This window comes from Cryptomeria japonica, chromosome 2 (assembly GCF_030272615.1).
Source record: "Cryptomeria japonica chromosome 2, Sugi_1.0, whole genome shotgun sequence".
NCBI classification, from domain to species: Eukaryota; Viridiplantae; Streptophyta; class Pinopsida; order Cupressales; family Cupressaceae; genus Cryptomeria; species Cryptomeria japonica.
The window spans coordinates 280,346,388-280,418,476 of NC_081406.1; the positions used below are offsets into that span (position 1 = coordinate 280,346,388).

At 35.8% G+C, this 72,089-nt stretch overlaps 1 protein-coding gene across 1 annotated transcript; it reads left to right on the plus strand.

Annotated features, from left to right (window-relative positions):
* The first annotated feature begins 17,815 nt into the window (after positions 1-17,815).
* Positions 17,816-51,215, plus strand: LOC131030495 (GTP-binding protein BRASSINAZOLE INSENSITIVE PALE GREEN 2, chloroplastic). Its single transcript, XM_057961338.2, has 4 exons — positions 17,816-19,284; positions 19,529-19,937; positions 48,819-48,986; positions 49,596-51,215. Exons 1-4 carry the CDS (start codon positions 18,041-18,043, stop codon positions 49,983-49,985), a joined length of 2,211 nt encoding a protein of 736 aa, XP_057817321.2. The 5' UTR covers positions 17,816-18,040; the 3' UTR covers positions 49,986-51,215.
* The last annotated feature ends 20,874 nt before the right edge of the window (positions 51,216-72,089 follow it).

A 72,089-nucleotide genomic window follows, 5' to 3' on the forward strand; every position in this document is an offset into this window, starting at 1 on the left:
AAAATAATTATGACCCTTCTGAAAGACAGTTTACCGGTGTAATACAAAACTCCTTGTGCATGGGGTCGGTCAGACAACAAACTTAAACCCTTCAAGACATAGCTTAAAAATTGTAACTTGCCCTAGTTGATCAATAGCAAAATAGGATGCAGGACAACATTTCTTTTGCAAGAACTTAAGGGATTAAAACCCTATTCAAAATTTAGAAAAAAACTTAACCTTAGGAGGGACATAAGAGATAAAAAAACACAAGCAAAAGCAACAAAATTTTACACTCCTAACAGACTATTTGGAATGATGTGTCTTCTTCATTTGGTTGTGCTTTGATAGATATCTATACCCTATCATCTTTCTTCAATTAGCATTCTTTACATAAGTAACCATAATCACAAAAAAAATATTCATGAAAATGATTTAGGCAAATTTTAGATTCTTTTGTAGTAGAGAAATGATCATTATGAACATAAAGAAGTTATCATCAATGAGACAAAAATAGAGAAATACAACTCATCATTCATCACATTGTCTGGATAGGATCTCAACATTGGAATATGTAATCTATGATAACATTATGATGTTCAAATATATCACTGCCTAATATTTAATATTGTTACATATCCATTAAACACATTTGTTGGTTCAAACATTACAAGTCCATGGTGAAATAAAGATGAGCCTTAATAATATCTACACCAAAACTTAAAGGAAAACTTGGCCAAAATAATGTATAAGCAACTATTATACCATGCTTATGAGAAAAGTTTTCATGCTATTGATTTATGATGACTGTCATAAGGGTCTAACAAAGGTGTAGGTTTTCCAAATAAGACAAATGTACACACTAGTTTTAAATGTATGGGTGAAACACTCGTGAACTTTTGGGAAACCTCAACCCTTTTCAATGTGGATGGACATACATCCCTTCCATTTGTAACATGCCACTTCTGCTTAAAATGTGCAATGTGGTTTGTAAATGGGGCAACCAACTACTGAAAGCAAGCCATGCTCTTCTATTTGGATCTATAGTGTTCCTTATCCTTTTGTTTGATCTCTGCAACGTGCCATGATTCTTTAAAACATACTACGAATGCTCAGATCATGGAGATTTCTTCAACCATAGAGGAACAAAAGCCCTAAATTTCTCACGAGATATGAATGTGAAAACTGTAAGAAAAAAACACCTTTTCCTTCTCTTGGCATGGAGTTTGGAACTATTGTGGGTTATTCTTTTGATTTTCTTTTTAGTGCTTATGATTAAAAAAAAACTTGACTTTGCCATAAAATTTATATTTTCGAGGTTTAAAACACTTGTATCCCTTTTATTGAATTACAAAAAAAAAAATGTAAGCTTGGACGTTTGAAAAGAGTTCAATGACACGTGGGCCAAAATTTCCCCAAAACTATTAATGGTGCCAATATACAATGACGTTGACAAGAAAGAGAGAGAAAACACTAGCAAATAGAGAAAGAAGATATAAAGACTAGCTAACCCCACCATACATGTCACCTATTGACTAGAGATGAAAGAATGATACTGAATGTTGATGAAGATTCATTTTTGTTAAATTAAGTTTCTCCCTTTCAAAAGAGATAGACTAATATGTGCATCTAGAAGGTCCTCCCAATCCTTGAGTAATATGATGGAATAGAACATGATTATGAACTCTAGTATAAGTTTAATGGTCTCCTAAGTGTTGAACAATGTTAATCTTTGATTAGGATTCTCACATACAATCATGGTTAATGACATCTCGAAGAGATGTGGGGGATAAGGTAGAATTGGTTCCAAATAAGAAGCTGATGCAACTATTTGAGAATTTTTACTAAAGAGGAAACTAGGTCCTCAAGTGTGTTCTCCAAATTCAATAGGTGGGATCCAACAAAAAAAATATTTGTTGAATATTGTGTTGTCATTGGTGTCAAAGGTGAATGTCATGGGAGTTGTCAAAATATCATTATGTTCTCCTCAATGTCAAGGTATCAAGAAGGTTGATGTAAATTTAATTAATTTTTTCATGTCATATCAAAACATGTATGTAATGGAAGGATAGAGTCAACTATGTTGGATATACCTCTTACAAAATGCATTAGTATCATCATGTAGTAGTTTTAGTTGGTTGTGGAGGTTCAGAAGTGTTTGCATATGTTTTTAAGGTTTGTTGCTTAGGAATGGTATTCTCACTAGTACAATGTTTTGTTTTCATTCTACCACAATGATTTCTTGTGACTTGCAGTTTGGAATATAATTAATACTACACAAATAAAAATCTATTAAAGTTTCAGAGATGGAGCTCAATAAGAATTAAAGTTATGGTTGACACTATGTTTGTAGTGCTAGTCCACTATCTTTGTTGATGTTACTAATGGATGCACCAAAGTATTGCACTGTACACCAGATGGAGGAAGTTTGTGAAGGTTTTTTGGGACTAGGTGAGTTAGTGTTGGGTAACACACTGTGTGTTTCCACTCCTGGTGTAACATGTTGGCTTTTAGACCAAAGCCTATTACACATTTGGTTTACTGTTTATTTCTTTGGGTGACTTATAAATGTTGTAAATAAGTTTGAAGTTGACTTGAGGACGTAATTAATGCAAGAATGCATATATGTTAATGATTGGATTTATTCCAATAAGGTGTGTGTGTGTATTTGTGAATAGAAGATAACCATGACAAAACTTATGCAAGTTATCTACTCAATTTGTATTAGTGTGCAAGCTAATATGCATATCTCATGCAGATTTTGAGAGAGTTCTAAATTAGCCTTGAAGGTTTGCATGAAATATATTTCATCTACCTAGTTGTAATTGAGGTTGGTATCTCATTTCCTAAGTTGGTACTTAGATCTTGGATTACGGGATTGGTGTCTCTCATAGGTTGGTGCTTGCAAATATTATTGGGGATTGGTGTCTCCATCATAGATTGTAATTCTTATGGTTCAATGCTCACTAAATATTGTAAGTTCTTTATTTTCTTTGTGAGTTTGTTTTTGGGTAGTAGATCCAAACAACTTTTCTCATTGTGTTTTTTCCCTTTTCAGTTTCCACATAAATCTAGTGTGTTATTGTGTTGATGTGTGCCTATCTTCTACTTCATAATCTCTGTGATAGTTTGAGAAGTTATTAATGGTAATTAATGTTGAATAAAGGTAAAATTGGCATATACTAGTTCAACACCCCTTAGAATATATGTGTTTTTGACATATTTGTCAAGTAAGCTCATCCCAATAAACTAAATTTGAAAAACGTGTATGGTCCTACTAAGGTGAGTTATTGGATTTATTTGAAGAGAAAACTCTAAAATCTATAGAAATGGTTGGAGATGATGGAATATTAGTGCATCTCTCTATATCTTAGTAGTTCACATGACTAAATTTTTCATCTCACGATTTAATCATATTGATAGTGTGAGTATGAAAATTTATATATGGTGAACCATGAGGAGGAGCACTTATTTTTTCATTTTCATTCACATGTACAAGGTTATTTGGGGGATGGTCATATCAATGAAAGGTTACTTAATGTGCTCTATATGATATAAAAGTCCTTAGAAACATTGATACGTTAGTTTGTAGACCATGACATTGTAATTTAGGCAAGCATCTTTATGTTTAGGTGTAATGGTGGTAAAAGTTAGGGTTTCACCAATTAAGATAACAAAACAACTAATATTACCTAAGGGTCCATTACATTAAAAGAGGGGGTTAAATCAAATAGATCTATACATAATTCAACTGTGAAAGGGGGTTGAGAATACTAATCAGATTTACCAATTTGTTGTCTCCCCCTTTTGAGATGAAATTTGGATTTTGAATTGTAAGGTTTAAGATGAAGCAATGGATAATTGGGATGGAATAGAAATAACAGACTGCTATAGGTATCAAACAGAGCCATAGATAGGGATCTAAGCAAAATATGAGAATCAAAACCTATTCTTGAAAGTTTGGGTTGATTGTTTGGGACTAGGAAGGTGGGTCGTTGATGGGGAGGTATCCTCAAAGAGAGTCAATCCTTTATGATAAGGCAGTCAAGTGTTGTCTTAGTGGGCTCACTTATTTATTCTCTGGTTTAATAATCAGAATAAACATCCAAACTCTCTAGGAGTGCTCCCAATCAGTATGTGCTCATTGGTTACTAAGGCATGGTTGAGATTCACAAGGGTAAATCCAACCTTACACTATCAAACTCCTAACAAATGCTTACAGGGGTTGTAGTAAATGTCTATGAGGTTTTCCAAGGCCAGTCAACTAGTTCTGAGTTTGGGTTTTATCCATTTCTCCATCGCTCCTTCCTTTCCCTATTTTCTAGGCCTAGTAGCCCTAGAGCCCCAATTAGCCCTACCTAACCAGTTTTTGTGGATTTGTTCACACTTTTCCTAAAGTCCCAAAGAAAATCATTGGTGATCTGAGTACCCTTTTGGAAATACTTCAATATTCATTAAGTGAGAAAACTCAATCTGACTGTACAGGTACGAAACTCGAGAATGGCTTGTTTTGAGGGGTTTTAGGCTTTTTTTGGTCTTCTTTCAAGGGTTTGGTGTCTTCCCTGATCTTCCACAACTCCAAACTCTCAAATATGCTCTTCCACACCCCACTCGCTCATGCTAAACACTTGGAGACTCCAACCCTGCTCATCCCTGCAAGCATTTGTATAATTTCATTCATTTCCTAACCAGGCTATGACTGAGCTCACCTAGGAAATGATGCTCAATGGCCTTTCAATGACCTCCAAATGAAAACAAGGATTATTTACACTGTAAAAAGGTTCCATGGCTCTAGTTCCAAGGGTTATAGAGAAGAAATCAAAGGACTTCAAGCTGGAACCATGTTTGGGCCTCTCAAACCATTGCTTAGACCGAGAGCTTACAAATTCAATAACTCAATTCAAACTTGCAACAAAACTAACCAAAATGATTCTTGAGAACTAAAAGAACATGTACAAAACAAAGATCAAAGAACAACAATGCAATCAATCCATTAAGTACGGAATGTTGCTCTAACTCTTAGAAAACACAAGGTAAAAACTTGAAAATGGTCTTCAAATTGTATTAAGATCTCCTTCAGGCATTCACCAACCTCATTACATTCATGCTCAGGGCATTTATATTCCATTTTTGGCCTAACTAACTCTCCATTATTTTCCTAACTAACCCTTTGCTCAAAGTTGCAAAAAGTTTCTCAACGTTGCAAAATGTTGTCAAGCAACTTTGACAACTTTTGCCAAAAAGTGCATTTTTGCATTACATGCTTTGTTTCCTTCTTCAAACCATCTAGGATGACTAAAAACCACTACCATAACATGTCCCAATTCAAAACAAGGCTTTTCAATATATTTTACATCAAAATGCAGGATTATGCCATTTTAGGCTTACAAGCCAAAATTGAGCAAATGCATGATCCTATGGACATCCAACCTACCAAAGCATATCACAAACATATGAGGACCCATGAGAAGACTCTTATTCACCATACAACACAAAACTAAGGACTAACACACCAAAATGAAGAATTTGCACTCAAAACTAGGTGCTCTTGCACCAGTCACCCTAATCCTTAAACTTTGAGGTAGACAAGTAGGATCTGTTTTAGATCAAGGTGACACACTAGATTCATTGTTGGAAGCTCAGGAAAAATTCTTAGGACCAAGAAGGTGGGTCTCCTTAGTCCTCCACTTTTCACTTCATTGAAATCTAAACCTATTAGTTATTGTAAACTCTATCAGAATCTCTGATTAAAGCTCCTAAGTCAATTCCATACACACACAAAAGAGAGGGAAAAGGTTGTATATAGGGGTTTGCCATTGGTCAAACCCTAATTTAGAAGTTAACCTTGAAATTGAAATGACAATTGTAATGGAAATTGAAACAAGATTCTTTCTTTTTTAGGGAAAGGCTAGATCTAAAATTAAATGCTTGTAATTAAAATGTATACCTTGATGAAGCTTGCTTGAATCCTCGCACAAGGGTTTTAGGATGTCATGTAGAATGTCTTCATAGAAGATTGATCATGGAGGCCATCTTGAATGCCTAAAATTGGCTTCACTTCATCTCCAATGCTTGATGAATTTTTGATTACTTGATCACTTGAATTGAATTTTCTAGAGTGCAATTAGGATCATTAGATGGCTTGTGTGTCAAATGAGAGGGGTAGACCTCCTTTTATACCTAACTACCTTCAAAAAGTATTTGAATTTTTGGAGTAGGATGACATGGGATCTAATTTCTCTCTCACTTAATGTAACTGTAGTGAGGAACAAATTTGGAACTTGATTTAGAGGACTAGGGTGCTATGGTGCCATGGTCTTGAGTTAGGACTAGGACACCCTAGTGCCCTGGTCTTGAGAATTGAGACTCAACTTTGGGGCAAAGACAAGAGAGAATGTGAAAATGTAAGTTTGTGGGGTGGTGTGAGAAAAATCAAAATAATCATTGGGCATCGAAAGACAAAGCACCAAGGTGAGGTCTAGGTGAGGATGAAATTGTATGTGGGTACAATTTGCAATGCTACATTAGGGTCACTTGGCTTTGGAACAAGTCTAAAGAGACATGGTTATACATCATGCTAAAGGCAATAGTATTTTATCTAGTACTTATAGGATTAACAGTTCTCTTGATCTAGCATGTTTATAGAATAGAAAAATATGATTATAATTGTAGTGTCATAAATCATTTTACCTAGCAATTTCATGCTCTATGGAGCACTTGCTTGAGTGTGCATTGCCTTGTTCATTATAAGCCCGTTTATGCTCCATGATATCCTAAACTTAGGGTAGGTCTTATGTTAAGGCCCTGATACTTGGATTTCCTTTTTGGAGGCCCCTTATTGGATGGACCTAGGTGCCCAACACCATATTCCAACCAAAAGGGGTTCAAGTTTGGGGGGTTGCGAGTGTCAAACTTTGTCTCTTGTGATCCAATCTCAATCTTGCATTTGATAAAAAAATTTCATCCTTTTTTTAAATAACAATGTGAACCCTATATAAAGAAAATCTTATATCTTTTATAAGGTTTAGCAAGCAATACAATCTAATCAAAATATAGAGCAATCATACAAGGAATTAGATATCAAACTATGGAACAACAAGCGACAAGCACTCTACATTCAAGTTATTTATATTTTTGTCAACATTAGGTTAAATGAATGTCCAAGACGACATCTGCCTAAGCAAGGTTTATTTATGTTTTATATGGCCTAAATGTTTGGTGAGAAATAGGCACAAGAAAAGGTGGAGGAACAAGGCTTCAATTTTTTCTATGTTTCACTACGAAAGAGATAAAGATAAATAAATTTTTGACAATGCTTAATGCCAAAAAGAAAATAAAGACTAAAAAAAACTTTTTGGGGTCTTTTTCCTCCATTTATGCAACATGGACTTACAATTTGCTATTATTAAGCATTAAAGGAGGTTCAATGGTGGCATTGAAAGAGTCCAAAGAGCTTAGCACACCTTGCAAGGAACAATAGTTGCTTTGGAACACATTGCAACCATCAAATAGATATGTATGACAACTTGAATACGGTTTTTAAAGGGTCCTCCATGGCCTAGGAATGAAAGCATCACTTGTTATTGTTGGCATTGTTGGCAATAGGTTGTCATTGATGTCAACTGGTTTGGCATGGTCACCAGTGAGTAAGTAGTGGTGACCGGTATGGGTGAAGTAAGACATGATGATTTCAATCCATATGTGTATAAGAAGACAAAAAGGTATGTTACCGGTACACATGAAATGCATCATCTACCGGTAAAGCAGGCCCACCGATAAGGCAAAGCAAGAAAGCAAGTGAAGAACTGAAGGATGTGAACCGGTATACTCAGAGAAGTTTAATGTTGTCAGTAAATGGACTGAGTAGTAGGACCATCATGTTTGATGGAAGGCCAAGTTGATCCACCGATAGAGAAGAGGTCAGCAAGTATGAAGGACAACCGGTGAATTTATGATATACCGGTAAGGTGAGTTGAACCGGTAGTCAATCTTGGTCAGCGAAGGATGCCAAACCGACATAGAAAACCAAGCATAGGTGGATGCTGACAAGGATGACAGGTGGAAACCAGGTGGCGATAATGCTGAGGTCGGTGAAGTATTCATCGACGTAACAATCAGTAAGCAGGTCGGCTTTAATGAAGAACCCGCAAAGAATGGGAGGATGGTAGAATGTTGCGGCTCAAAGAAGACAAGGTGGCAAGATGATTGAACTGGCCCTGCAAGAGGATCTGATCTTTGTACCTGCTTGTCGAAGGAAACAACCAAGCCATTAATGGCGTTTGACAGAGAAATGCAAAAAAACATGTCATAGGCATCCTAAAATAAAAAACACACATTGAAAAGCGAGGAGATGGTAGTGTTGTTTGGTGTGATGCATATCACCATTCTAGAAAAGCAGATTAGACCAAATCTAATACGGATCGAGTTGGTGAAGGTAAAACCTAACACGACACCGTTTGAATGCTGCTTTGGCGGGAACTCTAAAAGATAAATATGTCAGCTCGAGACTAAAATCAGTTGATGCTAGATGAGAGGTTAGAGAGAGAAGTGAGCCTGAGTGAGAAGAAAGACTATCTTCCTTAGAGGTATTTCTTAGAGAGTTACAGTGTGTGTTAGCAGGCTGGACCAGTGAGTGGGTCTAACTGGTAGAGATAGAGTAACCGACAAACTATTGCAGTTCTAACAGTTAAGTGAATCAGTAAGGAGTGATTGGTTAGGAAGGCATCCAAGTGTGACATAGTGAAGTGTGAGGTTGAGAGAGAGAGAGAAGAGAGGTTGGGAGTAACCGATGAGTGATCAGAGTGAGTAATCTGATAACTAATAGTGTGAGAACTAGTGAAGAAGAGGAGATTGTTAACAAACATAAATCCATTGATCAGGTGTTGCAAAACTCATTTACAACTAGATGTTATCACTGTATCAAAATTGTATTTTATTATATTACACTGAGTTGGTGCTTGGTGCAGGGGTTGGTTCTCCTTGGGTTATTTTCCTAAATCAGTAGGGGTTGGTGCCCTAAATCATTGTAATCTGTTGTTTCATTGTGAGGATGGATTGGAGCAGTAGACTCCAACAACATTTCTCACCGAGGTTTTTCCCATATTAGGTTTTCCTCATACATCTGGTGTTGTGGTTTATGCATTTGTGTGTTTGCCTTTTTTGATATACACTTTTATCTTACCGGTTTGATCGTTTAGTGTTTAGGTTGATAACCGGTATACCAAGCCTGGTTAAAGAGAAAAGATTTCAAGAACCACTGATTCACCCCCCTCTTAGTGGTACATTGTGTTCAAAAATTGGTATCAGAGCCTAGGTTCCTGATTGATTAAATCTTTCTCTAGCTTGGGTAGATTTTGGTCAAAGAACACAATGACAAGAAATGAGTTTGTCTCCTCAAAATCCCCCATGTTTGATGGATCTAACTATTCCTTCTGGAGCAGAAGAATGGAGACCTATATTTCCTCACTTGGCTTTGATGTGTGGATGTCTGTCAAGAATGGGTATACTGTCCCTAGTGTTCCTCCCACTAATACGGATGCTAAGGAGGAGTATGAGAATAATGCAAAGGCGAAACATGCTATCTTAAGCGGGTTGTCAGATAATGAGTTTGTCAAGGCCATGCACTGCGCATCTACCAAGGAGACTTGGGATAAATTGTAGAGATTATTTGAAGGAGATTCCAAAGTCAAAGAGGCCAAGTTGCAATCACTAAGAGGTCAGCTTGAAGGCATCAAGATGAAAGATGAAGAAAAGATTGCAGACTACCTTCACAGAATAGATGAAACTGTGAACACCATCAGAGGAGTTGGAGAAGAAATTGCTGATGAGATTATTGTCAAGAAGGTACTTAGATCTCTCACATCTAAGTATGATACTAAGGTTTCTACCATAGAGGAACCCAAGGATTTGAAGACCTTCATAATGGATGAGTTATTTGGCTCTCTAACAACCTATGAAATGAGAACAACCGGTGAAGAATCCTCAAGGAAAGAGGTAACATTCAACTCCACCAAAAAGGGCAAGGAAGAGGCTGCTCATAAAGGACCCAATGAAGACTCGGATGCAGAGGTAGAAAACTTTGTCAGAAAACTCAAGAGAGGATTCGACAAGTATAAAGGAAAGTTACCACTCAAATGCTTCAACTATGGTAAAGTTGGACACTTTGCTGCAAAATGTCCTTATAATGAAACCGGTGGAGATGAGCAAAGAAGTTTTGGCAGATCTGTCGATAAAGACAAAGAAAGGATTATCTACCGGTAAGGAAGAAGAGGCTACCAAAAGTAGAACAACCTATATACTATTAAGGATGATGCTACAGATGAAGAAAGTGCATCAGAAGATGACTACCATGAGAATGAAAGAGAAGTTAATCTCTTTATGGCACTAGATGAACCGATTAGAGAAGATGAGGAAGACGAAGACACTAAAGCTGAAGTGGATCTAGAAGGTGAGCTCATAAGTGCTCTTGAGGATTTAAGAAAGACAAGAAGAGAACTCAAGAAGGTCAAGCTTTCTGCAGCAGAAGAACAAGGTCTATTGAAGCAATCCCTAGATGAGTCCAATCAAGTTCTATCTGACTTGAAACTCCAGCTGGAAGAAGCCAAGAGAATATGCGAAGTTACATCCTCTGATTTGATGAAGAAGGAAAAGGAGCATCAAGATCTAGAAGTAGAAATAGTGAAGCTCATAAAGGAGGTTGAAAAGAGTAAGGATGAACTGAAAGTGAGAAGCAAATATGAAGGTAGCACAAAATCCTTGGACAAGATGTTGAGCAAACAAAAGCAATCTAAAGATACCAATGGCTTATGATTTGAAGAAGGACAAAGTTCAAACAACAAAGACACATATGATAAGGAGATACAATTCACTTTTTCAAGTGATGGTGAAGAGAAGAAGACATTCACAGTAAGCAAGGATACCGACAATAAGACTTATGCAGAAGCTGTTAGAAACTGTCACACAAACCGGTATACATAATCAATGAACCGGAGGCCACATTCAATGTACAAAAATGCAAATCCTAGAAGAAATGCAAGAGTTGATCATGAAGGATTTACTAGAGTCAACAACATGAAAGGAAGACCTCCGGTGAGGCAGACGTTTGCAGGACCAAGGCAACCTAACCGGTATGTTCCAAACTTTCATGGTTATTGTTACCGGTGTAACAAATTTGGACATAAGTTAGTTGATTGTAGATTAACCAATAAGCACACTATGAGTTATGAAAGTAGAAATCCATTTAATGCACTACGGGATATGAATGTTGTCTTTTATCAGTGCAATGGATTTGTTCATAGGAATTTTGAATGTAGGAAGAGTAAATCGGTGTCCTACAATAGTTTCAAAGATTCATCTTTTGATTTTCTTAACTACTTAATCCACTTTGATAAGTCATGATAACTGACAACAATATGCAATGAATATTTACTTATGTCAGTAAAAGTATTTGGATGTTTATGAGTTTCAAGTTGTTTACTGTTAATCTGCTGTAACAGACAACCAGTTTAACTTGATAGTTTAATCTTGACAGTGATATTGCATTGATAGTTCTAAGTTTACTTTGAGAGGTTGATTTTGAGATTGGTGAAGTTAATATCAGTTTTTCTATCTACTGATTCACCCCCCCTCTTAGTAGTTGACCAAATCCCTGTTCTTTCATCATACCATCGGGTTCGACTAAGAACAAACAACAAAATGACACCTCATGAGTTGCGGTGACCAAAAACCATCAGTCAAGTACTTCAAGGTATTTGGAAGCAAGTGTTTTATCAAGAGAGATATGGATGGTCTAGGTAGTTTTGATTCCAGGAGTGATGAAGGAATATTCTTCAGTTACTCAACTAACAGTAAGGCCTATAAATGCTACAACAAAAAGACTAAGAAGAGTCATTGAGAGTGTGCATGTAAGAATTGATGAGGATATGCATAAAGGAAGACAAGCACAAGTGAACTGGCATGATGATTCCAATGATGAAGGTGAATAAGGTCAGTCAAACAATGAACCAAAAGAAGCATCCAAAAAGGTCCCTAACCAATATGTGCAAATAAACCACCCAAAAGAGAAAATTTTAGGTAATAAGAGTGATGGTGTGCAGACTAGGAGAAGACTTGCCCGAAATGATGAGCAAGTCAATTTTTGCCTTATGATTGAAGTAGAACCTAAAACATTCAATGAGGCTAGCAAAAGTCAGAAATGAATGGATGCCATGGAAGAAGAGTTGCAACAAATTGAGAAGAACAAGACGTGGGAATTAGTCCCTAGAACGAAATACAAGAACATCATTGGCACCAAATGGGTCTACCGGAATAAGATGAATGAAGAAGGTAAAATTGTTAGGCATAAAACTAGACTTGTGTCCAAAGGTTACTCTCCAGCAAAGGGCATTGATTTTGAAGAAACATTTGCACCGGTGGCTAGACTAGAAGCAATTAGGATGTTTCTAGATTTTTCATCCTACAAGGGTTATAAGGTATATCAAATGGATGTAAAATCCGCCTTCCTCAATGGAAATTTGGAAGAAGTGTACATGGAGAAACCATAAGGGTTTCTGTTACATGATGATGAAACCTTTGTGTGTCGGTTGAAGAAAGCCCTGTATGGTCTAAATCAGGCTCCTAGATTATGGTATTCAATGCTAGACCAGTATCTGAAGGAGTAAGGATTCAAAAAGGGGAGTGCTGACAACAATTTATACATCAAGGCAGATGGAAATTGCATGATCATTGTGGTTGTGTATGTAGATGACATTATTTTTGGAGGCAACAAGGACACTCTTTGCAAAGAATTTGCTGATCAGATGCAGTCATAATTTGAGATGTGAATGCTTGGAGAACTGAAATACTTCCTTGGTCTGCATATATCACAGCTAGATAAGGGAATCTTTATCTTAGAAACCAACTATGCAATGAATATGTTAAAGCAGTTTCAAATGGAGGACTGCAAACCGGTGAGTACCCCCATGGTGACTGGAAGCAAATTAAGCAAGAATGATGAATCACCGGTGGTGGATCATACATTGTATAGATCCATGATAGGCAGTTTATTGTATCTTACTGCTTCTGGACTGGATATAGTGCAGGCAACGTGCATGGTCGCTAGATTTCAAGCAACACCTAAGCAGTCACATGAATGTCGTAAGCAAAATTTTTAGGTACCTGCAAGGGACACTCAATTATGTATTATGGTACCCTAAACAAGGGCAATTCATCTTGGAAGCATATACTGATGCTAATTGGGCAGGTTGCATTGATGATCGGGAGAGCACAAGTGGTGGTGCATTCTTCCTAAGTGACCGGTTGGTCTCGTGGCATAGCAAGAAGTAGGATTCAGTCTCCCTATCAACTGCTAAAGATGAATACTTTGTTGTTGCTACATGTTGCTCTCAGGTGCTTTGGATGAAGTGAACCCTCAAGGACATACAGGTGGACATCTTTGATCCTATTCCCATCCGGTGTGATAATTCAAGTGCCATCAACATATCAAAGAATCTGGTGATGCATTCAAGGACAAAGAATATAGCCATCATGTGTCATTTTCTCAGAGAGAAGGTTGAAGGACGAGAAGTAAAGATGGAATATGTCCCTACAGGAGAACAAGTGGCAAACATCTTCACCAAACCATTGTTGGTAAGCACTTTTGAGTACTTCAGACACAAGTTGGGAGTTGTGTCACCTGCCTCATGCACTTAAATTTGTAAGGAGACATATGGTTTAGGGGGAGTTTATAGTAGTATCTATATCTCTTGAACCACATGCTGATCATAGGGAAAGTTCAAGGTTGTGTGTCTCAGTATCAGTTGTAATCAATAAGAGAAGATTTGACAAAGGGGGAGATAAATATAAATCAAAGGGGGAGAACGAACTACCCCGACCCTTTGCCATTGTGTCAAAGGGGGAGAACTCTACTGGTGTAAAGACTTGTAGTGAGTTGACATCAATGCCAAAGGGGGAGATTGTTAGCATTGTTGGCATTAGGTTGTCATTGATGTCAACTGGTTTGGCATGGTCATCAGTGAGTAAGTAGTGGTGATCGGTATGGGCGAAGTAAGACATGATGATGTCAATCCATATGTGTGTAAGAAGATAGAAAGGTATGTTACCGGTACACATGAAATGCATCATCTACTGGTAAAGCAGGATCACCGACAAGGCAAAACAAGCAAGCAAGTGAAGAACTGAAGGATGTGAATCGATATACTCAGAGAATTTTAATGTTGTCGGTAAATGGACTGAGTAGTAGGACCAACATGTTTGATGGAAGGCCAAGTTGATCCACCGATAAAGAAGAGGTCAGCAAGTATGACAGACAACTAGTGAAGTTAGGATATATCGGTAAGGTGAGTTGAACTGACAGTCAATATTGGTCGATGAAGGATGCCAAACTGACATAACAAACTGAGCATAGGTGGATGTCGACAAGGATGACAGGTGGAAACCAAGCGGCGATCATGTTGAGGTCAGTGAAGTATTCATCGACGTAACATTCAGCAAGCAGGTCGGCTTTAATGAAGAACCCGCAAAGCATGGGAGGATGGCAGAATGTTGCGGCTCGAGGAAGACAATGTGGCAAGATGATTGAACTGACCCTACAAGAGGATCTGATATTTGTACTCACTTGCCGAAGGAAACAACCAATCCATTAATGGCGTTTGACAGAGAAACGTAGAAAAGCATGTCATAGACATCCTAAAATAAAAAAAATGCACATCGAAAAACGAGGAGATGGCAGTGTTGTTTGGTGTGATGCACATCACCATTTTGGAAAAGTAGATTGGATCAAATCTATTATGGATCGAGTTGGTGAAGGTAAAACCTAACACGACACTGTTTGAATGTTGCTTTGGCGGGAACCCTAAAAGATAAATATGTCAGCTCGAGACTGAAATCAGTTGATGCTAGATGCGAGGTTAGAGAGAGAAGTGAGCCTGAGCAAGAACAAAGACTATTTGCCTTAGAAGTTATTTCTCAGAGAGTTACAATGTGTGTTAGCAGGCTGAACCGGTGAGTGGGTCTAACCGATAGAGACAGAGTAATCGACAAATTGTTGCTATTCTAAAAGTCAAGCGAACCGTTAAGGAGTGATTGATTAGGAAGGCACCAAAGTGTGACACAGTGAAGTGTGAGGCTGAGAGAGAGAGAGAGAAGAAAGGCTAGGAGTAACCAGTGAGTGATCAGAGTGAGTAATCTGATAACCGACAGTGTGAGAACCAGTGAAGAAGAGGAGATTGTTGACCGACAAAAATCCATTGATCAGGTGTTGCAGAACTCATTTGCAACTAGATGCTATCACTATATCAAAATTGTATTTCATTATATTACACCGAGTTGGTGCTTGGTGCAGGGGTTGGTTCTCCTTGGGTTGGTGCCCTAATTCATTGTAATCTGTTGTTTCATTGTAAGGCTAGATTGGAGCAGTAGACTCCAACAACATTTCTCATCGAGGTTTTTCCCATATCGAGTTTTCCTCGTACATCTAGTGTTGTGGGTTATGCATTTGTGTGTTTGCCTCTTTTATCTTACCGATTTGATCGTTTGGTGTTTAGATTGATAACGGTATTCCAAGATTGGTTAAAGAGAAAAGATTTCAAGAACCACTGATTCACCCCCCTCTTAGTGGTACATTGTGTTCAACAATTATCTCCAATTTTTAGCACACTGTAGATAGTTGGAAGGAGTTTTTACACATAGCTCTATGTTGGAAAGTTCCAGACATGTATACTCTTTGCTCGCGTTATTATGATTACAAATTTTCTACTATTGATAAGTTAAGAAAACAAAAGGAGAACCAATCACATAAATTTTATTCACAATGAATAGAAAAGATGCAAGTTAAATGATGGTTTATGCCAATAAGATAGATGCACTGATGAGAGGTTTTAAAAGAAAAAATAAAGTTGCAAGGAAAGACCACAAATCTCATTGTATGCATAGAAGATCATCATGATAAAATCATTCATACATGAGTCTAAATTATAACATCTCTGTGAGTTTTTCAAGCCTTAAGAGCCTAAGCCTCACACATTCACCTTGAAATTACAAAAACAATTATTGTGCATTTCTTAGCTTTTAGAATGATAAATAAAATAAAAAATTAGTTCAACCACTTCATTAGTGATACAATGACACAAAAACCAAAAAAACTAGTTGGATAAATTCTTTAGTGATAAAAGCACCCCAAAAACTAGAAAACCTTGAATTTACAAGCACAAAAGAATGAAAAACAAGTTAATCATAGCAATCATCTTAAATCGCAAACAAGTGAAGTCTAAAAATATGAAAAGAAAAGAACATAAAAGTGATTTTGTTGTTGGTTCACTGCCTTAGTGAGGTGTAAAATCCTAACCTAGGTTGAAAACATGCAGATGAGGACCTAGAAGACAAGTAATAAGCCAATATTGGTGATCCTTCCATTCTTAATTGGAAAAAAAAATAAAATGAAAAATAAGTTAGACACAACACACATCTTAGAACACAAAGATAATAAGCAAAATAATGCAAAAAGAGAAGAAAGGAGAAGTGATTGTGTTGCTAGTTCATTACCTTAATGAGGTTTAAAATCCTCACGTGGATCAGAAACATGTAGAGGATGGTGTGGAAGATGAGAAACAAGAGAGAAACTAGTATCGGTAACCTTTCATTTTGTGAAAGCCTTTGCCAATATAGATCTAAAGCGAACATGTTTTGGTGCGAAGTGCAACAAAATTTTGGGAAGAGGAGTCTTGGCGGTGGGGTAAGAGTGAGTGATAAATGAAAGGCAAGCATTGAAGGCTTAAAGGCGTGAAAATCTAGTGCCATCCCATACAAGTATATGGGAATGAACTTGGAGATAATGTGGTGGGTCGAGAAGGAAAGAAGAGGTGATTCATGTTTAATGTTAGCGTGTTTAAATAAATCATGGCATTATGCTTGCTCACCACAAAACACGGTGAATGTGTACCAATTAAATGGTACACAAGGATTGGGGGTCCTTTTGATCCATCATCGTTCAATCTTCAAAGCGAACATGAAAGGACCTTGCTCCACCTCTTCTCATCATCTACATGAAGATGAGTTGAACACCTCTCAAAATATTCTATAATTGCTTCTAGTTTTGATTGCGTGCTCTTTTTTTACATTAAAAAAAAAGGAGCACACAATCAAAACCAAAAGCAATTTTAGAATATTAATATGGATTGTGAAAATTTGATTACTTTAACCCCTCAAATTTTTTTAAAATTTTTTTTACTTGATGTAACATGTGAATCCATAAATTAAGGTGCTCAACTATGAAACCCAGAGCTATCTATTCTCCATACAAAACAACACCTGGTCAAAAATACAAAATCTGTAAATCACAATGGATTTTTATGCAATTTCTATTGGTTCGATCCTGTTAATTTGCTTTTTCAATACTATAGAAAAGCAAAAAATTTGCTGTAAAACAATTGCGTTATTCATATTTGTATTTTTTAATAGGTGTTGTTTTGTATGAAGAATAGTTGTTGCCATAAAACCTTGCCCCTTATTTATCTTAACAAAAAAAAGGGAGACAAAAAGAGAAAAAAAATAAAAATGAATGAATGAATGGATTTTAATAACGCCCACACACCAAACAATCTAAACGACCAAGAGCTCCAAAAATAACTCTAATCAGCTCTCTTTTTATGCAATCAGCTCTCCTTCTATACATCTTAACTAAGAAATTGCAGTTTTATGAAACCTAATTTCCTCAAACAGCTTACTTAGACTGTCCCCACCTTCAAATTATTTTCAAACTGCTGACAGAAACTTAAACTTTTTAAACGTTTTAAACAAAATTTGTAGTAATCACAAAATTATCACCTTGCCGATTGAACCGTGAGTCGAATTGCTAGTTATTTAGGCAGTGCAATATTTTATAGGGATAAGAGCAAGGACGAAGTTCTGTAACATGGATAAGACCAATGTCTGGAGTTCTGCAGTATGGATAAGTGCAAGGGCGAAGTAGCCTAACCGCTTACGATAGCAGGGCATCGGAGTTGCAGTAGCGAGCATTTTGTAATGGTCGTGCAAGAAGAGCAACCAGGTTAAAGCCAAGGTAAGAATGGCAGTTCGTCTTTTAGACATCGCCTTGTTTCCAAAGCTGTTGAGCGCACCACCGAATAAATGCGCCACAACGAAAATAAGTTTATGTCCAAACAAAAATTTAAGTTGTCCATGGAAATCTTCGTACATTTCTTCACATCATTTAAAGAATTCAAAATATTTGATTTGCCGCGCTGCTAAAGATGTTAAAACACGAAACCCCACTTCAGAAAACATATCTTTCAGAGAGGCTGCTGTGGAGGGCATTGTGGGTTTTAGCCAGGGGCGAGACGAAGATGCCGATTGCTTGGTATGTCCCGGCTGCGGAGTTTTCATGCAGGACGAGGATCCTGAAGCTCCTGGTTTCTTTCTTCGTCCTATCCAGAAAGATGTCTTAGAAACCCCAAAAGCGGAAGAAGACGATGGAGGATTTTTCCAAGAGGAATGGGATAGTGAGGATGAACACCTGGATTCGGTCGAAGAAGATTTTAATGAAATTGTGGATGAAGAAGATTTTAATGAAATTATGGATGAAGAGGATTTAGATGAATACACCGACGTAGACGAAGAAGAATGGAAGACGGAACTTAAAGGTAAAGGTTTTAGAGAAGAAACTCTAGAAGAAAAGGTTTTGTGGAAAGACAGAGAGAAGATTCTAAAAGCCGAGGGGGAAGATGAAGACGATGAAGGCTTCGGAGAAGAAGACGACGATGGTGAGATCATTGATGAAGAAGACGAAGACGAGGAAGGGGAAAATATGGAGGAGTGGTCGGATATGACTACTTTGGTGGATGAAGAAGAGGAATGGAAAAGAAAACTCCAACTCGATGCTTTTGCACCAGCTGGGCTAGGTTATGGCAACATCACAGAAGAAACTATAAAAGAAAAGGTTTTAAAAAGTGAAAGGAAGAAGAAAGCTAAAGCTGAGCAGAAAAAACGTGAAGAAGAAGAAATGGTAGTGGTCTGTGCACGGTGCCACTCTCTCAGATATTACGGCAATGTGAAGGACCAGAAGGCTGAGAACTTGCTGCCTGAATTTGACTTTGAATCTGCTATGGGCAGTCGACTGATGAAACCTAGAGGCGTTGGGCGGACTGTTGTGGTCATGGTTGTCGATGCCGTGGATTTTGACGGTTCATTCCCTCGACGAGCTGCGAAGATGTTAAATGGTGCCTTGCATAAGTCGAGAGGGCTTCGACTGGTTTTGGTGGCCACAAAGGCAGACTTGCTGCCCGGACAGGTTTCTCCTGCCCGATTGCACAGGTCCAGGCTAACTTCTTTTAAATTTGTAGCAACTAGATTGCTCAATCATTAACCTTTCTCAAAATTATTTGTCAAATTTATATATCCAATGAACATTAATTTCCTTGGAAAAGCGTTTAATATTAATCTTCGCAATTCTACGCAAATTCATTTCTTTCATTTTCACGTCCTTTGAATTTGAAAGATTAATCAACTATCTATAGTTGTAAAAGAATTCTCTTTCCTTAAATTTTTCCCTGGACAGGTGGGTTCGGCTCCGTGCCCGAGCAGCAGGGGCACCGAAGTTGAGTGGGGTTTTTCTGGTAAGCGCACATAGGGATTTGGGTCTGCGAAATCTGATTGCACATATTAAGGAATCAGCTGGACCAAGAGGGAATGTGTGGGTTATTGGAGCTCAGAATGCAGGGAAATCCACTCTGATAAATTCTATCGGGAAGAAGGAACGAGGCAAGGTCACCCATCTGACAGAGGCGGCAGTTCCGGGCACTACATTGGGGATTATAAGAATTGGGGGCATTTTGCCTGCCAAAGCGAAGCTCTATGATACTCCTGGACTGCTGCATTCTTATCAGATGACAATGCGTTTGAACAGAGAGGAGCAGAAAATGATAGAAATTCGCAAGCAGTTGAAACCTAGGACTTACAGAGTGAAGGTAACTTACTCTCATTTTCTTTCATTCTGAGATTTATGATGTCCCTGTCAGATAAAATTTAGTCTCTTTAATCTACCATAGATGGTAATGATAGCCCATATAAAGAGCAAATTGCCTTAATTTTTATATATCAATTATTTTCCCTGAGGATTTTCAAGTTTAAATTTTTTATTTTATATCAAACAAGGAAAGATTCTAAAATAATTATACACTAAACCCTGAAACCTGCATTGATAAACTTGAATATTGAAGATGAATGCTATAGAGATTTGAAATCTTTAACAAATATTCTTAACCTTTTTGCTAAAACTTTAAAGTTGAGAATTCAATAATAAAGAGACGCTTATTCTATTGCCAAATAATATCTGACTTTCAACTTGGTTAGATAAATTAATACAAGTATTGTGAATTTTGACGAATAAGTGGTAATTAGAATAAGTTAGCATGTGCCAATTTTTCGTATTACAATAGCATAACATTTAATTTGCAAGAAGCCCTTACTGAGAGGGATTGGTCATTGCATTGATTGTAGCAGATAAAGGGTTCAAGGCACACACTGTTATGAGCCGAGTGGATCATTGTTGGAAGATGCAAACAAACTACAAATCTTTTGGTTGATGAACAAAAATAAATTTGAACAAAGAAGGGCTGCAACATTTTACTCTATGGGTAGACAAATGGTAGAAACCACACCTAATTGTAATGTCCCCTTTTTGGAATTGCCCTAAGTTTTGCCCTAAAATCACAAATTCCATTCAAATAAGAAATGGACAATACTTTTATCAATAAAATTTCTTTATCAAGATAAATCTGGTTGAAATCCTGTAACCATGTTAGTTAATAATATAATATTGGAAATATAATTTATAAGACCAATTGTTTCTGTTAGGGTTAGTAATTACACATATGAGTATAATTATGTATAATCATCATAATTCATTAGAAAGTCATGTTACATCTATATTCATCACAACAGGTTTGAATGTAGAAACACGATAGGTTGGCCTGAAGCCATCTTCACACCAAGCCCAAGAGTGGATATATCATCCCCCTTGGCCCCAAGTGGTAGGCACATTGGACCAGAGTTCCCAAACTCGCCGCGAGTCAGGCGAGTTCACCGAGTCAGCGAGTCGAGCCAAGCTCAGCGAGTCGAGCTGACTCGGGACTTGGACTCGGCGAGTTTTGACCATAACTCTCCTGACTCGCGAGTCAGACGAGTTATGGCAAAACTCGCCAAGTCCAAGCTCCAAGACTCGGCCACGACAGGTCAATGTTTTGACTTGTTTGACAAGTTAGTCTCTCCGTCAGGATTCATATATGGAATATAACAATTAAGTTATATTCCATATATATTGTCAGGATGTTTGAGAGTGGTTTTGGACCTCCATGAGGTATAATGCAAAATCTAGTTTTTGGAGGATGCTTCAAATTTCCAGACTTAGTCAAATTTCAGGCCATTTCAGGATGAGGATGACATTCCAGACTTTTAAGGCGAGTTCACTCTGACCTTGATGCAAGGGACGAGACCTAGGAGGACACTATGCATTCAACCAAGGTTTGATTTAGCAACTTGAAGCGTGACCAGATAGTACACAAAAACCCTAGGAATGATATAAATAACCCCTAATCACTCAATTGACCTAACCTCCTTCACTCCACCTTGAGGAGATCCACTTGATTTGATGACCTTTGAGAAACTCAATCCCTTCAATGCAAAGGCTAAGACATTAAAACAACCAACAACAAAACTAGAAGAGCTAACCCTAGAAAGCAAAAAGTGGGGGTCTTCATTTGCAATGGGGCGATGTGTGAGTATCTCACAACAGGGATGTTTCTTAAAATTTTGAAAAAAGGGGGTGAGTTGGGGACATTTCCTACCTGTCCCCACATCCCAAAAAATCCCCCCATGGGGCACAAGGTTATTTTTGGCAAGGGACATGTCTCTAAGGAGCATATTTTCAAACCCTTTTGGCCTCACAATTCCCCCTTCCATCCAACATATATATAGCCTAAAAACTAAGAGGTCCAAGAAAGACGAAGGTCAACTATAGTCCCAAGGTAAAACCTAAGTTCAAAAAGCACAGTATTTAATGCTACTATACACAAGCATTCCTTATAGTTTCCAAGTGAAGATGTTCATGATGTCTCATGTTGGTGCTCCCAAAATTTCAATTTGGCCAAAGAAAATACTAAATAGAAGCCCCAAACAAGTAGATACTCTACCAGCATGCCTTTCATGGCATAACAAGCTAGCACACATTATAATTGGGCTTTATTCAATAATGGGTGCATGAAACAAGTTTTAATTTGTTAAAAATCTCCTAATTTCAAGGGTTTTTTTATTTTGCCGAGTCATTGCCGAGTCGTTGCCGAGTCACGAGTCGAGTCAGCCTTGCCGAGTCTGAGCTGAGTCCGAGTCTGGGAACTTTGCATTAGACATCCATCATGCAGTGGTCTACCTAGTGGAATGCTTGTCTTTGCTCTCCTTATTGATGTCACCACATCTATATTCATTTTTAGTATTAAATAATTTAAATCACAATAGGGTTTGAATGAGGGAGCATGATAGGTTGGCCCGAAGCAATCCTCACACTAAGCCCAAGAGTGGACACTCACCCTTGGCCCCAAGTGGCAGGCACATTGGACATCCAGCATGGGGTGGTCTACCTAGTGGAGTGCTTGCATCTGTCCTCCCTATTCATGTCTCCTTATTCATCCTCTTATGACTTGTGATTTCTCCAACAATGAACCATTGTAGAGGTTGGAAAGGAAATCACAATAGGGTGCCCGGAAATCCTCCTTTCTAAGCCCAAGAGCGGACACTTACCTGCTTGGCTCCAAGTGGCAGGCATATTGGACATCCATCATGGGGTAGTCTACTTCGATGGTGATCTCATATCTGCTCCCCTTTCCTGCATTTCCTCCTCTTCTCCACATGATTGCTTGCTGGGTTGTAGATAGATGAATGATTTAGAATATGCATTTCACATTATCACACAACAATTATTGAATCCACTATTTCATACTACTATAATTGTAGAATCTAAGATTATTGCAGGTTATATACTTTCAGTCCGCTGTTGCAATTTAGACATATCTAACTTGATGCTGATTCCGTCTTTGGATGCTGATCGCTGCTGATTGGATTGATCTATATGCTTGATTTGGAATGATTACTCGATCTCCTTCAAATCTGCATGATCTTATTTTAAATCTGCATACCTATGTTTCTTTAAGATCTGCATGAATACAAGTATTAGCACATGTTCTGCATATATATCTGCACTTATACAAGGCTGTATATATTCTATAGATCTGAAAGATTCTTGTGATTTTCTGCTCTTAATTGATCTACTATATCCACGTAATTTTCTTCCTTCCTATGTCTTGTTCATCCTCCTTGGATCGCCCCTTTATACCACTCAGCTTACCTCTTCACCAAAAGAGGTGACACTTTAAGAAGGGCTGGCCTTAATTTAAACATAATTAATTTATTATTAAATCTTCTCAAAGAAGCTCTGCTTTAGATAGGGTTGGTCCACACTCTGCTTTAGATAGGGTTGGTCCACACTCTAATTGTTTTTTGACTTCCTTTTTTTTTCTTAATTATAACTACTGCCTTCTATTTATTAACCGTTGACTAGAAATAATGAGGAGTTGGCCATGGGTCAGCCATCTTTATAACTGCAATTGGCGGTATTAAGCCCTCATCTCAGGCGGGGCATGACACTAATTAACTTCTTTATGGTTTTAGGAGGAAAATTAGTGTTGTTGAGGTTAGTGCTAAAAAATGCCAAGACCTTGTGCAACTTGTTGGATGAGGTGGTGATGGAGGTTTGAGTGGAGAATGTTGCCTAGGTAGTGATGGACAAGGCAATTACATGTGGCAACTAGTAGAATTTTGGATGCAAGTCACCCAATGCTATATGAAGCCCCTTCATTGCCTATTGCATTGATCTTACACTTGAAGATATAGTGAAACTTGGATGGATGAAGAATGTGGTGGAAAAGTCACGGAATAACAAAATACATTTGTAACCACCCATGGGGCTTGAATCTCATGAGAGATCACATGAATGGTAAGTAGCTTGTATAGTTGGGAGTCACATGGTTTACGACTATTTTCATCACATTGAAAAGTATTATAGCTCCATTACCATCTCTTAAGCATGTGTTTGAGAACATTAGGTGGATGGAGATTCCTTATTCTTGGAAGGCTGAAGGGAAGAGGATCATGAAGACAATTTTGAAGATTCTTTTGCTAGTGTTTGAGATCGTTAGGTGGATGGAGATTCCTTATTCTTGGAAGGCTAAAGGGAAGAGGATCATGGGGACCATTTTTGAATATTCTTTTGCCAAATACACAAAAGAGATCATCAAGGTTATTTTTCATTGTCATTTTAATTCTATTTAATTATGTTATAATTCTTAGTTTTTACTTTCAGATTAATAATAAGAAACAGAAAGTAGATTTATAACTAGAATTGAATTAATTTCTGTTAGGTTATTCAACTTAGTGAATGACAGAGAGCAGTCAAAATAGATGTGAAATGAGACAAGACAGTATTACCCTGGGAAAACCTCTTATGAGGAAAAACCCAGCAAGAATAGATCCTCAGATCTGATTATGAATTAGACAATATTCTGATCACAACACTTATCTCTTTAGGAGGTCTGATATGGCCACACTTTAAGGCTGATATAGATGGCAGATCAGTATCAGGTCTGCACCTCAGATCTGCACTCTTGTCTCCATCAGACAGCAACCTGATCTGCACTTTTGATGCCTAACTCTTGACAGCAGTTCGCCCCTTTTACTGGAGATGATCACACCTAACGTTTTACCCCTTGACAGCAGATGTGAATTGCTTTATGCACAGTAGATGACTGACTAAGTTCGCTATACTTCAGAGCAGATTCGCATATGAGAGAGTATATATATTGTGTTATAAATGAGGTCAAGTTGTTCTTTATTTATATGAGGCGAGGGACATATTTAAGTTTGGCTTGCCATCAATTCTTTTATTCCTTTTTCTTTTGTGCGAATTGTCTTTTGTAATGTAGGGTTGGCCCTATTAGAGGGAACACGTTTCCCTTAGGGTGGCGTGAGGTATAGGGTCGGCCTTATTAGAGAGTGGCGTGTGAGAAAGGCCCAGCCCTAAAGGATACACATTATCCTTAGAAGATATAAAGGGCCCAGCCCTTAAGGGCGGATTCCAATGTTGCTTTAGGCAATTGGAATCCGCTCTTCACCCTAATTAAAACTAACAATAATTTGTTGATATTTTAAATTAAGGATACTTTAATTTGTTGATTTTCAATATATTTTTTTTTCTTGATTTAGTTTAATTTTTTGATTTCAATTTCACATGCCCTTGTTTTAGGCATCAAAACTATTGGTTAGGTTTTCACAATTGGTGGATGGGGATAAATTCTTCAGGGGTATCTATATGAGACCATAGATAGGGCTAAAGAAGCAATCCAACATTTGTATATGTCAAATAAAAAAAAATATGAAGCCATTTGGCACATTATTGATGGGAGTTGGAACCAACAACTCCACCAATATATTCATGTTGTTGTTGCCCACTATTGGGCTCAAACTTTGACTTCTCTAATTCATGTAGAGTAGATGTGAAGGTTGTGGATGGGCTCAACACATGCATAGTGAGAATGGGCCTCGATGAAAACCTTAGAGACATCATGTTTGATGAGTTGCAAATTATAAGGGCACAAAGAGAGTTATTTTTTTAACCTCTACGCATTTGCCAAAGGACTTTGCAACTAGGTAAAAAAACACATGTTTAGTAAGAATTAAGTTTAATGGTTAATACACACACACACACATGCACACACACACACACACACATTATTGAGCACTAGCTGGGTTGCACCACTTTTCTATGTATGGACATTTAAGCATTTCAATGTACTTGCAGGTTTAACCCTATTATCATGATGTACCACAAATAGAGAGTCCATTAGGTGCGAGACCATCTTAAAACAATGAGATTCAAACCTTGGTTGCTAACTTTCAAAAGTTCCCATTACCTTACACAACTCAGTGGATCATACACAACATACATATACAAATGCATATATAGATATACATATATGTGTATATATATGTGTGTGTGTGTGTGTGTATGTATGTATATATATGTATACATATATACACACATGCACATGTGTCTATATATATATATACCTATGGTGCATTCCCTATTGTTATATAAGGTAGGGGGTTGAGCACCAACTACCAAGCCCAAATTAAGGCCTATGATGCCACACAAACTTGCCATTTTTCATATTGCCACGTTTTCTTTGATAATGAATCCTTATTATTTCTAACCAAATCTTCCTTCTTCAAAGAGCTATTGATGAAGTTGGGAGCCTGACTAGTCTAAATGATGAGGGTTGTGTGGTTGAAGACAAAAATATTGTCATTCTTGAATCTTTTTATTTACATTCTTATGCATATTTAGATTCTCCTCACAACAATTCAGAAATTTAAACATTTATGAAAACTTGATAACATCTACCACCACCCCACCATCATTGTTTCCTCCACTCTACTACAACCGAGATGTCAATGATGTCGGAATTAAGAAACATTCAATCACTAACTTCCTAAAGTTAAGATGAGAGCATGCATTCGAGTAAATTAAAATAGTAACAACTATTTTAATAACTTGTTTTCCTTGTAATATGGTGTGAATATTTCTTCTTCCTTCCAAGGTCAACCATTTGTATATGCCATCATGTTGTCATTTTGTTCAAAGCTTAGACTCAAATCAAAATCGTTATCGTTACACAAAGAAACTTTTCATTATTATTTTTTTTATTGCTGCCTCGCCCATGGGCTTCTTGATGACCTTGAGACGGTTTAGGGACATCTTCAATAAGGAGTGTGCCTAAGATGTTTCTTGCTTTTGTAGTGGTGTCTAGTGGGCTTGCATGTTGTGAGTGGTGGGGGACCTTTTATCCTTGTCCCTACTTCTGCGAAATTTTCTCGTTTTGGAAACTTGCCATTTTTGAGGTGCGTGTCACCTTTGAACTATGGTTTAGTTTTAGTGTACCTTAAGTTTATTATCTTTTGGACCGATCTTATTAATAAATAACAAAATTAAATAATTTATCTTTTGGGCTGACCCTATCTTTCTTTTTGACAGTTATCCTAGTGGCTGACTTTGCTAAGTTGTGGGTTAGATTATCACATAAATGTGTTTGGTGAAGGAAGAATGATAGAAGGTTTAATATTGTTGTATACAGTTGTTTTCAAAGTTGGTATCTTTTAGTGGTATTGGAGCCATTTTTCTGCCAGCTTGTGGATTGATGAGTGACAGGGACCAAAGATACAAACAAAGGGAAAAGAAGAAGGCAATCGGTGATAGGGAAGAGGCAAATTCCCAAGATTTCATTAGAGAAATCAGAGAGATTAATATTGACGAGGGATGCCATGAGGGAGAGGGTTTAACTGTTAAGGGGAATGAGCCAGCAACTAAGTGTTGATAGGCCCACTTGAATGATGCTGAAGGCAGCAGTTCAGGTGGAATAAAAGTTTCAGCTGGTGGAGAAAAAGCTCAGCTAATGGTGGAAGAGGTTCAATTAATACCATGACGTTCAAGGCTAAATTTCTTGACAAAGAAATAGTTGAAGGCAATGGGGAAGAACAACTTGATCTAGAGGGAGACATGACAAGACTTCGTGATGCTTACTATGCTCTAAGCCCTATAATCTGTGTAGATCTGACTTTCAGGGACTATTATGAGATGCATAAAGCAATTGGGCATGGGAGGAATGGATATATAGAAAGAAAGGATATCCAACACCGTTTGGGAAAAATTATCATCCCAAATTTTGACGGATCTGGGCATGGGAGGAAAGGATATATAGAAAGAAAGGATATCCAACACCAATTGGGAAAAATTACCATCCCAAATTTTGATGGATCTGGAAACTCATCAGCAAGAGCTTGGTTGCAAAAACTAGATACATATTTTTCATTGAATCCAATGCTTGAGGAAGAGGCCTTCAAATTCGCCACCTTGCATCTTGAAGGTGTGGCTCACGAATGGTGGTATCATGGCCTGGTAAGCCAAGGGCATGATTCAATCACTGCCTTGGAAGATATCAGCCAAAGATTGTTGGAGAGGTTCAATAGGAAGGATCCAAAGATTCATTCTAGAGAATTAGCACAATTGAAGCAAGAGGGTTTGATAGAAGGCTATGTAGCAGAATTTCAGAGGCTAGCAATAATGATTTTTGATGTGTTAGAGAAAAGCCTTACAGTCTTCTTTATAGAAGGCTTGGCTGAACCCCTCAAAGGGTTAGTAAGAGCACTTGAACCAAGCACCTTACAAGAAGCTATCAATAGGGCTTTGAATTTTGAAGATTCAATAACTAAAGATAAATGGTGTCTCAAGCAAACAATTCCTAGGCTATCAAAGAAGCCTCCTTAGAAGGACACAATACCACCTAAGACAAATATGATGCAGATGTCTAAAAATGAGCTGCGAAGAAAAAGGTTATGTTTCACACGTAGGGAATCATGGCAACTAGGCCATAGATGTTTGTGAAAAGGACATACATTATATCAAGGTCATTTCAAATGAAGCCACAGATGAAGAGACATGGGGAGGTGTGGATTCAAGCTTGAAGTTGCTCGAGGACAAGCAAAATTTGGGACGGGTGGATCGTAATGTAATGTCCCCTTTTTAAGCATCATCTATTTCTAGAAGTTAGCCTATGACTTTGTTCCCCGTAGGCTACCATGGTGATTAGGGGATTTTTTGAGGGTGTTCTATGGCTCTTTAGCTGACCTTTTGGTGTTTATCTCAGCATTTTTCAATTTAGTGTCACGGTTTATTTGTGGTGTGCCTTCTAGAGATTATTTAGGACACTTTAATCCACACTTACTATTTTTAGTAAGTCATTGGGGTCGTTAGTTGACATCATATCTATATTTCGAAAGTGGATGGATTAGTGTCATGAATTGTTATTGGCATTTATTGGAGTTTAATGATTTAATTTAATTTGTTAAAGTCTTACTTATTGCCCAACCCGCCTTACCTTGGACTTACTTATTGCCAAGTTGGGGTTAGGAAGGGGCAAGCTGAGGCAAGACTAATCCTTTGGGGATACACACAATCACCCGCCGTGACTTAAATATTATTAATCATATCAAATGACTTTATGAGAAGGGGTTAGAGTTAAATATATTAATCTCAAAGTCATTAGTTAAAAGCCAATATAGGGAGATATAAGGCGAATATAATAATTAATTCATATAGTGACTTAATGCTAATAAAAATTATATAAGGGGTCACTTTATTATTATTCCCAATTGCAAGTAAATACGAAAATTTAAAGAGAGGAGAGAGGGAAAATTAAACGGGTTTTTTGGAAGCTTCCTTGGAAAATAATAAAAGGGCTCATTTGGAGCTCATTTGCATATACTGTTTATTTTATTTCTCTTTGAGAAGCTTGAGAGTTTTGGCTTTCATTTATAGGAAATCTAAGGATGCAAATACTTGGAGTTTCTTGGTGGTTTGGACAGAAACCCAAATCCATCTTTAGTGTGGATTCATTTGAATTCACCATTGCGCTTCATTATCAGATTGTTGGACATTTCAGCTGGAATTTTTGTGGAGTGTTTGACAATGACAAATTTGAAGGTTATTGGATATTTCGCAAGATTTGGCTTGGAAGATAAATTCTATAATTCTCTTGTTAGCTGGGCATAAGTGATTTGTGCCCTAGGTGTTGGGGTTTCCAACTTATTAATTTATATGCAGTTTTATGCTTTCATGAATGGTGGGTGTGGATTTTGTTTGAAGTTGGGCACTTAGTCAAGCATTGGCATGTGACCAAAAACTCTAATTTTTGGGATTTTATGACAGTAGTAAATGAAATTCTGAGTAGCTTTTCACATCTAGCTGGAGCATATGTTAGTCTACAATATGATTTGTGCATCTAATCTGAAGGTGGGAAAGAGCTTGAGCAAGTATTGGAGTTGTTTACATTCCCTATCGTGGCATCTACAAGTCTGCTCTTTGTTGGGTATTACTGTTGTGAGGTATTCAAACATCACCCCATTGCAAATGGGGACCCCCACTTTTTTCCTGCTTTCTAGGTAGTGTTAGAGTCCTTAGCTATTAGCCTTTGCATTAGAGGGGTATAGTTGGTTAAGAGGCCAGGAGTCAGGTGGATAGCCTTGTGTGAGGTGTGAAATGAGTGAGTTTGTTAGCCTCCAGTAACGTCTAGATCACATGAGGAGTAAAGCCCATCATGAGTTCAAACGGAGTGAGTGGGAGTGAGCGAAGAAAAGTTAGAGTCTTGACTCGAAATTTACTTTATGTGCTCCACTCTCAGAACGAAATTCCTATAGAGGCCTTTCCTAAAGGTAGTTTGTCATATTTTTCATTAATGAATGGCTAAAAGTTGTAAGGTTGAGCTCATGGAATGAAGAAAAACGAGTGAAGGTAAGTCAAAGTTCCAATTCAAAATCCACTTCATGTTTGAGCACAGGACAACGAACATCATGTTTGAGCACAGGAGAGCGAACTTCATGTTTGAGCATGGGAGTGCGAACTTCATGTTTGAGCATGGGAGAGCGAACTTCACATCTTGTGGATGGAGAGCGAACTTCATGAGAATGAGTTTGAGAGAGAATTTCATGTGATGACCTCCAAGAGTGAACTTCATATGCAAAGAAATAGTGATTTTGAGTTAAAAGCGAACTTCATGAACTAAGGTACAAGAGCGAACTTCAAGAATCAAAGGAGGGGAGCGAACTTCAGGAATCAAAGGAGGGGAGCGAACTTCATAAATGAGAGGGGGGAGAGAACTTCAGGAATCAAAGGAGGGGAGCGAACTTCATAAATTGAGAGGGGGGAGTGAACTTCAAGAATCAAAGGAGGGGAGCGAACTTCAGGATTTAGAGGAGGGGAGCGAACTTCATGTTTAGGTCTAGGGGAGCGAATTTGTCTCTTTTGCTCAAAATAAGATGCAAAACTCCTAAAAAATCATTTCCTTAAGCGAACTTCATGTTTGAGCATGGGAGAGCGAACTCCATGTTTTGTGGATGGAGAGCGAACTTCATGAGAATGAGTTTGAGAGAGAATTTCATGTGATGACCTCCAAGAGTGAACTTCATATGCAAGGAAATAGTGATTTTGAGTTAAAAGCGAACTTCATGAACTAAGGTACAAGAGCAAACTTTAGGAATCAGAGGAGGGGAGCGAACTTCATAAATTGAGAGGGGGGAGCGAGCTTCAAGAATCAGAGGAGGGGAGCGAACTTCAGGAATCAGAGGGGGGAAGCGAACTTCAAGAATCAAAGGAGGGGAGTGAACTTCAGGATTAAGAGGAGGGGAGCGAACTTCATGTTTAGGTCTAGGGGAGTGAATTTGTCTCTTTTGCTCAAAATAAGATGCAAAACTCCAAAAAAATCATTTCCTTAAGCTGATTTGATGTCTTAACATGATCAGGAGAGAACAATTTTAGAGGGTTACTTCATGTACTCGCCTAGTGGAGCGAACTTCATGTCCTCCACTCCCAGAGTGAAATTCTTCTATAGGCCTTCCCTTAGGTTAGTTGACATAATTTCATCAATGAATGGTTAAAAGCAAGTTCAAAAGGCCTTCCCTTAGGTTAGTTGACATAATTTCATCAATGAATGGTTAAAAGCAAGTTCAAAAGGCCTTCCCTTAGGGTAGTTGACATAATTTCATCAATGAATGGTTAAAAGCAAGTTCAAAGATCACTCCATGTACATCAAGGTGGGAGCGAACTTCAAAGTGCCCCTTCCTTAGAGTGACCTCAACTTCAAGTGCTCCTTCATGAAGGCAAATTCTCTCTAAATGCTCTTATTAAACCTGCAAACCACATGAAATCACATAATTATATCAAACTAGGATGTTATATAGAAGGTATATATCATGTGTGTTTGATGCTCATTTGTTTGTTTTGCAGGAGATGAAGAAAGAAATCAAGGAGATCACTTTGGAGGAGGATTGAAACAAGTCTTTCAAGGATCAAATTTCAACATCAAGATTAAGATACAAGGAAGATATCCTCAAGAGAATTTCATAGTCAAGCACAAGAAGGTGGTTACACAAGAAGCATTCACTTACACAAAGACACGATCCACAACGCCAACAACATGAAAGGAGTCACAGAGAAGGAATTCCAAAGCAGAGAAGCAGCTGTGCCATCAAGAATTCGTTCCAAGGCAACATCAATACTTCGAAACTAAGAGGAAGACAAGATCTATACCTCGCACCTCCATGATTGAGCCCTCAAGAGGATAGTTTCAGAAGAGTTAATCAAAGTTAGAAGATCATCGTCATCATCGCTGAAGCTGGATAATGAGTATCAAGAAATATTCCTTCATGATGATCTATCAAGCCTACAAGTGCAAGTTAAAGGTGGAATCCTAGTCATCATCCAGTCCCCACCCACCAATCAGAGGAGTTCCACCTCAACACATCTAGATGCAATGAACTTGACTCATTCATGATGGCACAAGCTTCGAGGCATCTACCCTTATTATCCATTGGTCATGCCAAAGTGTTGTAATTATTTCATTGGCCAAAATTGAGTTTGTAGTAACAAACCCTAATTAGGGTTTTCATTGTAAAATCTCGGCCATTGATCTCAAATTGATCCGAGCCATTGAATTGTATTGAGAGCACTATAAAAGGCTCAAATCTCTCATTTGTAAAGGTTAATAGTTAGTGAATAGAATAGTGAATAGTGAATAGAGCTAAGATGATAGCTAGATTAAAATAGAGGTTAGATTAGGAGAAGGCAAAGATTGTTGCCAAATCTTGTTGTAAAGAGCAATTGATTTCATTGAAGTTATGATGAATTTGGTTTGTTACTTCAACAAGTCTCATGGTCTTTACTTCTCAATTTGCTTTCATGTTGATTAGATTGAATGGAAGAATTTGTTGAATGTATTTGTGTGGAATTCGTTTAGTTTATACCACTAGCCTCTTGCTGATTGTAAGTGTGCCTTGCGTGGTCAATTGGAATGATATGAGCTTAACTTCGAATTGTTGCAAATCCATTGTTTATGCATTAACTTGAATGGTGATCAATGTTTGATGATAATAATTCGAATATCTTTGAATTATCCCTTAGAAGATTGCATTGAGCTTGTGTCAAATTGTTCAAATTGATGGTGAGACCTCACCCAGTAGGATTCCATCTGATCATTCACCTATCTTCTTACATTCTAGGCCTTAGAATAGACTTTCTCAACCCTTCATCTTTTGTCCCTTTTTTTAACTCAAGCTAGTTTAGGACAGAAAAGCATCACAAGATTGCAATATCAGATGATCAAGTTCCAGCGATTCAAGCATTCAACAATTCAATGTAAGTCCTCTTGTGATTCCAGCATAATCACATCAACCGACTGTGCATATCCACATGTCAAGACCTGACATTTATGAACCTTGGAGTTGTCTCAAGTGATCCTTAAGCCTATCTTCCACATTTGAGAAGTTTTGTTCAAGAGAGGATAAGATACTTTTGGGTATTTTATTCCGTGTTCGCATGTGCATAAAAAACACATAAACAATTACCTAAGTGCCACGATATCAATCTTATTCTGAAAAAATATATGAAAGGTCAGAAAATAATTTATGCTCACTGTATTTCTGGTTTGAGTACTATCCTGATTTTACTTCAGTAATCTGTTAAGTTAAATGCATGGAAATGAATGTATCTCGAAGTTGGAAATCTTGGCAATTCTTGCAACACTAATCTACAATAATAATTATCATGCCTTGCAAACAACATTTAAAACATCACTCCACACATCCAAGCAAACTGTTTGTCTAAATGTCTGAGTACTGAATTAAGAAAGTGAGTGTAAAAATTATCCAGACCAGGGTGGGATATTTCAGTGGTATTAGAGCTTAAGAACCTGCCATGCTGTGGAGTTTGTGAGTAGTATAACCAATAGGTAAGATGAATACTTCTAGTAAGTCAATTTTTGAGTTGATAGAAGAACTCTTCAAATTTATGAATTACCTAGACATCCAGGGGTATGGTATGTCAATGATAAAATCCAAGTATAAGGGAGAGTCTGAAAATAGAAAATTAGAACCAAAGTCAAAAGAAAAGGGTTATTCCAGAGAAAAAATTCAAGAAGCAACAAGAATGAGTTAAGGAAGCAAAATCCCTCTTGCAAAAGGGTCTGGGAGCCTAATCATTCGTGCATTAGCTGAAATGGTTAGAAGAGGGGAACATGAAGATTTTCTATCTACTTCCAGAAATCTCTAGTCATCATTTCAAGAGGTCCACCAGAAAATATATGAATCCAATACAGTTTTTTTTATAGCAGAATGATCAATTGTTTACAAAAGCTGATCTTGAGGATAAAGTTGATTCTTCATGTGTTCAGGCATGCACCATAAGAGAAGAGAACACTGCTGAGGGAGATAGGCTGCAGCAGAATGACACAGTGATCTCTAAGGAGAAGGAATCAATTATTTCAGTTAATGATTGCTTGAGTTTCTTGGTAGGAAATTTGGAGGTTGTGCTTGACAAAATCAATGAAATGAAGGTTTCCATGGATGATGTTGTGTGTGCTTCTAACACCGCCCTAGTTCCAAATCAGCAAGTGTGTAGAGAAGGTGGCATGGAAGATAGTCAAGTTCTTCAAGGACAACCAACCACTTCATCATACAAATCTGATTTTGCTCATACACTTGTTGGCTCACACAATTTGGAGAGTCAATTGAAAGTCACTGAAGATAAAATTGTTGCAGCTCTAACACACTTTGATGACATGTATGGGATGATTGAAAACACCTTTGGGAGGTCCAATTAGAGAAGAGACAAAAGGGACTCGAAGAGGAATTTTCACATTTGCAGGTGATCAAGGAGGGGATGAAAACAATGAAATCAGATTGTCTACATCTTCTTACAGATCGAGATCATCTTCTTGATCTTTCAGAGATTTATTCAGAGGCATTGAGAAAGAAGGAAGAAGTAGACACCCTTACCTTCAAGCTCTTGAACACTAAAGACACCCTAGAGACCACCCTAGTGGCACTACGTGAAGTAGAAAATCAGGTAGATGAGCTTGGTTTAGAATTGATTTTTCACATTCTTCTTCAGCCCAATTTGAAATCCCATCTTCTATGGTATCATCAACTAAAGTGCAACATTCAAATACAACAAATGTGGAGGACCAATAGGTGACAGGAGTAGTTGATGAACTTCATGTGGGAGAATTAGTACATGAAGATTTTGATTGCGGCCTTGGGATTGTTGCCTTAACAACTATGGAAGGTGAGCATGATGCTGACTGTAAATCAGCTGTGGAGGATGAAACTTCATATCTCATTGGCAATAATGATGGGGAAGCACATCAAGAGTTTGAACTCTTGAAAGTGGAGGAGAAAGATTCAGAGGAAAATGCAACTTTCAGCAAGGAGGTAAAGTCTTTGACAGGGAATGCATATGATTTTCAGCAGGTTACACTTCTTGGAGCAGCTCTTGAGCATGAGTACTCAACAAAGGAAGAAGTCAGACAAACCTCAAGCCATTTTGATAGCATAGATAAATCCATTGAATACCTCATTTGGATAGTCGCTTTGAAGAGGGACTAAAGAGTCCCAGTGTTGGAGTCTCAGCATCAAGTTTGCAAGCAATCAAACATGCACTCAAAAAAAAAAAATCAGACTACTTGCATTTGCTTTCGGATAGAGACCATGCCATTACAGTTGCAAGGAAGTTTTATAGAGCCATTGGTAGAGAAAGAGCAACAAGGAGTTACTACAAGGACTATAAAGATTAAACAAATCATTGATGGAATTAATGAGACTAGGAATATTGAAGAATTACCCAGTGCCAGCAGTAGCTCTACTATCACAGAGGTTGAACATGAAGATAACACTTGGGTAGAGCATGATGAGTGCAACTCAGTTGGGCTTGATGAGAAGATTTTGCATGGTGATGCGAACTTAACTCTCCATGATCTACATTGTGAGACTCTTGATTCATGTAGTGTGAATGGTAAATCTTAATATTGATTTAGGACTTCCATCGGAGTATGTTAATGCATTTCATTGTGATTACACTGTGAGATTCAGCCTACCTATTGATGACTTGATGTTTCGAATTGCACACAAGAGTGGGATGGATGGTTGGTATGAGATGCTTCCTTCTATGAAGGGAGCCAAATCTTGTAGGCCTTCCCGTTTGCTTCTTCGAGATGGTCTCTATTTTGGGATACAGGATAAGGAGGCGGTGTTCTGGCAGTTTGGCATTCCACTTGTAGCCAATGTAGAGTAGCAGGAGTTTTTAGATTTCAGGGAAGGTGGATGGCCATTTTGCCTGTGAGATCCAGGTGTTGCACTCCCATGGATAGTTATGTTACAGGGAGTTGTTAGTAGCTTGAGGATACTTTCTTTGGTTGATTTATGTAGGCATACTTATTCAGCCATTGCCAAAATATATTATGATTCTTAGACCTGGTATCCAAGGATGTACATGATAGATGAAGTGCTTCTCAGGTTGTTGCAGATTGATGACAATTATGTCAGAGTGGCATAGTGGATTAGTGGAGCCATATCTCTAAAATTTATATGGGATCTTGGTATTTCGACTTGCATACATGTGTAGATAGTAGTTGGTTTGGTATGCAGATGTAGATTGCTTGAGCGCAAGCAATTTTTGGGAACGACGGATTGTAATGTCCCCTTTTAAGCATCAACTATTTCTAAAATTTAGCTGACCTTTTGGTGCTTATCTCAATGTTCTTCAGTTCAGTGCCTCGCTTTATTTGTGGTGTGCCTTTCAGAGATCATTCAAGACTTTTTGATTCACACTTACTATTTTTAGTAAGTCACTTGGATGTTTTGCGCACACTTACTAATTATAGTAAGTTCCCCCGGGGTGGTTTGTTGGCATCATCTATATCTAGAAAGTGGATGGATTAGTCTCATGAATTGTTACCCGACATTTATTAGAGTTTAATGATTTAATTTAATTTTTAAAGTCTTATTAAGCATTGACTTTAATATTATTAATTATATTAAATGACTTTATGAGAAGGGGTTATAAGGGATTAAAGGAGTTAAATATATTAATCTCATAAGGTGGTTAATTAAAAGCCAATATGGAGAGATATAAGGTGAATATAGAAATTAATTCATAAAGTGACTTTATGCTAATTAAAAATTATATAAGGGGCCACTTCATTATTATTCCCAATTGCAAGTAAATATGAAAATTAAAAGAGGGAAAATTAAATGGGTTTTCAGGAAGCTTCCTTGGAGAATTATAAAAGCAGAGCAATCTTTTTTTGGTAATGAAAGGATCAATCCTAGAATAGGTAGAGTGCTTTCAATGCATATTGAATGGTGAATGGGGATGATTATCTTCTTCTAAATTGGCATGTTAATTTCCTCTCATCGCTTATTCTTTATTGTCTAAAGCCCTAGGTCCTCTTTGCATACTTACCTCTTACATTAGACTTAATGAAGACAAGTTTATTATGGCTTTTTCTTTCTTATGTGATCATCCAAATAAAAATCAACCCAAATACCATTCGAGGGATCCATTCTTGTATGGTCTATGAATTATCATTATCCTAGTCATTTCTACAAAAGGTTCATGAATGAACTAAAACGCATGTTACTTCTTGTATCTTTGAAATAAAACTTTTGTTTGGTTGACTCAAGTAACGTCCTACAGACAAGCTTGTTAGAGTAACATGGACTTTTATCTAATTTTTTATTTATTAGGTCCTTTAATTGCTTTTTCACTTAAGCTAAACTTAGGTGTTTTTTGTTATCTAGAGTTTTCTTTTCTAGGGTTAGTTTTAGATGTAGCTGAGCTTAATTTAGCTCCTCTTTTGCATTGCTTTAGTTCTCCTATTTTTAGCATTAGGATTTGCTACTAGGGTTTCATTCATCCTTTATAAGGATTCATTCATTCATTATAATTATATCTCCAATATTGTCATCTCCAATCATTCTTTGTGCAATAATACATAATTCTCTGGTTATAGAGCATATTATCTTTTATTTGATCTCTTTTGTGTGATAGGTGTTTTGCTTGTAGATGATTCTTGGTTATTGTGGTTGATCATCAACTTTTACATGGTATTAGAGTAGATTAGTCAAGTTCTTGTTCGCATGTTTGCGGCGTCCAACTTGGGGTGAATATTTTGTGCAGATTGGGCTCAAATGAAAGTCGCCATTGTGTTCGTAGCGTCAAAAAACCCTAAGATTGATTGTCGTTTCATCAAAATTGGAGCATTTGAAAAATTGGGTCAAATTGGTTGAGGGCACAAAAATCGAGGCAAAATCCAAAGGTAGCTGAAAAATATGGGGACTTTGGCGCAAAATAGAGGTCACTATCATGCTTAGAAGGCCCAAAAACCTATTAATCGCTTGTCCAAAAGCTGAAATTTGAGTCAGAAGAAAATTTTGACCATATTTTTTGTGGTTTGACTACATGGTACAAAATTTCATATGCGTATGAACTACAAAAAAGGTAGGTCTGAAAACTTCTAATGCAAGCATTTTTTTTAAAAATTTCATTTAAAATTTTATAAAAAAAATCAAATTTCAAAAGGAGGCATGTATTTTCCAAAAGGGGCTTTAAAACCTTAAAATAAAGTCAGCAAAGGGTACATTCATACCATCTTACAAGCCTACACAAACATTGATAGTGTTGACATGAGCACTTTAGGTGGCTGGTGCTAAATTTGGTGGGCCCACTAAAATAGGTGCTCTTTTGAATTTAGCATGCTCCTCTATTTTTAGTCCTTTTGCCCTTAAAACCTATCTTTAGTGTTTTGCTCATAACTTCGTCATATGGAGTCAAAATTGGGCAAATGAGATATTTGTCGGAAAGTTGATTCTAGTGCCGATCTGAATCTGGTGGTGGTTTTGTTAGATCCTGCACGAATTTTTCATGGCTAGCCTCCAAATTTAGCCTTCAATTTTTTGCTTCCATAGCCATAACTTGAGCAAACAAACTTCGTTTTTCGAATTCTACTCATTGTTGGAAAGCTCGCAAAGTCCTCTATTCAGATCTACAATCGATTTTTCTATAATATTCACCAGGCACTCAGTGATTTCAATTTTTATCATTTCTCAATTTTGTGATTTCTCAACTTATACAAGTGTAAAAGGGTTCACTTTTCTTGTTGTGGGTGGGGGGGGCGGGGATTTTCATCTTTCAAATTCCTATATTGCTCTAACCCTAGTCTAATGGCAGATCCTTCTATTGAGAAACTCACCCCTCTTAATTATCATAGCTAGAAAGACTACACTTACTAGATTGCTTCGGTGTAGGGGTTTATGGTCTTGTTTCGATGAGACCTAGCCAAACTTCACTAGTGAGTTTTAAATTGTTTAGGGTAGGGACTAGCCGGATCAAGCTATGGATTTGATTGGCCTACATGTTTTAGACAGTCTCCAGTTCCATATTGATTCTTGCACCACTCCTAGGCCTATGTGGTTCAAATTTGAGAAATTTTTTGTTGGTATTAATGAGTTTTGTGCACTTCATCTTGAGACAAACATACAACTTATTCATTTCCTTCTATTGAGCACTTTCTAGAGAAGTTCAAATCCATCAGGTCATAGTTACAGGATTTTTGACAAGCAGAAGATTGACAAGGAATGCATCTTCTTGATTCTGTCCAAGCTTAGAGGCCAATTTCAGTTTTTTTCTTCATCATTCTATTCCACCATGGATGCTTTGGGTACCACATTCACTATGCCTTCATTTGAGGTGTTTTGTGAGCGCTGGACATGGGAGTGGGCTGAGTTGTTACAACTTGATTCGGTTTTTGGTTCCAAATCTCAAGTCTTGGTTGCTCAAACTCCTAGATCTACAAGGAAACAAAAGAAGAAGCAGAAGAAGAGAGGCACATATTATACTCAGCCACCTCCAGTTTCAAAGTCATGCACATGATTCATATTCTTCCACCTCTTCCAAGAGGTCTTCATCTAGGAAGGAGAAGCCTAAGTGTGCTTATTGCACCAAGCCAAGACATGATGAGCATAGGTGTTATGCAAAGTAGATTGATGAGGTGAAAGAACTTCTCCGGAAGAATAATATTCAGCCACCTTCATCTAGTGTATCATCTTCCACCACCTTGGGACCTAGACATTTGGGGTCTTCATTGACATGTTGTGTAGACAAAATGAAAGACAATGCTCTCTTTGCATCGACACATTCTCAATCCTTTAGGTGGCTTTTAGATTCAAGAGCTTCACATCATATAGCATCATCAAAGGGTATGTTCTCTTCTTTTGAGCATCATTCTTTTCCACAGATTTTGATGGGTAATAACACTTACATGAGTCTTAATGGGTGTGGTTCTATTGAGGTTGATGGTGGCACATTCAATAATGTTCTTTGTGTCCTTGCATTATCTTCCAATCTCCTTTTCTTTTACCAAATTACTCATAGTGGGACAGACAAGACAATTTAGTTCACCCTTGATTTAGTGCTCATGAGAGATCTTCATAGTAGAGAGCTTGTTGCAGTTGGCAGTGTTTCATGCAACACAGTTGTATGTGTTCTCTCATTTTGCTTCCATTGAGCATTGTAAAGACATAAATGTTCTAACTCAATTAATAAAACGAAATTTCTTTATTCTTAAATAAATTCGTAATTCTCTTAATAAATTCATTTACTTCTCCTAGGTATTATCTGAAATTCGAAAAACAATATTTATTTAAGATTATTATGTACACAATTTTATGAACGATATTACACTTCTATATTCAATTAAGAAATAAGCAAGATCATAACAAGGATATGGTAAAGAACATAATTAAATCCATCTATTTCAATGGTCAATAAGTTACTCGGCCGAGTATAATGCCATGCATAGCAAATAAACATAGTTTGGAAAAGCAAACTATTTTCTCTATAATTCCACATTTGGCACTCGTCTCGGAAGATAAACTTTCCACTATCACATGTCTAGTTAATCATTCATCTAGCATGTCTAATTTTTCTCTGTTTATTCAATATCAACTACAATTTGGAAAAAGGCCAATCTTTCATTTTCAACATTTTAAAGTAAATCTAAATTAAGGTGTAACAGATGTATGCACATTTTGCATATAAACTAAATACAAGATTGGAAATATGAGTACACATTCTTTCGAATCACTTTTCTTATGTATTCTAAGTGTATGTTTATCATGTATAAACTCCAAGTTTTATCATTAATTCCTATGTTTCAGATTTATTCTGAAAGAAAATAACCTTAGTGATCTATTTCTGGTTGTTGTTTGAATGAATATAATATCATGTGAGCACTAATGTTTTCTGTTTTGATGTGTTTGTCTTAGATATTCTTCAGTAAATAATCTAATGATTACAAGCTCTGAAGTTGTCATTAATTCTAAGTGTATGTTTATCATGTATAAACTCCAAAAATTATCATTAATTCCTATGTTTCAGATTTATTCTGAAAGAAAATAACATTAGTGATCTATTTCTGGTTGTTGTTTGAATGAATATAATATCATGTGAGCACTAATGTTTTCTGTTTTGATGTGTTTGTCTTAGATATTATTCTATGTATTCTATGTGTATGTTTATCATGTATAAACTCCAAGTTTTATCATTAATTCCTATGTTTCAGATTTATTCTGATAACATTAGTGATCTATTTCTGGTTGTTGTTTGAATGAATATAATATCAGGTGAGCATTAATGTTTCCTGTTTTGATGTGTTTGTGTTAGATATTCTTCAGTAAATAATCTAATGATTACAAGCTCTGAAGTTGTCCCTTTTCAGTTTTAAGTTATGAGAAAACATGAGAACAGCAAACAAAGAAATCCAACTATATAGAAATCAGCATGTATATGCTTGCATATATGTATATGTGTAAGTATATATATATATATAAATACGTGCATATATATTGCTGTTCAGTGATTTATCACTGGGAATTATAGCGTATAACCAAGAAAATTAAATTAAGTTCATTCGCTTTTAATGGTAATTTGAACGAGAACAGTCACAACTTGTGTATTCTGGAACATTCTACATTTATGAAAATTTGAAATACTAGTCTACAGTTTCTTGATTTCCTACAATCTGATTTTTTTTACTATATATACATCTGAGTATACATGCATATATATATATATATAAATATTCATTTCACTGTTTACAAAAAAGAAGCTCTGAATCTATACAGAGATATTTGCCTATATCTAGTTCTGTGTATATTTAATATCACGTTTTCTGATTATTTTCAACTTAAAATTTTAGACAAACGTGAATATATAATATATAAGCCTTTGTTTCAAGCAGATTCATTCAATAGTTCTCAAGAAATAACAAATCAATCTACAGATTTCATGTAAAAATAAAATTTCATCATGGCATCTTTATTTACAAGAACGTATTCTAAAACAAATCTATATGGTTTCATATCTAGAGATCTAACATTATGATTCTAATTCCTTCATTTGTTATCGTCTAAATCTGATAAAAAAAAAGAACATTCTTTTCTCTTTAGATCTCTACAATAAAACTTTGCTGACTGATACTGTCGTTGTTATATGATCTCTATTTTGTGTATTATTATCTTCTTTCTATTTCACCAAGTTCTCAAGAATGTCGCTGTTCCTCAGGTGTGTCTGCTACTCCTCCATGTTCCGGGAATTCGACTCTTTTCCTGAGCATAGAATTATAAAAATCCTTCTATCTTTTACTATCGAATCCTTTTATCGTTCTTGCTGAACATATCCGAATGAATTCTAATGATGCGTAGGATTCTCTTATTTCCCACCAAAGACTAGGAGTTAGTTGGTTTACTGCCCACGCACTGGTGTTTTCTCCTCCTTTTTGGCCTACACCCACTGCTATTATTGTTTTCCATGTCACCCATGTAGCACGTCTAATCGTTCATATGGCACTTGGCTTGCGACTGTACCACGTAGGGCTTGTTTTCTACGGTTTACACCATGTAGTGACCGTGCTTTATGGCACAGTCCGTAAACTGTTTGTTCAAACACAATGTGGTTGTTATTGGGATAGTCGATATCAGTATCGACTCCCATTCACTCCAAACAAATGGGCTTTATTACTTTGCTTAGTCTATATATTATCGACTCCTCTTTGCAATGTATTTGATAATTATAACATGACATTAACTAAGTCTGCTATCATGAATTTGTTATTTAATAACATGCTGTTAACAAATTCCGCCATTATAATATATATATATATATATAATAATTAAATTTCATGATAATTAGATGTGTATATGTATATCATAATTATATATATATATATATATGTATATGTATATGATCGAATCTATATAGTCGTACTCATACACTTATATATATATATATATATATATATATATATATATATATATATATATATATATATATATATATATATATATATATATATATATATATATATATATATATATATATATATATATATATCAAAATACAAAAATAAATAGATAAGTTAAATATTTCACCCATCTGCACACAAAGAACGTATAAATCTATGATCAATATGCATATTTAACTTAATATTTAAAATTAAATCTTGTTTTGAAATAAGAAATATCCTTTTCACAATCACCCATGCAACTTCGAATTTAATTCAATCTCAAAATTAAGTCTTACAACAGACACACACACATATATATATTCGAAGGTGGTGTGTGAGATCCCATCTATTGTACCAAAGTCCATGAGCTAAGACAATTCTACTTGAATCCTGTTCTCGCCTTCATCCACGCTCACCCATTCCTGCATTCACTTGCCCCCAATTGCTCATTAGCAATGACGATCCCCAATTTCATAAAAACAAAATACTGATCATTCATTTGCATTTACATATCAAAAAGGAAAACAATTCAAGTCATTCCATTGCATTTAAATTTCCATTTCATTATCATCTAATTTTACTTAAAACTTCATTTCCATTTCAATTTCATTTCATAAATGAGAATAAGCATTATTTTCCTAATCAAATAATTATAGATAAACATGGTTCGTGACAAGCATGCAATCCCATCATTTGGTTCTATCTCTCATGCATCAAGAGTAAATAAAATATCTAAGGAGAGGTTTGGTCACTTGAACCTATGTGTGCTTCAATCATCCATAGTAATTCCTGAGACTTGTTTTGATCCTCCTCTACCTCTTGCTTCTTCAGAGATTAGTTCAGTTTAGCAGGTTGATTGTCCCCTTCCAGTTTCAGTAGAGTGGGATGAGTACTTGCTAGATATTATAGGATTTTTTGATACATCACACACTCCAGACATTGGGGACATGATTGAGGGTATTACATTCCTCCTTGATGGCAGTTTGAGCATTTCTGTCATCCCATCTTCAGTGCCTATAGAGGTTCATTAGGTATCTTCATAGTTGTTTGGATTAGCTTTAGTTGATCTGGCATATCATGATACAAACAGATGGATAGTTGGACAATTGTCCAGTCTTCCATAGCACAAATCCTGAGACATTTCCTTCCATCTCCTTTCATGGAGTTGTTTCAGCCTTGGCCGCTTGATTTGTTTCTTTCTAAGGGGAGGAACATGGTTTGCCGCTCTTGGATCTCCATCAGCATTCATCCTCGAGCCTTCATCTTCGGCATTGGAGCTTTTTCATTATGGTGGGGATACATTGTCTCTTCATTTCTTTTTCATGGGGAGAATCTTGATTGTATTTATTTGACCGACTCAGTACTTGGGGGAACATCTTGAGTCCTTCATGCTTGTCACATGTACTTTCTTTTTCTCTGTTTTGGAGAGGTGTTTTGTCCCATTGGGTTTTCTCCTTTTCTTGATTTGTGAGAGTTACATTGGTTTGTACATGAGTACTTTATCAGGCCTTAGTTGTCGTGACTCATTCATGCATGCATTTTGCATTCATCTTAGCTTCTTTAGCTTATCCCTAAGTTAAACTTAAGGGGAGGTGTTGGAGTAATTAGGACATTTTATTTAATTATTTATTAATTAGGTCCTTTAATTGCTTTTTCATTTAAGCTAAACTTAGGTGCTTTTTGTTAGCTAGAGTTTGCTTTTTTAGCTTTAGTTCTAGATGTAGTTGAGCTTAATCTAGCCCCTACTTTGCATTGCTTTAGTTCTCCTATTTTTAGCATTAGGGTTTGCACCTAGGGTTTCATTCTTTCATTGTAATTGTATCTCTAATATTGTAATTTCCAATCGTTCTTTGTGCAATAATACAAAATTCTGTGGTTGTTATAGAGCATATTATCTTTGCTTGATCTCTTTTGAGTGATAGGTGTTTTGTTTGCAGATGATGTTTGGCTCTTGTCGTTGATCATCAACTTCTACAAAGTTGCGATTCTCCTAAAACTAGATAATGCCTAGGCAAAACAATTCATATGACAAGTAATCATAAAACAATCATGTTGTCAAAATTGTCTTCACACAAACAAAGTTCACATCTATCAAAAGACATATAGATGCAGAATCATAACTCATGCAAAATCTGGCTCCTAAACAATGGTGTGTGCTATTTCTTTTCTTATGCTGCCAATTGCTGAAACTCTTCACTTCCATGTTGCTCTCCTTTGTCGCGCATCAAAGAGCTCCTAGACACACAATAGTCATAATGACTTTTCATCACTATCAATAAAGCTATAAACGAATAAATTAAAAATATAAATGTAATGTCCTCTTTTCACTCAGTCAATGTATGTGGGATGCATGAGCCCATTTCTATGCGCATATTGATGGGCAAGGCATGATTGTTGGAGAAGTATAAATTGGTGAGGATTGGTTCCATTCGTTTGTCCCTGATATCTGTATTAATTTGGAACGATTCCCTATAATTTAGGGGCATTTCCTAAATTTGAGGTCAGTTGCAGAACCCTCACCATTAGTTTCAGGATTTAGCCTATAAGGGAACCTCTTTATTGTTGACATTGTTCATGCCCTTGGAGATTTTGAGTATACTATTTTGTTATAAGTGCCTTGGGGAAAACTTAATCCTATTTCTTAAGGGTTTTTTGAGGGTTACAGGGAGAGGACCATGTATGCAACTTCTCATATGATTTGGGTGCCAGTTAGTTGTTTATAATGTTCGTCTTAGGTCCTTTTTTGAGTTGTTCTCAAGTATGGCTGATTTACTGATGAGAGGTCAAGGTTTATTGGCAATTTAATGTTATTATACTAGTGCCATGCTATGTGTTATTTGATTAGTGCCATATCATGTAAAAGTAATCTTTATTTTTTGACACTAAGGCTAGGTTATCAGGGTTTGTAGCAAGCCAATGAATAAATAGAGGTCATCCGACGTTAGGGGGATTATTCTATGCTTAGTTCACATTTTCAGATTTAGAGAGGGTGGCTACATCAGGCAGCACTTATCTAATGATTCAGGGATGAAAACTCTTGGATCTAGAGATTCAATGACTGAACCTCTCTGGTCATGTGTGCAATCTCATCTAAGGATACTATTGAGCTGAAAGCATTCTCTTTTCAATCGGTAGATTGAGTTTTGGGGCAGCCAAAGCAGCATTATACAGGAGTAGTAGTTCAGATTTGGAAAGTATCTTCTGCCAGGCGCTTGGGTTCTAATTAGTTCTATATTATTATATTGATGTAATTTAGCAGGTTTATTAATATTGTCACTCCATTCATGTATTCCAGCAGATTTTATCAGTAAAATAAAGCTCCAGGCTTACAGTTAGGGTTACTTTGTGCGCTGCATGGTCCTTTTCTTCCTGGAATCATTTTGATTTAAAAAAGAAAAAAGATAAGAGTGAATCTCATAAAACAATGTTAATTAATAATTAATACGTCAACATAATCCATAATTAACCAATAAAATTGTATAATAACCATATGAGGGCTAATATCATAGTATAAATTTATCATCATCAAGTCAATTAAAATCATGAAATTTGCAGTCTATAATGAATTTTAGCTATATTTTCCTGGGCTTGACTCTGTAGATTTTTATTGCCAATGTTTCAGATTAAACTCCATGATCCATCATCAGGGTATGAAAGCATGAGAAGAGAGAACTGTGGATTTTAGCAAACCCAGATGGCTAAATTGCTTGAGGGAATATTTTTGATCCTTTATTATATATAAATCAGTTAACGAAATAATATACACTATATCATTTAATAGAGTTGTTTCTAAGGAAATTATATAGACAATATACTATTAATTATGAAATAAAACAAACATAAGAATAAAAAATAGCATCAATTACGGGTCTGGTAAATCCCTTGATTCTCTTTTCTCGTTCTTTCATACCTTGATGATGGATCATGGAGTTTGATCTGAAATATTGGCTCTAAAAATCTACATGGTCAAATTCAGAAAAATATAGCCCAAAATCATCAAATCAACCGAGTATTCAATTAAACATTAAATCCAGTTACTCATTCAAATAGTGTTACTGATGAATTAGTACATAATTATTTAACGAGTCAAAAATATTTATCTGTCAGCATAAAATGAGAGGTTATGATGTCCAGCACGAACTTAGCAGGTTCAGCTTTTAAGGATCTTGGTCTAATGCTACATAAATCCCAAGGTGATCACATCTGGAAAGATGACCTAACTCCAATCTTGTAGATTCAGTTTAATTCTAGGAAGTTCTAAAAACTTGAGCATCTAATATAGATTCAGTATTCTTTATTAATAAATGTTCTTCAGACATATCTATACAAGATTGTCAGCCATTCTTGTCAGCTCCGTGTATTTGATAATACCCTCTTGCAATCTTTCATTAACTCTTGAGCAGTCCTTTTGTCTCATAAGGAGCCAATAAGTTTTCAGGAGTTTCTATTGATGATACACATCTTACAAGTGATCAAAAACCTCTGACAATTCCTTCAAACTCACATATGACTGTGTAAGCCGCCTTGATCTCCACAAAGATTTGACTAAACATTATGCAATCCCTTCTTACTTGATTATAATAGATCTGTAGATGTATTTGGATGACTGTCCTCTTCAATGTTTCATTTTTCCTTTTGAAATCTCCCCTGAATATCTATAATGACATTGTAGGCTTCCTTGGCTTTGGCAAGGCTCTTTCCATGTTTACACCCTGCAAATGGTTTCATGCACCTCCACAACTCCAGAATGTGTCAAAATGATCAGTAACCAAAGCTCACAGGACTCCCAACCTTAAACATTAACACAACCATTATTCTGACTCACAACTTAACTCCTTCAAATGAAGTTTCCCTCCCTTTTGTGAACGTGAGCTTTTGGAACCTTTTAAGGTTTATTTGAAACTTTATGACAAGTAAGTGATTTAACATAAACAAAGGAAGGCACCTATTCACTTTTCTTTATATGACACCACATTAAACTTTATTTCAAGACTCGTAGAAGACTTATTAAGGATCGTGACCAATAAGGGACTAAGGGACAACTGAAGACTCCTCATGAATGATTGAGCCTGGTAGGACTAAATTTATCAACAGGTATCATGCCAAATGTTAAGGGGTATCTATTCCATCATATGGCACACAACTTTCTTCTTGTCTTATCTGCTTGTGTGTCAAGTTTTGAACCTCAATCATCATTTCCATTCATTCCTTGCTTACTACTAGATTGCCGCATAAGAGTCCAATAGACACAAGGAAAATTATACTCGTAAACCAATCCTCATAAGATATTGATCTCTAGTGAAAGTAGACAATTTTATGGCAAGTTGACAATTATATGAGATCTTTACTAAATGCATAAAGAATTTTACCAAATATACAAATCATTTGGGCTGTCAACCAACCACAATAATCGCATTCTTTGGAACTGATAAGAGAGAATGTTTTGACTAGAAGTGCTTTAATTATGCAACTGTGGTTCTTAAAAACTGCTTTTATTGTTAATATTTCATATTGCAGGTGGGTCAAGCTGTACATGTAGGAGGATTGATGAGACTTGATGTAGACCAAGCTTCAGTTGAAACAATCTATATAACCGTTTGGGCTTCGGTTCATGTATCCATGCATTTGGGTAAAGTGGAGACTGCAAATGGGATAAAAGAAAAACAGTTTGGAGTTAGATTGCAGGTATATCACACATTTCCTGTTTAATTGACTCTTAATTTAGAATATTTATTTTTATGGGCAGTATTGCTTTAGAAGGTGATTTGGCCAATTGGATTTATTTTATTCTTCCTTTTGCTGGAACCTTAGTCTAGCTGCATGTTAACAGTTTGGAGTTAGATTGCAGGTATATCACACATTTCCTGTTTAATTGACTCTTAATTTAGAATATTTATTTTTATGGGCAGTATTGCTTTAGAAGGTGATTTGGCCAATTGGATTTATTTTATTCTTCCTTTTGCTGGAACCTTAGTCTAGCGGCATGTTACTATACACGTCAGGAGTAATTCATTAGCTTCATTTTTCACTTTCTAGTTGATTAGCACACACTTTTGAATTCAGATAGTGCGGAATCACATCTTTCTATCTTTTCAGGGATAAGCCGTTGCCAATACCTAAAATGATTTTAAAACTAATTATCTTCTATTTCTTTCGAACATCATGTTTTTCTGTATTGCAAATCATGTCTCATATTTATGTTGATATTAAAACTTGATTGCATGTGAATAAAAGCATACCGTTGTCATGTTTGCTCACCACTGTTGTTTAAAGCTCAGACTTTTGATTGTGCAGCCACCTATTGGAGAAGAAAGAGTACGGGAACTTGGTGAATGGAAGCCAAATAAAGTAAAAGTGTCAGGAAATACATGGGATGCGAATTCTGTAGATGTAGCTGTAGCCGGAGTTGGTTGGTTTTCTTTGGGCCTTAAAGGTGATGCAAGTTTGAGTTTATGGACATATGACGGAGTAGATTTTACAGTGCGTGAACCATTGGTCCTTGATAAGGCACCCTCATTGGAAAGGCCGGGATTTTTACTCTCTAAGACAGTAACTAAGGCAATTAGTGAGAAATCTAAGGTAAATTCAAATGATTCAAGTAAAAGGAAAAAAGCTAAATCAAATAAAGGTAATACAGATGATTTAGCAATAGAATTGCTTGAAGAAGAATTAGGTAATGCTTAAATCCTAGCAGTGTTGCCTATTTCAATCTAATAAGAAGGGGTCATATGTATTTTAGTTTTAGTTTTGGAAGGTATAAATTGGCATATTATTGTATCACAGACCCGTGTAAAATTTCTTTTTATGGAAGCCTACCAAATTTACATAGCCCTTCATTTGTGGGAATTATGTTGCTAAGCTATCCTTTGTCCATCAGCGACTTCTAGAAGCTTAAACGAATTTGTGTGAGGTGAATATGGAGCTTGTTTGATCTACTGCACTACTGTCTAGAATGCATGTTAAACCGGTCAAAATTTGTATAGCTAAAACTAAAATGTATCAAAGTGGTTTTGGTCCGATCATGCTTTTCAAAAAGCCTTAATCCAAAATTGCGTGATGTCAGTTTGTACTATAAAGTTAGCTATAGGACTTCATCGATTCATAAATCCACGTTGATTGAGGAGGGGCGGTTATATGCACAATGCACTGGTCTTGGCAAGATGTGTGGACTGGATATAGCTACCTAATAATTAGACTGGTCAACCCATTTCAAATGTTGAAATGAAGCATCACTTGTCTACTCTGAAAGGATTTTGTCGTTCAAGGTGGATCCCATATTGACTTACATACTGAATTGACAAGAGGCGTTTGTATACTTATGTATGATACACTGGACTCGGTAAGAGTCGTGGACTTGATGTAGACCTGTTTATTGCATGTTGCAAACGGTACTGCGTAAAGATATCCCAACTTTGAAAAAGAAAGAACAATTATTAAGTATAGCATTTGTTACATTAATGAAATGATCTAGCTATTATACAAGGGTTTGCTAGATAAACACTACTTGGTTATTGGTAGTTGTTTCCAAAAGAAAGTTATCTACATAACAAAATATGAGAGAAAATCAAGTTTGCAATATATGTAAGGCGGTTGTCAAATGGTCTGCCTATGATTCTATTGTATAAGGAGTTGTTATTGGAGCGGGTAGCAAAGAACCACAATTTTTACCAAGCAAGAGCATCTGGAGTTTCTAGAATCAGAAATTTATGCGGACCAGGATGGTCAGGGGACAGACTAATCAATTACTAGCTGCTTAAAGAAGCAGTAGATTTCAAGTGAGCGCGTTGGTACCAATTTTTATAAAATTTTCCAACAGTCTTAACTCAAGTCTCTTTGAAGTGTTGCTTTGTATTTTGTTATCCTTAATAATAAGGGCTATATCACAATAAATAGCAGACCAGTTCTTATTTATGACTTAGTTTTCGTTTTAATATTATCTTGATTTTACTGATAAAGAACATTACAGCAAATTGCATCTTGAGTTTGAAGGTGAAATATGACAAATTAATGGAAAAATATGACGTATATGTTAATTTCATGTCCTTCCGTGTCATTTCCATTAAGTTCCAAACCATTGGCCCTTTCTCTACTTCGAGGTCTCGACCTGGTAGAAGGGATGCCGCAGCAATTTCCCACGATTCGCTAAATTGTTGATGATTGGTACATGCAATATTCTTATCAAACAAATCTTTGTAGGTGGCAATGGGAAAATGGTATTATGTGAACATATACTTTTTGACTGGTGGTCCTTTGGTGGCTACATCAGGAGTTACGAAAGTTTTATTTTTTTGATTGAAGATCTTTTGGTTACAGGAGTTTGAGGACATTTTAAGCATATTGATTATAACACTTAAAAACTGTAACTATTTTTTTTAAGAGGTAAAACTTGTTGACAGGTTGATTGATCCTCAAAAACATGTTTTAAGGTACCAAATGCTAAGTTCTAAATCTACCAAATTTTCTTTCTTTCCAATTTGAATTGATTAAATGGCCACCAAAGAAACCAACTGCTAGTGGTATGTAACATCTCACAACTCGATGAAAGGTTGATGGCAATAGAGCTAGTGATCACAAGTAAACGCAAGTTATATCGATGAGATCTTGTATGTTAACTTTGTTGCTTATTATTTTTGTTAAGGACTAATATCATCAAGAATTATACATGCTTGCAAACAAACAATGAGAGGATTTGGTAGCAGGCAGTAAGACGTTTGGCCCAGAATACAAAAGAAAGTCGAGTGGACCATCTGGGCTAAACGTACAAGAGACAAGCGTCATTCAAATATATGGGTAGAATAAATGAAGCACGATTCATTTAAAAACAATGGGCTGATATAGTTCTTGTTAGCCTTGATCATCATGGGGACATTGGGGAGTTAATGGTTTTTCTTAGTTTCCTTGTAAAGCAACCCAATGACACGGTACGTTTATATACAAGTAGAACAACTTAGCAGCTAAGGATGTATACTTTAAGAATAGGCACGTTAAAAAAACATCCTGAATTTCGTATGTGCGGTTTTTGTGGTAATTCTTTACTGAACTCTTTAAGATTTTTCAAATAATAATAAATATTTAACATTAATTTAAACATAGTTTGAAAAATTTGGCAAGACCCAAATTAAATTAAGAGATGGCAACGTAGAAAGATAAAACAAAGTATTACAGGAAAGTATATGATTTTAAATTTGAATATAAAGAAGTATATGATTTTAAATTTGAATATAAAAAGGTATATGATATCACATCAGGTTTATTAAAAAAATTAATGTGGGGGCTTATTCATTCTAGTCAATTACAACTTACTCTAGTATTCAAGGTTGTGGCTTCACCTTATAACTATACATAGTGACTTTTTTGTATTGTTTTGTGTACAACATTGTTTGCAATGATGTCATACAATTCAATGTTTCTTGGTTTTGTTGTAGCTACACTTTTCATAACTAGCCTCCCAAAACTAGCAATCTTTGTTTTAAATAAGGTGTTTTGGTCATGCATAGTTAATTTTCATCCAAATCTAGATTCTTGAGTAGTTGTGTTCACCTTTTTTGAGCAAAAACAAATGTTGGATTACACGAAATAAGTCAGATTGAGAGGTCTTTAAGGCAATTTATCGTGCTTCTTTGTGTGAGTGGCTTCAATTAAATTCTAGTTGTGTTTTACATCTGAAAGTGTTACAATGTTGAGACAATACATTGAAGGTTAACTTTTGAAGATTTTTGGTATTTTTCACCTTAATTTTCAATCCAAGAATTTGTAAAGAAGATGTTCAAAGGTTTGTAAGTAACAATTGTAATCTGTACACAATAATTGTAAGCTTCTTGTTATTTAAGGTTTGGGTGGATCTCTCTTAGATAACTAGTGCTAAAGAAAGAGCCTTCCCCTAATTTGTGTATAATTTTAATTTTTTAAAATAATTAGTCTTTCACCTCAACTTTAGGTATCATCCTCTCAATGCATGTTGAGAGGACCTCCATAACTTCTCTATTAATACTTGCAAAGTCATTAGATAACAAATATTTGGAGATAAGGTAGAGTTGATTATTTGATCTTCGACCAATTATCTTTCAAATGAAATCAAATTTTTTTTTTAAAAAATTTCTCGGAGAATGATTTTGGATGGCGTCATTGATTTTGTCCACAAATTCATAAATGTATTTATCAAGTTTGGCTTCTCATCCACCAAGTGTAAAACTTACATTAAAGGTCCCAACACTTCGAAAAAATTAAACCTAAAATTCAAATAAATTATAATTAAATGATTCAATTCAAAATTTAAATTGAAGTTTGAAGTTACCTTGATGATTTCTATATCCATTCACAAAAAATATTATTAAAATAATTATTTGACTCTATCTATCTTATTTGAATATAATGAATTTAGTTATACTTGACTCACAAACATTTATTTCAAAAGTTTCAATAAACAACAAATGCTTTAAGGATAACACAATGCAAAGCCCTTATATAATGAGAAACATTTGTTTCAAAATGCATTTATAAACTCTTTTCTTTTAGTGTGACATTTTTTCAAGATAAGAATCTAATAATGATAATAAATGCATTTTGTCATGTTCTTGACTTCTTCCACAATTAGTCTTAATTAGATTCTTATGTCCAAATAAAATTACTTCTTCCACAATTAGTCTTAATTAGATTCTTATATGTCCTCCAAAAGAAATTAAAGGCAATAGACAATGCAAGTGGTCAACAACTGATGGATGTTTTTTTAAACTAGTCTCCTTGTCACCACATATGCTATTACATTACTGATATACATCTTGCATCACATTTTCAATGTCACCTCTAACATAGTATCCTTTAAGATCAATTTTTTTTTTTTTTTTAATTTCACTTTTTTAGAGATCTATATCAACTTCAAAAATGTTGTCTTACCATTCAAATCCCCTAAAAAGTTGACGAGGATATAGTTCTTACATCTATTCACTTGTTTCAAAATATGGTGCTTTATTTGTTTTTATAAAATTGATTACCCATGATTGACAATGTTGTAATCAAATACTTTATCTATGGTCTCTTTGCCATGTTGAAAGGAAGATTGTTAAACTATTAGAAATTAACATGTCTTATCTATTTCTTCATGCATTTTGTTTCACACTATTTCTTGAAATGAAGGTTGTGCCCCAGGTGTGTTTTAAGGTTCTGCTTGAACTAGATAAGTTGGATGTTCTACAATCTATATCATACCCAACTCTATTATTGTTGGCATGTTATGATTAATGGATGTTACTATAGTTTTGTTTGTCCCAAGGAATTGTTTAGTGGCTTTATGATGGGATTCATCTATTCTTGACATTCTAACCGCCAAATATGACAATTTTAGGATATAAGAATGGTCTAATTTATCCATATTTAATAACATTTTCTTGATCTTGAAGCAAAATTTTATTTGAGATATAAATTTTAATTATGAGATCAATACATATCATGCTATTAGATATAAATTTTGGGCCTTAATGCCCTTGATTTATCATGAGCTATTTTTATTTTCTATGTTCACCCCATTGCAACTTCTATCAACGCAGCGCTCTGGTCTGCAAATTTACTGGGTTTTGGCCTTCCCTCCCGAACCTTCATCGCTGGGTGAGTGATTCTTGGAAGCCCCATATTTCTTATGGCATTGAGCTTTTCCCTTGTGCTAAGGGGTTTTTTGTTGCTTCCTTTGCCTCTACTCATGATCGTGATTTGATTTTGGGTAAGCTTTGGTCTTGGGAGGATCACTCTCTCTCCCTTAAGCCCTGGACTCCTTCCTTCAATCCCCTTACAGAATCTCTCTCTGTTCGTCCGGTTTGGGTCCACCTCCCCAATCCCCCCCTCCATTTCTGGGAACCTTCTTGTTTTGAGGCCATCAGTAACTCCATTGGCAACTTCTTGAAGGTTGATGATGCCACGTTCTCCATGGGTCATTCTACCTTTGCTCGCCTATTAATTGATGTTGACTTATCACTGGTCCTCCCTAGGGGTGTGGTTCTTATGGTTGGGGACAGGCCTTGGACTCAACCGTTGGATTATGAGGGCCTCCCATTTCGTTGTCAAAGGTGTTTCTCAACGGGTCACCTTGCTTCTGACTGTTCTCTCTCTTGCCGCAAATGTGTTGCTACTTGGTGGAAAGATGCTACGGAGGACCACTTGACGATTAATGCTTCAGATTCTGTTTCGGTTGATTCATCCCAAGATGAGGTGCCCCTTACAACTGATGAAGCCCTGGTTGATGTTACTGTTGTTGCGGCCCCTTCTGCCCCCTTGGATCCTCCTCCTGTTGCTCCTGCTTCTCACTTTCACTCTGCTCCTGGCGTTCCTTCTCTTGCTGTTGCTCCGCTGCAACAGCCTGTCGCCGCCCTGCAACAACAGTCTGGCATTGACTCTGCAGGATTTTCCCCACCTGTTTCTTCTGCGAAAGTTCCTACTGATAGTGTTGCCTGGACGGTGGTTTGTCGTAGGTGGAAAGGAAATTCTAACCACCTTTCCCAAGCCCTCCTTTCTCAAGAGCTCCCCCCTCTTGATTTGGTTTGGGTGTTGATGGTTTAACTGGTTGGTTTAGCCGGTCCGACTTTGTCCTTTTGGGGTTTGCACCCCAGCTTGGTCTTTAATTTTGATAGCCTTTGGCTTTGTAATGGGTCAGCGCCCTTCTTAATGCTGCTTTGTTTCAAACAATTAGCAATAGTTATCGCTAATCGTTGAGGGATTGAGGTCTCTTTGTATTGGATCAACGCCCTTGTTAACACTGCTTTTTTTTTATCAAAAACATCTATGTTGAAATGTTAAATATTGTAAAAAATTAGATGTTGATGTATCGTATAATTTAAATATGAATAGAAAAATTTAGTCACTAAATTGTAAAAAATAATGGTATAAAGGACAAGCATTGTCATCCACTTTAAAATTTGATTTTTAGTATGAAAAACATTGCTTAGATGTTTGTCATAAATTTGCTAGTTTCTATAGAATTTTCAAGAGACCATTTCTTAAGTTTTTCTCTTGATTTATTTAATCTTTTTTTGATCCAACACTACAAGGGTGACCTACATCATTCATTGAGCCTCTTGTATGGCATTGAAATGTGGCTTGACTTTGTTATAAGGAATACATGTGAGATGACAATTTTGGTGATTGATGCCTCCTAAAATTTTCTTCCCACATAAGTTGCAAATGATAGTTTCTAGATTCGATCATCATGTGCAATATTTCCAAGTGACATTCCTATGACTTTTGATAGTGGGTTGGCTTCCACTTATTGACTCTAGTACTTGTGTATACCAATTTTACATTCATAAAATAAGAAAATATATTTTTAATAGAAAAATTAATGTTAAGAATTAAAAAATAATGTTTTGAACTATATTATTTAGACAAAATAATAACTTTATATATTCTAAATTTTAACTTGAAAAACTTACATTTTTGTCAATAATTAATAGCTTAAATTAGCATTATAATTCATAAAAATTGAATGCATACTTTTCAAAACATGCTTAAAATTTTAAATCTATTTTGAAAAACATTACATTCTTGTAACATTTGAAAAGAAGTTACTTGGAATCCCAAAGTTACATAAATTTTCTCATCTAATCTATTTCAAACTTGAACAACTCAAAAATACTTGCAAATGTTGTTTGGGGAAATTATGTGGGTGAAGTTCCTTAAAAAGACTTAAAAAGTGCATTTTTACTATTTTTCTTATGTATTTTTTTTGTATAATGTTTGTTGTCGCTTTGCATCTAACAAGGTTGTGTGATAGACTCACTAAGTACATGTGATTACTCATGTTGGGTTGCACCATGAAAATTTTAAAATATGACTCTATTGAATAGAAATGACAAGAATTATTGAAATGAGAAAATTTAAGGATGATATGATATTGTGTTAATTTTTTAATATATTTTACTAATTTGTAAATTAAATCTGATTTGATAATATATATTAGTCCAATCTATGCTTGCTATTTTCCTTTCTGTTGCAAATGTGTTAGCTATTGAGATGAAAGTATGTAACCAATTAACCATTTCATTTTGAAGTGTGTAACGACCTTTGCTATAGATAAATTTGTGTGTTCTTAGGAGAATATAAAACTGCCTAGGTTCTATTTGTAGTGGTGGGTTTTCTTTGTAGATGGGTTTTTGAGGATGCTTGGGAACGGTATGGGAAGGGTTTCTTTTAGAGCACATATTTTCTTTTCTTTTCTTTTTTTGTGGGGGGGGGTTCATTAGGAAGAGTTTGAGAAAGAACATGTGATTCATTTTAGAATAATGAAAATAATTTTTATTGTTTTGAGAATTTAATTTATTTTTTAATTTTTTGTATTGAATTTTTTCTTTTGGTTTATTATTGTTTCTTTTAATTGCAATATTGGCATCTATTGTAGGCCATAGAGATAATTTTTATTAATTTTGGTGTTAGAGCATCCAAATATGTTAGGAGGAGTAGAGAGTTTGTAGGATGACCTTAGCTACTATTGAGAAGAGTTTTTGATAGCCTAAAGGAGGGATATGGTTATGGATATGCATGTAAAGGTGAAATTATTTTATGATATGAAAAATATGATAAACAAGTCGAAAGAGAAATTAGGCAAAGGAGAGGCATACAAAAATGAAGCTAGAAAAAATAGAGTTTGAGATGGAGGAAGTATTGTGGATGTTAAAGTAGAGTTAGGCAAATAATAATGAGAAAGAAAAAAATGAAAGAAAGGTTATGAGACATGAATAATATTAGTGGGAATAATACCTTCTTTGTGAATAGTAATTTTTTTTGAGAAGAAAGCCATACATTGTAGAATTAGTTGAGGGCTAGAACTACTAGAATATGAAAAAAAAGTTCATTGAGGATTTGAAAGAATCACTAGTGGATGGAAGACCCATAAATGTGATTTGGAAAGAGTTTCAAAGAGTGAATATTGATGGATTTGATGAAGATGGTGTAGTATGTTACATCGAAGATAAATAAAATATTAATGATTACAATGACAGAGGAGAGGAGTTAGAAGATTGCAATCAAGGCAACCTATGACTAGAGGTGGTCCAAGATGTTGTAGATAGAGAATTAGTTCACATTAGAGATCTAGTATTAATAGAGATGGATATCTTTGGAGGCTCCACTTTGAAGGAATAAAATCCAAATAAAACAAAGATATTACTACTTTGATACTAGTTTCATGGAAATGAGACCCAAATTGTGATGCCCCTCTCATATCTTTGCTTACCTGTGTTTTGATGGACTTGTCATTGATCTCTAATACTTTGTCATGATAATAGATATATTGTTTTGGCTAGATTCCTGACAGTGATTACAATGATGTTTTTGATTATGCAAATGTTTAGTATATGTAGTGACACTAACTCATTTGACTTCAATACCCAATGAAAATTTCCGATGAAAGTCCAATAATTATTTGTATCGTTGGGTACCTGTGTCTTTAATGTGAATTTTTCATTTTTTTTAAAATTTCACTCGACGTTCGTTGAAATTGCGACGCTCCATGATTTTCATCGCTATTTCAACATACACTTAAATTTGTGGGCCGATGGGTATATGTTTCACGCCGCCTTAATTTTTGGGCCGATAGGTACATCGTTAGTGTTCATCGGGGTTTCGATGAATTTCAACCCAACCCAGTGCAACTAATGCTTGTCAAAAAACATTTATAACTAATCGTGCAGGGGATTTTGGACTCTTATTAGGGGATTTTGACCTTTGATAGTCTTTTACCTTCTGTCAAATTAAATGTATGCACTTCTACGGATGACTCTTCAACTTGATCCATTGTAATCAAATTTGCATATACTTGGGAGCTTGGTAAAGAAAAATCATGTCAAATAATATTATTCTAGAACAAAATGAAGAGACAATTGTTAGATTGTGGGCTAGATTGAAAAGAAAGGGTGATGCGAAATGTTATTGTCCTTGCAATAATTGGAAGGGCTTAAAGATGATAAGACTTTTAATCACAACAAATGAGAAACATTGTAGGCAACATGGTCATATTTGAAGGGGAGCATGATTATCGTCCATTGGTAAGTTGTTCATTATATGTCTTTATATTGATTGAATTTGTAAATGTTTATATCGTTTTAACATTATATATATATATATATATAAAATCACTTGATCATGATCATGGTTTATTTGTGTCAATCGTTATTATAAAGGTGGGGTGCCCTAGGACACACAATATGGATTATCATGGCCCAGAGAATGTGGTTTTGCAAGCAGAGGAACATGGAGTTGTGAATATCAAAGAAGTTAATGATCCTATGGAAGAAGATGATCATGCGCTAGAAAAGACAGTTGAAGATGATGGTACAAATACATTGATCCATGATACATTTAGTGGTGCAACTAATCATGATGATCAAGATGACTTTGATGATGTTCATGATTGACTTGTACTTGAGAAGGCATACGAGCCCCTTTATGAAGGCTCCCAAACAACTCTTCTCTCTGCTGTATTGTTGCTGTTGAACTTGAAGGTTATGAATGGTTTATCCAACATAGCAATCTCACGGATGTTAAGGTATGTCATATATGTCATCTTTTTTCATCTATTTTTGTTGTTAGTTCATCACTAGTAAATAAAGGATGAAATATGTACCATTAATGTTCTTTATATTAACAAATTATTTTTTTGTTGTAGATTGAAGGGTGAATTTTTGGTACCACCATCAAATATTTTACCTTGCTCATACCAAGATTTATCTGCCATTATGAAAGATATTGGAATGGAGTATCAAGCAATAGCTGCATGTCCCAATGATCATATTATATATCATAAACAACATGAATTTGCAACAGAATGCCTAGAATGTCATATTAGTAGATATCGAACAGATCAACTAACAAAAAAGGTGCCTCGCAAGGTTCTTCGTTATATTCCCATTATTCCACTTATGCAACGATTATTTAGGTGCGAAAGCTTATTGCAATTTATGGATTACGATGCATGAAATAGAAGTGAAGATGACATTCTTCGAATGCCTGCGAATGGTTCTGCATATAGGGACATGGAGGAAAAATGCCCACACTTTAAAGAAGAACCTCGCAATCTCAGGCTTTCATTGGCAGCGGACAGTGTCAATCCATTTGGAGGGTTGAGATCTATTTACTTGGTGTGGCCTATTTTTGTTATCAATAATAACATTCCTCCATGGATGTCAATAAAGAGGGAGCACATAATGTTAGCAATGATTGTTCCAGGTATTTGTTTACATCAATTTTCTTTAACGTAGTAGCATCTCATTTGTCTTATTTGTTGCATAATGACTTATATTTTTTCATCTAATAGTCATGTACATTAATTTATACATATTGCAGTAAAATGGTTATAATAATTATGCAATGTTTATGTTCATTCAACTAGGTAAGTACCAAGTTAAAGATATGAGTGTATATATCAAGCCTCTTATCGATGAGTTACTAAAGCTATGGAATGGCATCAATATGTATGACGTCTGTAGACCAATAGGACAAAGACAATTTCAATTCTATGCAATGCTTGTATGGACAAATCATGATGCCCCAGGGCTAACACATTTTCATGGTATGTTATAACGTTGGATTGCACTTTAATGATATTTAATTTTATGAAGTAGATATCATGCATGTTTTTTAAATAATCTATTCATTATATATGACCTTGCAAGCCTTCAAACAAAGGGAAAATTTGCATGTCCAGTTTGTGGTCCAAAGATGAAATCTCGTTGTTCAACAAGTTTAGGAAAGCAAGTGTTTGATGAGTATATGCACTGCCTCCACATAAATCATAAGTATCGAACTACTGAAAAACATCTTTTCAATGGAAAAGAGGAGACTACATCAAAACCACAAAGAATGACACCTCACCTATGGAAGTTGGAATATAATTGAATTAATCGTCAAGGTTATACATCATATCAAATTGTTTATCTATCATATATGATATGTTTGGAATTTATTATTTTATATTGTGTTTTGTTTACTCATGCTATAATTGACAATGATTATCGTTGTTAATTTGTTTAACTTATGTGCTTCATGAAGGTTGTCAAGGTTGGCTTCCACAACAACTGAAAATTTATCCCAAACAATTTAGTAGGTTGCCCTACTATGAGCAACTACAAATTGTGCATTTGTTTGATACAATGCATATCAGAAAGAATATAACATAAACGTTATGAAAAATATTGGATGGAAGGCATGGAAAAGAAAAGATTGTCAAAATTTGTAGTAACATTTAGGAAGCCAATCATGTAATGAAAAATGTCATTCAATTAAATAGCAATGGAGACCAAATTAATATAAGCGCCCTTGGTTATTAACAGAGGAGAAAAGCAATGCTATAAAATAAGTCATATGAAAAATTCGATTTCCCACAGGATTTGCAGCGAACATAAACAATATCATAACAAAGAAAGGTGAATTTAAGTCGGGGATGAAAACGCATGATTGACATACCTTCATTAAGGTAATTATTTTGGTACACACACAAACACACAGATATATATATATATATATATATATATATATATATATATATATATATATATATATATATATATATATATATATATATATATATATATTTCTATATTTGTATATTGCATGTACTTTTCAGTGTATTGCGTTTACTAGTTTTGGAAAAATAATGAAAAGATCATTTTATAATTGTTGCAATACGTTCTACCTCTATCTCTCCCAAACAACTTTGATAATACTGCCAAGCAAGTTATATATGATCTTGCAAAATACATGAGGTAAGTAGCAATATTTGCTCAATTCGTTGTATAGATCTTATATTTGCCATTTTTTTAACTTGTTATGTAATATATTATATATTTTTGTTAGATCTCGTTAATATATTTGCGCCTTGAATCACTTGTAGATGGTTGTTATCTAAAGAAATCCATAAAGAAGATATAAATTATTGGAAGATAAAAAGTCCTCATCTAATGTGTGAAATGCAAAAGTGTCTACCTTCGACATTTTTCAATGCACAAGAACACTACCTCATACAACAAGTTGAGGAGATCAAATTTTCTGGACCTGTACACACAAGGTCAACATGGATGGTTGAGAGGCACTTGAAATTTTTGAGGCTTTGGTTAGACAAAGAGCACATCCTAAGGGTTCTATTATGGAGGGATATATGGTATACCAAACCGTGGTGTACATTACTGAATATATTTCTAAGTTCCCAGCAAAGATCCATTGTAATGCCCTGCCAGAAACCCTAAAGGAAAACAACACAACTAGGCAACTAAAGGGTGAAATATATATTTTTAAAAGATTAAGTGCATTAATTATAATAATTGCACGTTTAATAACACAATGGAAGTCTAACACATGATTTCCTAAGGGTTACCAATGAAGATTAATTTGCAAATTATATTAACACCATGGTTAATCCAATTGTCCATCTAATTAGGAAAATTAAATGCTTAAGATAAAACCTACACATACATCTAAATTCCATAATGAAAGAATCAAAGTATTCCAATGCATTTATTTTCCCATAGATCATATATACAAAAGATTAAAGCAACTGAATTTAACATACATTCCATTGATATAATATTACAATATCCATAAATACATGGCTTCCAAAAATACCACGGTATCCAAAAGTTACAAAGAATCAATAAATACATGGCTTCAAAGAATCAAAGTATTCCAATGCATTTATTTTCCCATAGATCATATATACAAAAGATTAAAGCAATTGAATTTAACATACATTCCATTGATATAATATCACAATATTCCATTGTTAGGCCCAATATAGAAAGCTAATGTACTGAGAGGGGAGGGGTGAATCAGTACTCCAAAACTTTTCCTTTGTAATAACCTTACTATTATGCATAAACAAAATAGTGCAGTAACATAAAATAAAACTATAATCAACAGATAACATTCATACATGATTCACTCCATAACACATATATTTTGGTCACGCAGAAACTCTTGGTTAGAGAGAAAAAATGCGGTGGGGATGACACCCACAACTTCACTACTGCAATAATAAAGAATGCTAGGTTAGAGCTACATTTAGCTATTTCTGATAGCTTACCCTGTTAGGAGTATTAAGATCAGTTAGATCTACCTTACAAAAGGATTTGTACAACACTATATAAGTGTAGCACCTGGTTAAAGGATTTACAATTTATAGACTTGCTTAGAGTCTTTTACCCTATTAAAGGTTTCTCCTACAACTTCAAAATATTACAATATAATCATTACAAATATCTGCAACTTTACATCTGAAATGTTAAAGCAGATTCTATGTGCTCTGAATAAGATTACCTAGCTTGTAGCATACCTTGGTAACCCATATTGAAACTCGGTAAACCCTTCTGTTTACTCTGTTCTTCGATTGTTCAATGATAACTTTCTCAGTGACCTCTCTATGTCTCTGTAACAGTCTTCCTTCATGTATACACACTGCTATCTCATTGCATCTCTTATCACATCATATCATGTCTTATTGTCTAACCCTAGAATCATGCTGTATCTATAGATCTCTTACAACGGTGATCTGATTCATTGCTTTGATCTTACAAAAAGATTCTTTGATTAAACAAAATATCTCATAGGTTAGATTGATCTTGTAATCATGCACAATCTCCTAGTGCAATTTCCAATGCAAAAAATGGTTAGATGTGCCTCGATCTTGTAACACGTTTTCATGTGCATGTCCAGGTTCAATGTATCTAGTAAGACGTTTCACTCGGTGAATATCAACTCGGTGAGTTAACTTTACCACTCGGTAGCCATGAACCTTTACTCGGTAAACAACTCGGTGAATACTGTGTTCTGTGATTGCTTTCTTCAGTAATCGACTAGACTGTTCATACCGACTTCTCTGTGTGTACAGACTGCATGATTTGATAATACTAACCGACTAGAATATAGTATGACTTTAGATATGAAACTAATGGCAATTTGATAAGTAGTAACATTCCAATGCATTTATTTTCCCATAGATCATATATACAAAAGATTAAAGCAACTGAATTTAACATACATTCCATTGATATAATATTACAATATCCATAAATACATGGCTTCCAAAAATACCACGGTATCCAAAAGTTACAATGCCAAGGTTACATAAATGTTTGACACCATGACCACAAGGTCTCAACTGAACAATGATCACGAACATGAGCTGGTACATGAACCACGAACCAAGAAACACCAAGGAAGCCTTTCCTTGCCTGAAGATACAATCCAGAACATCCAATGGGAAGTGGCACTACCACCCGACCATGTGATCCCAAAATGGAATCACCCCTCCATAGTAGGAGATAGTAGAAGACCCTCAAGCAAGCAAAATAAGACAAATACGACAGAACTACATGACCCCACAAACATCCATGTGACTCAACTCACAAACACTAGTGGCTCTAAGGAGAGAGTGTCATCGCATGGCTTAAGGTGGTTACCCTAGGTAGGCCTCCGTAGGTCCCAACCCCATCATGGGTTATCCTGGTAACCTCTCTCGAACCCCCGACTCCATCTAAGAATCATGCAGACCCTACCAATCCTTTCGCGAAGACAAGGTGGTAGGTTTGCCATTCCAGGCCTTCTCACCACATCCTGAGCCTATACAAGCACTCAACCATGTGCGAGGCACATTATCTTAGTTAATATTTTAGCTACCCACCCCCTAATCAATTATTAGGTTATCACTTCTTAATTGACTTTCGAGGGGTTATCCTGCCATCCACTTTGGGCGCGCCCCCCCGCTCGAAAGCCACTCTCTCTCATGGGACACTAAGAGGAAAGGTATCTCTACGAGAACTCTATGGCGAAACTGACAACCATATCTAATCCTGACAAACCAAAGGTGAAGGATACACAATCACTAACCCAGGATTGACCATTTGGAAACATAACACACAATGGCTCACATCAACAGGGTTATACAACGACACCCGACTAAGGGGTAAAACAATGGTAGCAGTTGCTACTGCACGGTAGCATTGCTACCGATGGGTAGCAGGTACTACCGCTGGTAGTACTGCTACCATATGGTAGCATTGCTACCGTCGGTAGTAACTATCGACCCATGTAAAACCCAATATATATATATATATATATATATATATATATATTTTAAATTTAAAAGAAATTTAAATTTTAATAAATGCCCAAATCATATAAAAAGGTTAAAATTTCACAACCCCCCCCCTTTTTTTAAAAGGAAAAATTCACAGAGAATATATAAAATAAATATCAAATTTTTACAGAATATAAAGATCCATTTTCACAGAGAATTAAAAAGCAAATTTTCACAAGGATTTAAAATTAAATTCCATAGGGATAAAAAGATTGATTTTTAACAGAAATAGAAATCAATGCATCCCCACTTACTCCATATTTATTTATACAAATATCTTCCCTAATCCAATTATTTATTCCCTATGATTTTCACAATACCAAAACTAAAACATACAGGAAAAAAAATCAATAAACATGAGAATCTCCACAACAAAGATTAGAGATTCAACACACTAAATTATTTTTTTTTAAAGAAGACAAAAGAACACCAGACAAAGCAACCCAACTTGTGAAGCTTTCCTGGAAGATTCACGTGGATGAGCTTTGTCCTGCAACAGGGTTTCCAAGCCAATCCCTCTTCCAGCAATCCTTTGATAATTTCTTCTTCAACAAAATATTGCTTCCCAAAATAATTTTTCTTCACCAAAATCTCTGCCTTCTTCCCGTGACTCCCCAAACAAAAAAATATATATTCCCCTTTTTAACCTAAAATTTTAGGTTGCACATATTTTTCCCCAAAAAAACCCTAATATTTAATTTTAGTAATAAAAGCAATTTTATTTTCATTCCTAATTCCCACCAAAGGAATAAATTAACATGCAATAAGCAAATTTTTTTTTTTTCTCATGCAAATTAATTGATTTCCTAAAAAAGAAATTAAAGCAATACTTTAATTCTAATTTATTCTTTTATTCATTTATTTATTATTATTATTATTTTTTAAATTCTAGGAAACAATAAATGAAATTAATCTAATTTATTTTTCACTAAAATTTAAATAAGATATATTTCTAATATAATGCAACTTGCAACATAATTTAATAACTTCTTTTAATTAATTAAATTTATAATCTCAATGCATAAAATACATAATTCAAAAATACCAACTATGAGATAACTCCATAAATTTAATTAATTAATTAAATTCACTAAACACACAAACTGAGCAAACCCCAAGCAAAGACTTAGAAAAAGTCAAATGACAATACACGAAGGCCGAACAAACTGATAGGACGACCAACTGACGACACTCACAAGAGTGTAATTGGGTAAAATAGGGTCAACTACCACCTCCTCCACTTCCCTCAGACAAATATAAGGCACACTTAGACCTGTGAAGCCAGGTGGAGATGATACCTCGTACCTACTCGGTACTTGTACCTGCAATATCCTGCATCACCGAACCACACATGCATATATATAATATAGAAAACATAACATGCACACCGATGAAGGAGAATCGCGACGTTCCCTGTCTCACCGGAGTGAGTGAAAGAAAATCGTCCCCTTGCATCCAATACACTCGCAGACACACAACATATAATTACACATTGCATAGATAAAGTAAAGTGACAGTACATAGCAATAATCCATAAAATACCATAAATTACAAGTACTGAAATACTGCAAATAAATTATGTATCTCATATCCAGATAAAGCATGAAATAATGTCATATAAGTCTGAATAACACATCATGGTAATGTATCCACTGAAAGTAAACAATAGTAAAATATGAGTCTAATAGGTTCAAACGAGGAGGGGTACTACATCCATGTAGATTGCATTTGGGATCCCAACTCCATTAACACATTCGAAGGGGAGTACCTGATGGGGAAAGGTAGATTGAGGAGAGTGAGAGGTAATTATAAGATGGTCATGAAGATTAATTAGAATACATTTTACATTGCCTTCAATTGCTTGAAAAGAAACAACAGAGAACTAGTCCAAATGAAAGAATCTTCCACACACAAATAGAAAAGTATTGGTATTGTATTAATCCAGAAAATAAGTCTTTCACTGCTGAAAAATATTAAAATCTAAAAAAGTGCTAATGATCTAACTTGCAACTATAAGATACAATATTCTTCACAATCATATAACTGTATGATATTCTTCACAGTTAGTTTAATTGAATTTAACTTTCCTTTTGAAAGACCAATTAAACAAAACACAACAGGCTATACAATTCTCAGATGTATCTTGATGATCAAACTATGAAGCAACATACAATTTCTTCACATAGAGATTTAGAGAAGCTATCATCAACCATAGACAATAACAACAGAGAACTGACTTGAAATGAAAATATCCACACCACAAGTGCAAATAAGCGAATTGAGTTTTAATATTATCTTGAAAATAAAAGTCTTATCTTTGAAATATGAAATTGCTGACAATGTCCAACTAACTTGTATCTTCTCCCTTGTTTTTGCAAATGCTTACATCATATATTTATAACATGTCATAGGGTCACACCCTTTAAAAGAGTCTCTTGAAAATAAACTAAAAGATTAACTTAAAAGGAGCCTAATGATTATCTAATCAAGCACAAGTGTGCTTTGGTCAAATGGTCCAGACACTCCTTGTTGTAATGGGTGTCATAGTCATGTATTGTATCTCTTGCTTCATTCTCCACTGTCACCATTTTCTTAGCACAATCCACCATCGTGTCAATATTTCCATCTTTGGCTACCTTCATAGAATCTTTGAGTACCTACTGACACTCTCGAATCCAATCCATCTTTTCTTTCTAGTCTGCATCTTTGTTGAGCAGGGGTGGGATGCAATTTTATCCATCACTTAAAAATTCCACACCTTTTGATCTTAACTCTTTCAGATACTTTCCACGTGCCTTAATCAGTCTTTCATAGTCTTTGACAACATCTGAATTCACTTCATCTTTTCCTTGGAGCTCTTCAAGCCTGTCATGAAGTCTTCTATGCAACCTTTCATTCTCCTCAATGGCCGACTGGTTCTTTGAGTACATTTCCCAATATTTATCCATCGATACCATCTAGTTGGTAAACCTTTTTTCAACAAATGTAGATAGTGTCTCAGTCTTGACGCTTTTCAGTTGGGCATCTGGAAAATTTCTTCCTTAAGTTTGTTGGCTTTAGTCTATGGTTGTGAGCTTTCACCTTGTGTTAACAATTTTTGTTGCTCTTTCTGCTTTAGTAATTCCTTAAATGATCAATTTCTTTACTCAATTTGATGTTCCCTAGCCTACCAAAATCATTCTCTTTCAACAACAACTGAATTTGGGCTTTATTGAGCTTGGCAACATTAACACCCAAATCAATAGTGACAATTGGATATGTCTCTCCTACCTTCATTGTCATGATGTGCCCAAAAGATTTCTGAGTATCAATAATCATTGGTTTCTTGTGTGGAGGTTAGAGAGACCAAATTAGCATGGAGTGCTCATCAGGATTATACATGGAACCCAGATAGACTTGGGTTACACCTTCTAGAGACAATTCATGTTTAGCATCAATATCATGGAGGAAACTATCAAACACAAAAGCTGAATTTAAATCCCATCTAGGAAATATCAAAACACCTGCATCCTCATGTAGCTTCCTCCCTCTTTTAGGGGTCATCTGACTTATTTGTTTCTCAACTTCACCTTTCAAGGTGACCAACAACTGGTTTTCATTGGAGTCAGTAACCTCTCCTACATCTTCCCTGACTGCTTTACCTTTATCTTATATAAAAAAGCTTTACATTCAAACTACAAAATCATCATCTAAAACAAAATATTTATAGGCTAGCTGCCTCAGATCCTCTTCAATTTGCACCCCTTCCTCTATATCCCTAACAGGAGACACATGTTCTTCAATCATTATTTTACATATTTTGTCAAAGGAGAGTTCAACATCACTTGATGATGATTCTTCATTGCTTGATGATGACACATAAATCCTCTGTGTTTCTCTCATCTTCTGCTCCATCTCTCTATTGTGATTGTCAATGGCTAGTTCAGCCTCCTTCTCATCTAGGTTCCTTATCGAATCATCCCTCAAAAATGTGTCCTTCAGCGTCAAACCCTTTTCTTTGTGCACCTAGCTTCATGTTGTAATGGGCTAATTTGTTCAGTGTGAGCTCCTATCCTTCCTTCCCAGTGACAATATATTCACCAATGCATATGGTCCCTAGCATAAAAGCCTATTTGTCATGTTTTCTCAAGTGCATGTGATTGGAAATTCCCATTTATCTAATAATTTCCAAATAAGCTATCCTGTTGGGCACTATCTTAGGTAACTGAAATGGAGAATCTTCAAAGCCATAAACCCTAGTCATTGTCACATTTGAGAAACAATACCAGTCACCCCAATTATTTTTGACTGTCTGAGGTCCCCCAAAGTCTGTAGGCCTTAGGAACCTTTTGACCTCATTTGTGAGTGTGGAGCCACAAGGGTGATCATAGAATTTGTATAAACTTTTGACAAAATACTCCTCAAAATGAATATAATTTGATATGAAAAATCTACAATCTCATACTGAAGTCCATAATTGCACTGGCAAAGGCTGGTTATCATTATCAAGTTGTTTGATTCTCATCTCTTCAGGCCAGATGCCTAGATCTTGGCCATAGAATAATATAATGTGCATCAACAAAGAATAATGTGGAAAATAAATTTTAGATGTATCCTTCTTCATGGCAAGAAGGGTCAAATCAATCTGTCTGGCAATGAATGTGGAAAAATCCCAATCTCTATCATTAAGGCATTGAATGTCCGCTGCAATCACCATGGATTCTATCATCACAAAATATGGGGTATTGAGACTAAGGACTTGGGCAACTGAATATTGTGTACACCTGAGATAGGTTTTAAATAGGTTTACGCAGAATCCAAGTCCTTCCTCTGCCTCTAGTGGTGCATCAGGATTGAGCATCTGAAGGGGTAACCTCCACCCTGTGTAGGTGGTATCCAGTCTATGACATTCTTTCACCAAGTCTTAGAGGACAATGGGATAGTCATAGATATCGATCAGATCGAACACCTCAAAGATTGCTTCTCTTGACACATGGAAATAGGGCTTGCCCTCTATGTTGCAAATTGCCGTCCTCTTGGAGTCATAATGTTGTGCCAATAATTTCACTATGTCTACATTGACATAAACATTAGGAACAACAAGTTTTCCTAAATTTAACCTCCATGGGTTACAGATTGGTTGAGGGATGTCTCACCTGTGGTAATGGAACATGAAGAGTTCATGGCCTCTAATGGTGGTATAGATATCCCCCACAAGGTTATAATTTTCCTCTAGTTTCCATTGTGCAGACTTCTTAGGTTTAGTGGTTGAACCAGGTAATTGATCAAGAAAATCTTGATTCAATTTTCTCTCCTCTGTTTTAGTTTGCTCTACTTCTACACTGGTGTCTTTCATTTTCTATTTCTTACCATTTCCCTTAATGGTTTCCTCTTTCTCATGTCTTTTCTTATTACTGCTAGAGCTTTCCATTGTATAGAAAATTCAACCAATTATTTCAAGGAATCACAGAAGAATTGTCCCGAAGACTTACTTGTTCTGCAAGCTTGCTTGCTCTTGCTTCTTCTTTCGGCTTACTCTAGTTTCACCCTTAATAACCATCGAACAATGTGTTTTGGTATGAAATCACTCTGAATATATTTGCAAAGAATGTCTTTTGTGCACGATAAATGTCTCAACCTTCTATTCAATACAACAATCTTTTTGAAATTTGAATTGCTTTTTTTGACGTGTGCTATCGACATAATCCACTTTTGTTGATGCCTCCAAATCTAGTGCCATTTTGATAGATTTATCGCTATGGATAAATATGGCGATGTTCTAATGTATAACATAAATTTCTCCCCTTCTCGTGTAACTTCAGTGAAATTTACACCGATGAGACATTACTCATTTGATTCCCACCTTCGGGTTAACTATACCAAAGACCCTTTAGATAACGCCTATCGGTATTACTTTAACCATCGACATCTCTCAGAATTGCATTCCTGACTTCTTTGGTTACTCCAATGGAGACTTCATCTTTGATTTCACTTATCTCTATAAGTTATCCCGATGATACTATTCTACTTACAAATCAGTGATCGGGATGGTTTTACCGCCTTCATTTTATTCATTCGCTATCAGGATAACTTACACAGTCGGAGCACAAATAATTTATGATTTCGATCTCATTAGCTATACCGATAGAGACTTTGCCTTTACTTGCCTTTTATCACCATTTTTTTATCCCGATAGGAAGATGTCAGAATAGGTTAGTCTATCGGCATTGTAGAAACTTGTCATTCTGCTTTCGATAGTTACTCCGATATATATTCCCGGTCTCCTGTTCGATAGAGATATTTTGATATAGTGATATCGAGAGATTTTATTCCATCGGTGTTACATTGGATTGCTATTCCACCTTTGTCAGCTATCCCGATAAGTGGCTCTTACTTTGTATTCGGCATTGTTATCCTAATATCAACATACAACTGTGATTTATTAGATCGGGTTAGTTATCCCGATATGTACATAATGTATCATTTATAAATTATAAATTAAGGTCGTATAAGGTAGTGGGATGTTAGGTTTTTAGGTACATCAATTAAAAATTAAGGTTGTATACCGTGGTAATTAACTAATTATACGTCGTTTGTGAATTTCAATTTTTTTGATACACTACATTTGTACGTTGCAAACAATCTTTGATTGGATGATGTAAACAATCTGGTCGCGCATTAACATGGGAAGGTGTGGCTTCATT

Excerpts from the sequence above, each read along its gene's own strand:
- LOC131030495 (XM_057961338.2), top strand. The coding sequence starts at position 18,041 with ATGGCAGTTCGTCTTTTAGACATCGCCTTGTTTCCAAAGCTGTTGAGC. Across the intron at positions 19,938-48,818 it reads CTAGGACTTACAGAGTGAAG|GTGGGTCAAGCTGTACATGT; the intron begins GTAACTTACTCT and ends TTCATATTGCAG. Across the intron at positions 48,987-49,595 it reads AGTTTGGAGTTAGATTGCAG|CCACCTATTGGAGAAGAAAG; the intron begins GTATATCACACA and ends TTGATTGTGCAG.